This window comes from Capricornis sumatraensis, chromosome 11, assembly GCF_032405125.1.
Source record: "Capricornis sumatraensis isolate serow.1 chromosome 11, serow.2, whole genome shotgun sequence".
NCBI lineage: Eukaryota > Metazoa > Chordata > Mammalia > Artiodactyla > Bovidae > Capricornis > Capricornis sumatraensis.
The window spans coordinates 92,359,019-92,431,107 of NC_091079.1; the positions used below are offsets into that span (position 1 = coordinate 92,359,019).

A 72,089-nucleotide genomic window follows, 5' to 3' on the forward strand; every position below is an offset into this window, starting at 1 on the left:
CAATGTTGTGCCAATTTCTGTTGTACAACAAAGTTAATGTTAAACACATATATGGATTCTTTTTATGTATATATTTTCCATTATGATCTATCACAGGATATTGAATACAGGTTCCTGTGCTATGCAGAAGGACCTTGCTGTTTATCCATCCCATATATAATCATTTAATCTGCTAATCCCACACTCCCAAGTCCTTTCTTCCCCTACCCCTCTCTCCTTTGGCAACCAAAAGTTTATTCCCTATGAGTCTGTTTGTTTTGTAGATAGGTTCATTTGCGCCAAATTTTAGATTCCATATATAAGTAACATCATACAGTATTTGTCCTTCTCTTTGACTTACTTCACTAGTATGATAATCTTTAGTCATCTCTATGTTGCTGCAAATGGCATTATTTCATTCTTCATGATGGCTGAGTAGTAATTCCCTTGTGTATATTCATCAAAGATATTGACCTGTAATTTTCCTTTTTGGTGGTGTCTTTTTCTAGTTTTGGTGTCAGAGTGATGATGGCTTCATAGAATGTCATTGGGAGTGTTCCCTCCTCTTCAATTTTTGGAAGAGTTTGAAAAGTATTGGTATGACTTCCATGTTTGGTAGAATTTCCCTTTGAAGCCATCTGGAACTGGACTTTTGTTTGTAGGGTTTTTTTGTATCATTATTATTGCTACAGATTCTATTTCACTTATAGTGATCAGTCTGCTCAAATCATCTGTTTATTCTTGATTCAGTTTTGATGGGCTTTATCTTTCTAGAAAGTTGTCCATTTTTTCTAGATTGTCAATTTTGTTGGCATATAATTGATCATGGTGATCTCTTAGGGTTTTTTGTTTTTCTGTGGTATCAGTTGAGAGTTCTCCTTTTTAATTTCTTATTTGATTTGGGTTCCCTCTTTTCTTGTTGGTGAGCCTGGTCTGAGGTTTGCCAAATTTATTTACCATTTCAAAGAACCAGGTCTTGGTTTTATTGATTTTTTCTATATTTTTAAATCTCTATTTCATTTATTTCCTCCCTGATCTTTATTACTTCCTTCCTTCTACTGTCTTTAAGTTTTGTTTGTTCTTTTTCTGAATCTTTTAGATGGTAGGTTTGGTTGTTAACTTGAGACTTTTCTTTTTTTTTTTTTTCCTGAAGGCCTGTAGTGTTATGAAAATCCCTCTAAGAATTTCTTTTGCTGCATGCCATAGATTTTTTTGGTTGTGTTTACATTGTAATTTCTCTGAAGGTATTTTTTAATTTCCTTTTTGATTTCTTTGTTGACTCATTGGAATTTTAGTAACATGTTGTTTAGTCTCCAAAATAGGCATTTTTTTTTCCTCATTTCCTGTGGTTAATTTCTAATTTCATACCATTATGTTCAGAGGGGAGAAGGAAATAGCAACCCACTCCAGTATTCTTGCCTGGAGAATCCTGTGGACAGAGGAGCCTGGTGGGCTGCTGTCCATGGGGTCGCACAGTCAGACACGACTGAAGTGACTTAGCATGCATGCATGCATTGGAGAAACAAATGGCAACCCACTCCAATATTCTTGCCTGGACAATCCTGTGGACAGAGGAGCCTGGTGGGCTGCTGTCCATGGGGTCACACAGAGTCAGACATGACTGAAGCGACTTAGCATGTGTGCATGGTCAGAGGAGAGGCTTGAAATTTCTTAAATCTGTTAAGGTTAGTTCTGTATCCAAGTATGTGGTCAATCCCAGAGAATGTTCCATATATCCTTGAAAAGTATTTGTATTCTGGGTTTTTTTTTAATGTAATATCCTGAATATATCAATTAAATCTAACTATTCTATTGTATCATTTAATATCTGTTACCATATTAATTCTCTGTCTGGAAGATCTGTCCATTGATGTGTTCAGTTCAGTCACTCCGTCGTATCCGACTCTCTGTGACCCCATGAACCGCGGCACGCCAGGCCTCCCTGTCCATCACGGTCTGCTGGAGTCGACCCAAACCCATGTCCATTGAGTTGGTGATGCCATCCAGCCATCTCATCCTCTGTTGTCGCCTTTTCCTCCTGCCCTCAATCTTCCCCAGCATCGGGGTCTTTTCAAATGAGTCAGCTCTTCCAATCAGTTCAGTTCAGTTCAGTTCAGTCGCTCAGTCGTGTCCGACTCTGCGACCCCAAGAATCACAGCACGCCAGGCCTCCCTGTCCATCACCATCTCCCAAAGTTCACTCGAACTCACGTCCATCGAGTTGGTGATGCCATCCAGCCATCTCATTCTCTGTCATCCCCTTTTGCTCCTGCCCCCAATCCCTCCCAGCATCAGAGTCTTTTCTAATGAGTCAACTCTTCACATCAGGTGGCCAAAATATTGGAGTTTCAGTTTCAACATCAGCCCTTCTATGAACACCCAGGACTGATCTCCTTTAGGATGGACTGGGTGGATCTCCTTGCAGTCCAAGGGACTCTCAAGAGTCTTCTCCAATACCACAGTTCAAAAGCAGGAATTCTTCAGCGCTCAGCTTTCTTTATAGTCCAACTCTCACATCCATACATAACTATTGGAAAAATCACAGCCTTGACTAGACAGACCTTTGTTGACAAAGTAATGTCTCTGCTTTTTAATATGATATCTAGGTTGGTCATAACTTTCATTCCAAGGAGTAAGTGTCTTTTAATTTCATGGCTGCAGTCACCATCCGCAGTGATTTTGGAGCCCCAAAAAATAAAGTCTGACACTGTTTCCCCATCTATTTCCCATGAAGTGATGGGACCAGATGCCATGATCTTTATTTTCTAAATGTTGAGCTTTAAGTCAACTTTTTAACTCTCCTCTTTCACTTTCATCAAGAGACTCTTTAGTTCCTCTTCACTTTCTGCCATAAGGGTGGTGTCATCTGCATAGCTGAGGTTATTGATATTTCTCCCAGCAATTTTGATTCCAGCTTGTGCTTCTTCCAGCCCAGCATTTCTCATGAGGTACTTTGCACATAAGTTAAATAAGCAGGATAACAATATACAGCCTTGATGAACTCCTTTTCCTATTTGGAACCAGTCCGTTTTTCCATGTCCAGTTCTAACTGTTGCTTCCTGACCTGCATATAGGTTTCTCAAGAGGCAGATCAGGTGGTCTGACATTCCCATCTCCTTCAGAATTTTCCACAGTTTATTGTGATCCACACAGTCAAAGGCTTTGGCATAGTCAATACAGCAGAAATAGATGTTTTCTGGAACTCTCTTGCTTTTTCGATGATCCAGCAAATGTTGGCAATTTGATCTCTGGTTCCTCTGCCTTTTCTAAAGCCAGGTTGAACATCAGGAATTTCACATTTCACACATTGCTGAAGCCTGGCTTGGAGAATTTTGAGCATTACTTTACTAGTGTGTGAGATGAGTGCAACTGTAGGGGAGTTTGAACATTCTTCAACACTGCCCTTTTTGGGGATTGGAATGAAAACTGACCTTTTCCAGTCCTGTGGCCACTGCTGAGTTTTCTAAATTTGCTGACATATAGTAAAGCACGTTCACAGCATTATCTTTTAGGATTTGAAATAACTCCAGTGGAATTCCATCACCTCCACTAGCTTTGTTCGTAGTGATGCTTCCTAAGGCCCACTTGACTTCACATTCCAGGATGTCTGGCTCTAGGTGAGTGATCATACCATTGTGATTATCTTGGTCGTGAAGATCTTTTTTTGTACAGTTCTTCTGTGTATTCTTGCCACCTCTTCTTAATATCTTCTGCTTCTGTTAGGTCCATACCATTTCTGTTCTTTATTGAGCCCATCTTTGCATTAAATGTTCCCTTGGTATCTCTAGTTTTCTTGAAGAGATCTCTAGTCTTTCCCATTCTGTTGTTTTCCTCTATTTCTTTGTATTGATCGCTGAGGAAGGCTTTCTTATCTCTCCTTGCTATTCTTTGGAACTCTGCATTCAGATGCCTATATCTTTCCTTTTCTCCTTTGCTTTTCACTTCTCTTCTTTTCGCAGCTATTTGTAAGACCTCCTCAGACAGCCATTTTGCTTTTTTGCATTTCTTTTCCATGGGGATGGTCTTGATTCCTGTCTCCTGTACAGTGTCACAAACCTCTGTCCATAGTTCATGAGGCACTCTATCAGATCTAGTCCTTTAAATCTATTCCTTACTTCCACTGTATAATTGTAAGGGGTTTAATCTAGGTCATACCTGAATGGTCTAGTGGTTTTCCCCACTTTCTTCAATTTAAGTTTGAATTTGGCAATAAGGAGTTCATGATCTGAGCCACAGTCAGCTCCAAGTCTTGTTTTTCTGACTGTATAGAGCTTCTTCATCTTTGGCTGCAAAGAATATAATCAATCTGATTTCGGTGTTGACCATCTGGTGTTGTCTGTGTGTGGAGTCTTATCTTGTGTTGTTGGAAGAAGATGTTTGGTATGACCAGTGTGTTCTCTTGGCAGAACTCTATTAGCCTTTTCCCTGTTTCATTCTATACTCCAAGGCCAAATTTGTTGTTACTCCAGGTGTTTCTTGACTTACTACTTTTGCATTCCAGTCCTCTATAATGAAAAGGACATCTCTTTGGGGTGTTAGTTCTAGGAGGTCTTGTAAGTCTTCATAGAACCGTTTATCTTCAGCTTCTTCAGCATTACTGGTCAGGGCATAGAGTTGAATTACTGTGATAGTAAATGGTTTGCCTTGGAAATGAACGAGATCATTCTGTCGCTTTTGAGATTGCATCCACATACTGCATTTCAGATTCTTTTGTTGACTATGATCGCTACTCCATTTCTTCTAAGGAATTCTTGCCTGCAGTAGTAGATATTATGGTCACCTGTGTTAAATTCACCGATTTCAGTCCATTTTAGTTCGCTGATTCCTAAAATGTCAGTGTTCACTTTCCTGTCTCGTTTGACCACTTGCAATTTGCCTTCATTCCTGGACCTATGAATCAATATTGGAAGTTCCTATGCAATATTGCTCTTTACAGCATTGGACATTACTTCCATCACCAGTCACATCCACAACTGGGTGTTGTTTTTGCTTTGGCTCTGTCTCTTCATTCTTTCTGGAGTTAGTTCTCCACTGATCTAGCAGCCATAATGAAGTGTCTAATCAAAGGAGTATTACAAGGGATGATGAAGCATCAGGAAACCATTACCAGAGTTGGGAAAGAGCTATAATCTTAAAGGCCACTCAACACGACCTTTGGACATGGAAGAATTCAGTTACTAAGAAAACACAGTGAAGCTGGGTTGGGCAGAGATAAATACCTTGACCACCTCTCATTCTACTATCTTCCAGTCTTCTGGTGCCTCTCATTGGTCAAACCTAACTGGAAACCCAGAGCACAGTGAAGATTGAATGATGGCAAACTCCAGAAGTCAACCCCTGAAATGCACATCAAGGCAGGAAAGAGTAGAGAATGAATCCAGATGGAGGACCAGAGACAAATAACCAGCAGACAAGCACAGTGCCTACCATCTCCTTCATTCACTTAAACAGCATTTTGCATGCCAGGGACTATTCTCAGGGTATAGGGGATCATAAGACAGGAAAAGATGCTCATTTTCATGGTGTTTTCATTCTCCTTGGGAAGACAGGTGGTAACACAATATCCACACAAGACTATTTCAAATGGTAGATGCAATGAAGGAAAGGAGTATTATGACTCTAACATATATGAGGTGATGGCAGAAGAACTTAAAGCGAGTAAGAAGAAGAAAGGAATAACAAGAAAGCTTTTCAAGAGGAAAGGGAAGAATACTGAAACGAGAGATCAGCCAAGAAAGACTGTAAGCTTCTGAGGTTGAAACCAGTTTGTTTTATTCAAGAGAGAGATTGTGACTGAAGGAAGGGTCGTAGGAGAATAAGTAGTAATGTAGGCAAAGGCTAGATCATAATGGTCTTTGTAGGCCAGGCAAGGAGTTGGGTGTTTTTGCGAAAGCAGCAGAAAGGTTTTAGGCAGAGGGTGGGAAGTTAGGGTGTTTGCAGGTTAAGACATATCTAGTTTCCATTTGTAAAATATAAGTTTCATAATTTCACAATTTATTGAAAAATAAATTGTAGTAAGACAAGAATGGAAATGTCCCATTATAGTTTACACTGCCCTGACCAGAGTTCCCATCTTCAGAAGTGGTATTTCCAAAGTGGTGGCACTGTCTGGATTACGATGGGCACCTGATACAAGAGTGGCTCAACCACAGGCTTGTTGGCAGACCATGGCATGGCTTACAGCTATGAGCTCTTGCAACTGAATTGTGCTCCTCTGAAATGCAGATTATAGGATAAGAAAAGGGTTAACTAGCACTCAGTAGTGTGAGAAGTGATCAAAGAGGCACAGAAAAACAGATACAATGGGAAGACTGCTACTGCTACTGCTAAGTCACTTCAGTCGTGTCTGACTCTGTGCGACCCCATAGATGGCAGCCCACCAGGCTCCCCCATCCCTGAGATTCTCCAGGCAAGAACACTGGAGTGGGTTGCCATTTCCTTCTCCAATGCATGAAAGTGAAAAGTGAAAGTGAAGTCGCTCAGTCGTGTCTGACTCTTGGCGACCCCATGGACTGCAGCCTACCAGGCTCCTCCGTCCATGGGATTTTCCAGGCAAGAGTACTAGAGTGGGGTGCCATTGCCTTCTCCACAATGGGAAGAAAAGAACAGCTTTTCTTTAGAGGTGCCTCAGTTCCTAATAGCTGCTCATGCTGCTGCTGCTGCTAAGTCACTTCAGTCGTGCCCGACTCTGTGCGACCCCATAGATGGCAGCCCACCAGGCTCCCCCGTCCCTGGGATTCTCCAGGCAAGAACACTGGAGTGGGTTGCCATTTCCTTCTCCAGTGCATGAAAGTGAAAAGTGAAAGTGAAGTTGCTCAGTCATGTCCGACTCTCAGCGACCCCATGGACTGCAGCCCACCAGGCTCCTCTGTCCATGGGATTTTCCAGGCAAGAGTACTGGAGTGGGATGTCATTGCCTTCTCCGAATAGCTGCTCATATATGTATATAAATACTCCTGCTTCCAACCCTTTTAATTAAAGTGGCTTTTTGGTCTCACTTTCTTGCATGCAAAATAATTTAATGAGTACAGTAGTGTCCCCAAGGTTTCACTGTTCTCATTCACTAAGAAGTGACAAAGATTTACTCTGAGACAAACAACAAAACCCCTCAAATCTCAGTTACTTAAAACAACCAAAGTTGCCTTCTCACTCACTCTAAATAGTCCATCACAAGGTGGATGCAACACTATTCTGCATTATCCTTCCAAGACCAAGATTAATACAGCAAATACTCTGGAACATTGTTGATTGCCATGGCAAAGAGAAAAAGAGTTCTCGAAGGTCTTGCATCAACAATTAAATGCTGTGTTCATAATTCAAGGGCACAATGAGACATGTATCTCATCCCAACTGCAAGGAGACTGGGAAATGCAATTTTACCATGAACCTGAAAGACAACAGAAGATATTTGGCACATCCACCACCATTCACTCATCCAAACCATGGCTTAACTGCTTTCTACATACCAATGTCAAAATTTCTAGGAGAGGTGCCCCATTTTCTCTCTTTATCCACATTGTCAACCATCTACCAACATGCCACAACTGGATGATATCCTAGACATTTCCAGTTTCACCTTTCTCACAACTTTCTGTACTTTCACCTTTCTCAGAAACTTTCTGTACTTTTTCTCTTGGTCATTGGCTCCATTATCTATCCACTACCTCAAATAGAAAACCCAGGTATTAGCTTTGACTCTTTCTCTCTCCTAACACCAATCGGTGGCCAAGCCTATAGCTTCTAATTTATCCCCATCCTACTAACTCCATAACCATTACCTTACTTTAGTCCCTCCTGGATTCTTCCCCAAACAATTGTTAGCCTCCTGTCTGGCTTTCTTATCCTCCCCTGTAAACTGTAACTTATTCATTCAGAAAAACATATAGAGTGCTGTTTCTTTACTTATTAAGATTAAATAAGTAATGGGCCCACGTTAAGGAAATTCAGTCTAAAGAGGGAAACAGTGATGCAAACAAAAAATCTCAACATAATGGACAAATATAATAACTAAGTAGAAGGAAGAGTGAGAATGGGAACGAAACAACAAACTGGGTGTGACTGGGTGATGGAAAGGTAGTGTTGGAAGTTTCTAGAAAGGAAGTAAAACTTTAGCTAAACAAGGGAGCTGCTCCTCCACGTGAACTACAGGAATTAAAAAAGGTGAGGCAGCTTGTGCCTAATACCTTTGAAAAACTTTAACTGACTCTGGCCAAACCCAATGGCTTGAGAGGAATGACATGGAAGAGAAAGCAGGTACCTAATCAGTAGGTCTCAAAGTGTCCTGGTGGCTGTTTGGCGGGTAAATGGGTGGAAGATCGTCCACTGAGACAAGAAACTCAAAGAGCAAATCTATGGGGAACAACACTTTAGACTATGAGATATCTTCTCACGGCTGAATACTGATTCCAGGCATAGTGCCAAGTATGTTTATTATTTTATTTAATCCTCACAACAGTTTTATGAGGTAAAATTGTACTATCATCTTCATTTTGCAGTTTAAAAACAAATACTGAGATTCAGGGGTTGATGACTTGACCAGTTACTAAGTCCTTTTTGCACCAGAGTATGCTGAGTTTGAGGTACCTACAGAAATTCCATCTGGGTGTGTCCACAGGCTGGAGTGCAAGAGAAGGACAGGAAGAGATAGACTTGGGGGTTACACCAAGTGGGATCAAGTCTATGAGCTCAGATGAGAGGGCTCGGCGAGTTCTAAACAGGGAAAAGGAAAGAGCGCCTGAGGAACACTAACCTTAGAGTCTAGGCAAAAAGAAGAAAGGAAAGCAGAATGAGGAGTCATCTGTTACGGCTAATCCTTGAGAATGTTCTTCGGTGTATCTTTTTGAGAAGTCTATAGCCTAGGTGTCTGGCGCTCAATTAAAGACTTCTGGGGTCAGAAGTGGTATTCTGTCGAGGTTGGGTTTTAATACCTAATTCCTTAAGTTCCTTAAGTACCAAATGATGACCTGAAACCTGCACGGAGATTTCACTACCTGGGGAGGTAAAAATGAGTAAATCCTCCTTAAAGCAGATGAAGAACTCCTTTTCCTCTAATACCACCACAGTAGCTGTGGATATAAACGATCAGAGGTTACTGCAGAAACAGTCAACAGGTATTGGGCAAGAATCCAAGCGGCTGGCTGACTGGGACGGGGCCTCTCACTGCCCTGACAGGCAGGCACGCATGCGCCTCCTAGGAAGGCTGGGAAGGCCCGCAGGGTTCCTCGCGCGTCACCCAACTCTCCACCTCACTGCAGCCCCTCTCCTTCCCTGGCGCCCCCAGTCTCTGCTGTTTCTCCTCTCAGCGGCTCTCTCAGCGCCTCAGCCCTCCAGACGCCGCCGCCGCTACCCAGCCTCCTTATTACCCTGGCGGGGGCGGGGCCAAATATAGCTCGCGCCAGGCCCCGCCCCCGCGCGCTGACGCCCCGCCCCCTCGGCCCCCGGAGAGGCGGCCTCCGCCTGTGTGGCGTCGGGAGTTTTCTCTCTCTTCACGGCGTCATCCTTCCGTCAGCGAGCCCTCAGCCTTTTCTCCCTGAGGCCCTCTCCTGCCCCTCGAGAGAACGCGGCGAGTCAGGCCACGCGCGCGGGGCGCCATGAAGGCCCGCCGCGTGACGAGCGCGGCCGCCGCGGCGGCGGAGGCGCAAGCCGGTTGAGGAGGGCCCGGCGCTGGGCCGAGGCATGTGGAGCGCCGGCGGCAGCCTGCTCCAGTCGCTGCCCCGGCTTCTGCAGTACGCCGCCGCCCTTCCGGGCCACGCCGAGCCGCCGCCGCCGGCCGGCTGGGCCCTACCGCGGGCGGCCGGCGGGGACGGCCCGGCGGAGCGCCTGCCCCCGCGCGGGGGCGGGGCGAGCGCGGCGGCGGCGGCGGCCGCCCCGGGGACGCTACTCGGCGCCTGTCTGGAGCGCCACGCTCCGCCCGACGCCTCAGAGCTGCCGGGGCCGGGCGGGGCGTTAGCGGGCGGCCCCGGGGGCGGCGGCGTGGTGGTCGACGTGGCCGAGGTGAGAAGCTGGCGCTGCTGCTGCCTCGGCAGCACCTGTTGGTGCCGGAGCCTGGTGCTGGTCTGTGTGCTGGCCGCCGTGTGCTTCGCTTCCCTGGCCCTGGTCCGCCGCTACCTGCAGCACCTCTTGCTCTGGGCCGAGAGCCTCGACTCGCTGCTGGGGGTCCTGCTCTTCGTCGTGGGCTTCATCGTGGTCTCGTTCCCTTGCGGCTGGGGCTACATCGTGCTCAACGTGGCGGCCGGCTACCTGTACGGCTTCGTGCTGGGCATGGGGTTGATGGTGGTGGGCGTCCTCATTGGCACCTTCATCGCCCACGTGGTCTGCAAGCGGCTGCTCACCGCCTGGGTAGCCGCCAGGATCCAGAGTAGCGAGAAGCTCAGCGCCGTCATCCGCGTCGTGGAGGGGGGCAGCGGCCTCAAAGTGGTGGCGCTGGCCAGGCTCACCCCCATACCTTTCGGGCTGCAGAACGCAGTGTTCTCGGTGAGTGGCATGCCGCTGGGCTGTTCTCCCAAGTATTTTTGTTTGTTTGTTTTGAGCGATCTTGGGGCGGCCCTGGGAGGGCGCTCCGTCCTGTGGAATGCTGGCAGAGGAGTGAGATTAACAGAAGTGGAAATTACTTTCTGACGTACCCTGAGAAATTTCAAACAGATAAAGCCAATCTGTGTCGGGCTCCCTCAGTAGGAGATTTGGTAGAGAAAGAACTACTCCTTTTTTGACATATGAGTTTAGTTAAAAATGACCCCTCTTAACTATGAAAGGAGAGGAGTAGAAATATCTTTTTTTTTTTTTTTTAGAAATACCTATTTTAAACATTTGTTATCTTATTCTGTAGCAGCTGTCGCACCCGTCAGGGAATAAATAAAGGCTGGCTTTCCTTCTAACTTGCCAAAATGCATCCAGTATTTTAGCTCAAGTTTTTAACAATGTGTGACTAAAGGAAGAGTTTGGGTAAATAGAGGAGAAAGTAGACTCTATTTTGGAGTTTCCTAAAATTTTTAATACGATTTTTTTTCCATCAAGTAATTTGCTTTTTTAATACAGTGTAATAAGGAGGGAAGCCTCCTTTTTACCTTTCTTTGGAGGAACTTCATTTTAAAATCACTTGGTAGTGGATAAAACAAAATTGGACAGATAACCTTTTTCCCAATTGTGAATATATTTATCTTTTTATACACCTTGTACACTTTTTTTTTGGGTCTTGTATTCATATCCTTTGCTTATTCAGTTAAGGTGTTTCTAACTAATGTACATCGCGTTGTAAATGATTGAGTAATGGAAACACTGCTAGTAAATGATTGAAGAATGGAACTCTGCTATGGAGAAAAAAAAGGGGAAAAAAAGATCCAGTATTTACAAACTTAGTGTCTTCAGCGCATGCTGTATGCTAAGTCACCTCAGTCGTGTCCATGGACTGTAGCCTACCAGGTTCCTCTGTCCATGAGATTCTCCAGGCAAAAATGCTAGAGTAGGTTGCCATTCCCTTCTCCAGGGTATCTTCCTGACTCAGGGATCGAACCTGTGTCTCTCATGTCTCCTGCGTTGACAGGCAGGTTCTTTACCACTGGCTATGTGCCCTTGCTGTCCTCTTTTTTAAGGTGAAGGGGTTAAACTAGTTACTGTGTTCTTCAAATTCAGCGATTCTGAAGTTCAAAGAATTTTCATATAGATGCCCAGAAACTCAACCCTTCAACTAGACCTAAAAAAAACTGAAGAATTTTAGCATTCAAATCCACAGGAATCAATATATATTAGTGAACCTGATAACTTTGTTTGAAAAATAAATTATCTCTAGAAACTTTCTCATTTTGTTTTATGTTAAGAATATTTCTAACCAACCTACCCTTTTCTTTTTAAATGCCTTTTGCAAATGTCATGTTGATTCTAGGCAACTGCAGCAATGACTAGAATGAGGCTTGTGGCAACATGGAAATAGATAAGTTTTCTGTACATGGAAAGTTTGATGTTTACAGGTGGTTTAGTATGTTCTCTTCCTTAATTTTTTACCTTTTCACAGCTTCCTATAAGCTTGAATTTTGACCCAGCCTTGGCTAATAATTGATCAAATATCCTTAAACTTTGAAAGAGGGTTGGGACTAAGGAACCTGAATAGTTTCATTCTGTTAGTTTGCATCTTCTCCAGTATATTTCCTTGTGCATTTTCGTGTCTACCAACTGTGTGCCGACTGTCCTGGACTGCTTCCACATGTTATTTCTAATCTTTAAACTAGCTCTACAGATAGTGATTATATGTATATTATAGATTATTATCTAATAGTCCAGAACGCAGGGCTGATGATCTGAAATTCTGCTGTCCCCATAGAATTCACCATAGAATCTGAATCTGTTGACTCTCGGTCAAGTTGCTTATCCTCTTTATGGTTCGCTGTCTTATATGTAAAATGGGAAAGTAATGTTACCTACTTCATAGGATTGTTGAGACGATTGCATAAATAAGTGCTACTAAGCCTAGAATAACAGTCTGGCTTTTGTCATCATTCAGTTCAGTTCAGTCACGTCCAACTCTTTGTAACCCCATGAACCGCAGCACTCCAGGCCTCCCTGTCCATCACCAACTCCCAGAGTTTACCCAGACTCATGTCCATTGAGTCGGTGATGCCATCCAACCATCTCATCCTCTGTCGTCTCCTCCTCCTCCTGCCTTCAGTCTTTCCCAGCATCAGGGTCTTTTCACATGAATGAGCTCTTCGCATCAGATGGCCCAAGGATTGGAATTTCAGCTTTAACATTAGTCCTCCCCATGAACACCCAGGACTGATCTCCTTTAGGATGGACTGGGTGGATCTCCTTGCAGTCCAAGGGACTCTCAAGAGTCTTCTCCAACACCACAGTTCAAAAGCATCAATTCTTCAGCACTCAGCTTTCTTTATAGTCCAACTCTCACATCCATACATGACTACTGGAAAAACCATAGCCTTGACTAGACAGACCTTTGTTGACAAAGTAATGTCTCTGCTTTTGAATATGCTATCTAGGTTGGTCATAACTTTCATTCCAAGGAGTAAGCGTCTTTTAATTTCATGGCGTCATTACTGTTGTTATTATCCAGGATCACCTAGGTACTAAATAATGGTTTGCAGATAGAGTTTAACCCATGACTCCATTTCTTCATTTTATATTTTGTCCTGGATATATAATGTGGGCTCATTATAATTTGTTAATTAAAATTAAATAAGTTTTTAAAAATAATCAAATATGTTAAACATATAATTTATACTTTGTACTTGGAAATAATTTAAGGTAATTAATTGAAAACGAACTTGACAAGAGGCAGTTTTCAGTTTGGCCTTGTGGGGGTCAAGAGAAAAGAAGGAAAAAAGAATACTGGCCTCTTGAAATAGGTATTATTGGCATAGTTTAACTGAGGAAGACATGGAGGCATCCAGGAGCTTGTTCAGGATCACCCAGCTACCAAGTGGTGGTGGTGGTGGTTCAGTAGCTCAGTCATATCTGACTCTTTGTGACCCCACGTACTGCAGCATGCCAGGCTCCTCTGTCCTTCACTGTCTCCTGGAGTTTGCTCACATTCCTGTCCATTGAGTCAGTGATGCTGTCTAACCATATCATTTTCTCCCATCCCCTTCTCCTTTTGCCTTCAATCTTTCCCAGCATCAAGGTCTTGATGAGTTGGCTTTTCATATCAGGTGGCCAAAGTATAGAAGTTTCATCTTCAGCATCAGTCCTTCCAATGGATGTTCAAGATTGATTTCCTTTAGGACTGACTGGTTGATCTCCTTGTAGTCCAGAGGATTCTCAAGAGTCTTCTCCAGCACCACAATCCAGGTTCCTATGTAATGCTGTTCTTTACAGCATTGGACTTTACTTTTACCGCCAAACACATCCACAGCTGAGTGTCGTTTCCACTTCAACACCTTATTCTTTCTGGAATTATGAGTTATTGCCCTCCTCTCTTCCCAGTAGCTTACTGGACTCCTTAAATGGCAACCCACTCCAGTACTCTTGCCTGGAAAATCCCATGGACAGAGGGAGCTGGTAGGCTGCAGTCGGTGGGGTCGCAAAGAGTTGGATACAACTGAGCGACTTCACTTTCTTTCTTCTCTCTCTAACCTGGGGCGCTCATCTTCCATTATCCTGTCTTTCTGCCTTTTCATCCTGTTTATGGGGTTCTCGCAGTAAAAATACGGGAGTGGTTTGCTGTTTCCTCCTTCAGTGAGCCACGTTTTGTCAGAAGTCTTCACTGTGACCCGTCCATCTTGGGTGGCCCTGCACAGCAGGCTCACAGCTTCACTGAGCCCCTTTGCCTTGACAAGAGTGTGATCCATGAAGAGTTGTCGAAGGACCAAGTGGTGGAGCTGAGCTATAAACCCCAGATTATCTAAAAAAGTTCACGATACTGTGTCAAACTCTCACTCTTGGCCTTAAGCAAGGTGGCTTGTGGACCCATTGGATATAGTCTGTTACATCTTATTCTTTTCTCTTTTTAGCTATCTACATAATAAATAGCTCCTGCAACTGGAACTGTTTACTGAATTCACCCAGGGTATGTGAGTGAAAAGAAAGCTTAGTTAATGCTGATTTTTGTTTTAGCTTGGCTTTCACTTCTGCCTTCTAGAACCTCTTTCTGATTCTATCCTTTCTGTCCTCATACCCCTCTGGCTACCCAAAGGTGCCCCCTTTCCAGGCGTATTTCTTTTTCTTCTTCCCTACCTATCTTTTAAAATTATCCTCCCTCCTCTCCATTCCAGTTAAAATTCATCTTCAGTGTCCACGATTGGCCTTTAATCAATGCTCACAAGGAAGGGTAGTGGTCATGAGAGGCACAGGGTTTGGAAATAGACAGTCCTTGACGGTCTATGCTGAGTTATGAGGCTCAAATAAGCTAATGCAGTGAAGGCATTGCGTATTTGCCTGGCACGTACTCATTTCTCAAAAATTAATAGCAATTATTATGGTGGAGGTAGTTTTTATATTTAAGAGGCAGGAGCTGATTGTAAAAGATGAATATATAGAAGAAGGAAAAAGGCTCTGCCTTGCTTGCTATCTGTTCTTAACTTTCTTTCCTTCTCCCATGTGTGCTAAAAAGGGACGAACAAATTGACACTTCACTTTTGAAATGGAAATTAAGTACATAACACTTTATAGTATGAATTCTTAGATCGTAAGAAATATAATTTCTGAAGTACATTGTAGAATCATTTCTACTTTTTAAAATGTACTCATTTTTCCTCTGGGAAATAAAGGCCCCCACCTACCAACATTTTTGATGTAGTCTTGCATCTGTAGGTATTGTACATTAAGACAGATTTCTAGATGTGTTGTCTGTGTGTGTTTCTAAGTACTGTTCTTATCTGGGCATGTATCTAGAATGACTGTTTCTTACTGCTTCACTCAGGATAGGCTAAATGACACTACAACAACAACCCCAAACCTCACTGGGTTGAAAAGCAAAGATTTGTAAAAAGTGCAGCTTATATTATTATTTATAGTGAAGGGAGATAAATTTAATTTTTATTTTGAGTTCCACTTTTATGATTTGGGGGACTATAATATATGCTCCTAGCATTTATGATATATCCTCTTAAAAATGTTTTAATTAAATAAGTAGACTCTATATTGCATATGATGCCATATTTTTCCTCATGATTTCTCATAAATACATGTTCCTTAAGTATTAAAATAAAAAGCAAAGGTTTGTTTCCTTACTTGGCGCTGATCCAGGTTCAGCTTTGTTTGGGGAAGGAGTCGGGAGTCTCTGCTTAATGTTATTTTTACTTTGGGATCCAGGTTGATGGAGCCACCATCTTTCACTTGGTTTATATGATATAGTGAATTCTGTACTGATTTTTAATGCTTTCACCTGGAAGTAATCTCACTCTTTATTAGCCTGAACAAGTGACATGGCCACAGCTGACTTCACAGGGGCAATATGTGTGCCGGGAAGGAGCAAGAACTTGAGTGCTTGGCAGTAGTCTTTGACTCTGGCCCTTGACTTCTGGATCCTGCCTCCCAGGCCCTTCAGTCCAGTCCACCGCCACTACCCTGGCAGCATTTCAGCCTCCTATCTAGTCTCCTTGCCTCTTAGGCAAGGATTTCCAGTGTTTTCTCCCTCCAGAATGATCTTTGTAGAATGCAAGTCTAATCTTGGTACTCCCTGTAGGGAAACCCTCAAGTGTGTTTTCTTTTCCCCTCAGGACATTTTCCCAACCCTCAGCTTACTCCTAGCCTCTCTCATCATTCCACAATTACTAAATACCCCTTAATATGTTAACATATTTCATCCTCAACATTCTAAGAGGTAAACATGATTATTTTACAGATCTTTTCTGTAGCCTCAAAACTTGAGGATTTCCTTTTTGCTGATAAAGTTGAAAACTGTTCATAAAAATAACTATTTTGAAAGCATTAATGCATTATTGTAAGATCTCTTGTAAGATACTCCCATGGAGATATCTGGACTTCAATAGTTTAAAGCTACCACCTGTGAAATATCAACTTTAATCCAAATATGGTGGTTTGGTGGCAGTTTAGTCGCTAAGTTGTGTCTGACTCTTGCGACCCCATTGACTGTAGCCTGCCAGCCTCCTCTGTCCATGGGATTCTTGAGGTAAGAATACTGGAGTGAGTAGCCATTTCCTTCTCCAGGGGATCTTCCTGACCCAGGAATCGAACCTGAGTCTCCTGTATTGCAGGCAGATTCTTCACTGGCTGAGTTTGGAGGGAAGCCCCTGTTAATCCAAATATATTACATAATAAGTGGTTGTAGTAGGTAACAGTATGCATATTGGTGCTTGCAACTTCTAAAAGGGTTTGATGTTGTTACTGTTGTTCCACAGGAAAGCCTAACAATTATTATCTCTTTTCACTTTGGTCATAGAAAAACTTAATTCCACATGGGAAATGTTTTCATGGTTGAATCTTTGAAACCTCAAATAAAAGCATAAAACATAGCATGGAAGGTCCTCTTGATCATATGTTGTATACCACTTTACAGTATTCAGAGAAAATTTATATATATACTATGCCTTAATCATTACAACAGTCCTTTGAGGAGTTACCAGTGACTTATAGGCAGTTACATAGAGGACAAAAGATCACATACTTGAAGTCAGACTTAATTCTAACCTTTACTCTGACGTCTTGAGCTACTCTTCGAGCCATGCTTTCTGTTGTGAAATGTGTTTGCCATTACCTACTGCATAGCTGTGATAAAATGTATAGCTTGCTCATTATTTACTATTTCCTTCTCTCCATCCTCTGCATTTCAAGATAAGGACATTGAAACTCAGAGAATTTATTTTTCTTTTTAACCATTTTTTTATGTTGTACTTAGTAATTGCCAGGCACTGTTGTTCTAACATGTACACATTACTTAATATTCATATGAACCCTAATTCTCATATTAAGCTAAGGCAGTTGAGGCAGAGTGGTGAAATAACTAGCCTAGGAACATGCAGTTGGTAAATGGTAGAGCCATGAACTTACCTGAGGCTCTATTGTTGATCTGAGATCAGCAGAAAACTTCCTGGTTTCTCAGAGATCTCCTGGTTCTAATTGCAGAGCACCAGCCCTGGGACCTCCCGTGTGTCAGGCGCTGGGCCACGTTCTCCACAGTTGAATCAGGCATCATCCTAGGGAGGTAACTGGAAAAAATACCCAAAGAATAATGTTTTGTGTGTGTGTGAGAATTGCATGATATTCAGATTTCAGCATCTGTAAATAATGTTATTGGAATACAGCCATGCTTATTCGTGGATGTATAGTTTATAGCTCTTTTTAAGCTAAAACATCAAGGTTGAGTAGTTGTGACAAAAACCCTATGGCCTGCAAAGCTGAAAATATTTCCTACCTTGGACTTTACAGAAGTTTGCATTAGAGCTGTAACAGTCACTGTAGTAAAATAACCACCAAGTCCAAGCCCCTGAAACTGTAACAAGAGGCCCATAAGTTCCCGTATATATCTTTTTACCTTTGTATTTAACAAAAGCCTTCAAATATATATATATATATATATATATAGAGAGAGAGAGAGAGAGAGAGAGAGAGAGAGAGAGGTATTGTGGGTAAAAGGGAAAAAAAAAGAAGAAATGAATAAATTTAAAAGTGGAAGGCCTGACCCATCAGCCTGGCTCACTTCTCAGTAGAACCATTTTAAAGAACTTTATGTTACCAAACTGTTACTTACTTTGGCTATTTTTATTAGCCCCGAGTAGGTTAGAAGCAGCAACAGAGAGTGTTTTGCTTGTTTTGAGGGAAGGGCAGGTAGCTGTTAAACTGGTGTACTGACTAAAATAATGATGGCAAAATAAGATAAAAAACAAAGTTGAGGCAAATATAACTAAACTGTATTGTATTTTCCTAGAATTTGCCTTGAGTAATCAAGAAAAAGATAAATTGCTTCTAATAATTTAGTTCACAATTGAACTGAAATTTACTGCAGTTAAATAAAAATATTTTATTGGCTAGTGACTATGAGACCAGAAAAATGGTAAAGTCTTAGTCTCATGGACTGTTTGGGGACATTCAGTTCTGTCTCAGCTCCTGTGTGACTTTGGTGAAGTCATTTAATGATCTGGCCTCCAGTTGTCATTATTTGTAAAATTAAAGAGGTTAGACAGGGCCTCAGAGTTTACTCTTAAAAAGACAAATGTTCTGAGTAACTATTTAACATTACTTTGTATGTAACAGTTTGGTGATGGTATGTTTTATAAAAATGTTTTTTCATCTTCTTAAATTCTTATTCTGTTATAGATAACTCATTCATATACCAAGTATGAGTCATAATACACACTGTGCCCGCTTAACTAATGATTAGTTCTTCTTGCTATTAAAGCATACCGATTCTTCTTACTATTAAAGTATCCTGATTCATTGCCATTGGTACTGTTCAGATGGAATAGATGACAGAGACACAGCCTGTTTTGAAGGAGCTTGGAGTCATTAAGTCTGAAGGTTGAGATGTAATGACCAAGTTGAAAAATGCCTTGCCACCTCATCTGTAGACCTCACAGAACCACGGAGAATGGCTGACTGTTACTTCCTTAAAACTGTGTTCTCTTTGTGCCTCTTCAGTCATCTCACCACTTCTGTGGTTTTCATGGTCATATATGGGGTTAGAATTCACAAACCTGTATATCTAGCCTGTTGTATCATAGTAACAAATAGATTATGTCTTGTTACCCCTTCCTAGATTAAAATGTCTTTAGAGGCAGAGAGTCTTATTAAAACTTACTTTAAAAGTGTTTTTTCTGCCTATGAATAAGTATTCATTGTAAAAACTTTGAAAAGTATAGTAGGTATACGGAGGAAAACATTCAGCATTTTAGTGTTTATTTTCCTAGTCTTTTCACTTATTAGTGCATGTGTTTTCTTTATATAACATTGTGAATGAATGTTGTAAATGATTTCTGAGACTTTGCTGACTGTAATGAACATTTTGGTCATTAAGTACAGGACAGAATGACTTTCATGACCACACAGTCATTTTGTACTTTGCATGTTGATGAATCTGAACCTCATTCTGATGGCACTAGGAAAAACTTTAAGCAGGATTGGATTTGCCATTTTTTAAAGATTTCTGCAAAATTTAAGTTAGGTTGTGAGTGTTGGGTAGATCTGACGGATCAAGACCAGAGAGGAGGAGACTGAACAGGAACAGGAACAGGTGACGGGTAGATTTCTTACGGACTCAGAAGGTAGAATCTATAAGAAAGAGCAGATGATTGGTTGTGGCGGTGAGGGAAGAGTGCTAGTTAGGGCAACTGAGATTGGAAACATGAAAAGAAGTATTTTGAGGAGGGAAGAGAATGATAGTGTTTTTCCTTAAAGCAGTTTTTAAAATTTCATGTTTCTGGAAGTGAGAGCTGGTTGCCATTTGTTAACTCTTTCTCCCTTCTTTCTGTTTCTGAACTACTGATAGTATTTTGAGTATATACATTATAAAATATAGTTTATCAGTAATAAGTAGATGAAAAGATCAAACTGCAGTCACTTTAACTTCTTTTGACCATTCCTTAAAATTATTATGGGGATTCATGATTTTTTCTGTATAATACTAAATATATGTTTTAATTGAAATTTATACTAATATAACTTTGTCAATAAACAACATTGCTTTTACATAAACTAGGAAACACACCTCTACAGGAAGGTGTGATTTGCCAAAACTAATATTATTTCACAAAACAATGGATAAAATTTGAGGTCTTCCATACACAAATCACCTTTATATTCTTCATTCAATCTGTGTCAAGATATTCTGTGTAAAAATGATGAAGTTTTTTAGTTTGTTAAGGCCTGAAAAGCCATTGTGTAAACAGTTGTAAATGGAGAAGGTAGAGGAGCTATAGGCAGTGTTGCCAGAGGAGCTGTGCTTTGTACTGTGTCTGAGGTTCAGCGCGCATTCAAGTGACAGTCTGTACACAGAGTTCTCTTATTATCAGCTTCAAAAATGTGCGTTCAGTGAAGAATCAGTTCTTACTCTTTAAGATTAAGGGTTTTTTTTTTTTTTCCCCTCTTTTTTCTTCCCTTCAGATGGGCACTTTGTTTTCAAGATCTATCTGGTATATGGTAATATTCTACAGTAACCCTTACCCACTGCGGCAAGTGAATTATATCTGCAAGTAAATCACAGTACTTCTGGGAATAAGAATATGTGTACTTTCATGGTGCTTCTGGAGTTCTGAAAGCACGGGAGGGTGGCATTCACCCTCCCTGAAACCCACACTGAAGTATTTCTGATCATAGACGCTAACCAGCAGGGTAACACTGACATCCTAGATTGTGATTTCTGAGTCTTTGGAGTAGGAAAACACTCCTGAGACAAGTCCCCAGGGTATAATAGGCAGGCCTTCCCAGTAAGATTATTCTGGGTTCACATTTAATGTCTTTTGGGAAAGTAGGATAAGGAGACATATTTTTTTAAAGTCAGTGGGTAGAACTTCCCTGCTGGACCAGTGGTTAAGAGTCTCCCTGCCAGTGCAGGACACACAGGTTCGATCCTTGGTCCTGGAAGATCCCACGTGCTGTGGGGAGCTAAGCCCATGTGCCACCAGTACTGAGCCTGTGCTCAGAGCCCACAGGCAGCGGCTGCCGCAGCCCCCGCCTGTGCTCAGAGCCCACAGGCAGCGGCTGCCGCAGCCCCCACACTCTAGAGCCCATGCTCCCCAACAAGAGACGCCCCCACCGCACGGCAAGGACCACCCCACTCACCACAGCTGGAGAGAGCCAGTGCCAACGAAAGACAACAAACAAATGACTTTACAGAACGTCCACGGATAAAGGCTTTCTAGGGAAAGAAGGATGGATGGATCTCTTTGTGAGATCAAGTGCTGTATATTAACTATATTTGTCCAAGATTGGATGCAGATTCTGAGTAGGAGCTTGGCTTATAGGAAATGCCATATTAGGATAATTTAGAATCTGTTTATCTTTAATACACTTAGTTGAAAAACTGTGTGTGCCTGTGTACATTATTATTTTGATATACTGGCTAAATTATTTGACATGCTAGCAAAACAGTTTTACTGTGATTAGCTGAAATTAGTTTCTTTGCTTTATTTAGCCATGCAGCTTTTCAAAAGAGAACTATATGTAAATCATAACAATTCCTTTTTCTGTAGGGTGAGATTTGGTAATGAAAGGTTTGGTAAACTTTCATGTATGCTTTGGAAAAAGGTCTTGTTAAAAGAGTTATGTGGCAGAGTTGTTTCAGATTTATATCTGTTCTTAAAATAGCCATTTAGATATTATTGCTGTCATCCATAAATGTCAAATATATATTCTCTTTAGGGAAAGTTTAATTACATTTAAAGATTATGAACTGAAGCTTTGCATTCTGACATTTTAAATACTTACTTAGAAAATAACTTGCATAACATAATATTACTATAACTAGTATAATTTTATGACATTCATTTTTGTCATATTTACTTTATACATTTGACATGTTTAATTCTAAAGAAAGTTTTTCCATTACTGTTAAGTGCCCCAAACTGGTAGAGGAACCTTCCTAAAACTTAGCTCTGTTCATGTCATTCTTGGATTAGGTTCCTCAGAGCTTTTCTGCTGAGTACAAACTCATTCCCCTTTCACCCAGACCCCTCACAAGTGTCCTCTCAAACACTTGCCGTGTCTTTGTTCTGCAGGAGTGCCTTGCACTTTAAACACTCCAGACTGCACTGCTGACTTTACTGATAACCCTGCATTGCCCTCGCCCTGTGTGCCACATGGACCCCATTCATTCCCTTCCTGAAAGCCCTTCCCTTCTCCATCCCACCATCTTTCTCTGTGAAGCCCATGTTCAGCTTGTGGAGTTCATTTCAAATTCCTCTTATCCCACAGTGTTGCCCTTTGGCCCCCACTCCTACAGAGATTTTAGTCCCTGTTTACTCTTTAATACTTTCCATGCAGTTCTCAAGGCTCCCGTCTGCTTGTGTATACTTGTCAGTGTGAGAATTCTTCAAGGTAAAAGTTGAGTCATTATGTCTATCTCTGGCAGATACCTTCCAGACCATCTTGCAGTCACTGAGTCAGTATTGTTTAGTGGAATCTTAACAGGCAGTCACACTGCAGTATTCTTTCTAAATCAGCAGTGGTGCGTCTCCTGCTAATCACCTATGAGTAGAGATGAATGTAGCTTTACATAATTTTAGGTTAGACTGTAGTTGTAGAATAACCTATAACTCACTAAAACACCAGATTTTAATATTAATAAAAATAAAATTTAATAAAGTAGCCACTAGCTTTCTTATATAACAGCAATACCCAGATAAGGATATGGAAGTTATTCTCAAAATTAATGGCTGTAGTAACAACTATGGGCTTCTCAGTTGGTGCTAGTGGTAAAGAACCCACCTGCCAATGCAGGAGGCATAAGAAATGCGGGTTCGATCCCTGGGTCAGGAAGATCCCCTGGAGGAGGGCATGGCAACCCACTCCAGTGTTCTTTCTTGCCTGGAGAATCCCATGGTCAGAGGAGCCTGGCGGGCTGCCGTCCATAGGGTCGCAAAGAGTCAGACATGACTGAAGTGACTGAGTACACACACACAATATCTGTAACATAAAATGTTTAGAAATAAACTAGTAAGAAATGCTTGATTATATAAATAAAACAACCAAATTTTAGTAATAAGTATGGAAGATTTAAAGTAGTTATAAAAACATTTCTTGATAAAAATACTGAATATTCTGGAGGTTACATCTCTATCCAGATTAATTTATAATTTTATCTTAATCCTAGTATAATCTTTACTAGTTTTTTGAATGACAGAGTGATTCTCAAAAGTATTCACAAAAATGAATAGATAAGAATGGTTATGGAAGTTTTAAAAAGAAGAGTAAGAAAAGGAATTTGAAGGTTAGAAATTCCTTGTGAGATATTAAACTGATAGTCTACAATAATTTGGTTTCAACATAAGATTTAAGATATCAGTAGACATGTTGATATATGGCAGAACCATCACAATATTGTAATTATCCTCTAATTTTAAAAAAACATATATGTAAGAGATTATCAGTGGACAGTATTAGAACCCCAAATAGGCTCCTTTATATACAGTAACTTCATTTATAATAAACATCACAAGTTGCTAAAGAAGTTACCGATTATTCAGTAAATGATACTAGGAAAATTGGCTACTGGGGAACGGGAAGAGTAAGGATATATCATCAACCTTTAATTCTAATAAATTGCAGAAGGAATTGGTGGTAAATATTAAAGAGGAAAATATATTGAGAAAAGAAATATAGGGAGAAATTTAATAATGAGATCTGAAAAGACTTTCTGAAGCTAAAAGCAATGGAAGATCAGAGGAAACAATAATATTTAGTTATATATAAATTTAGAAACATTTGTATGTCTAAACAAAAAATAAGAGACAGTTCAGAGGGAAATACCTGCTACATATTATGGACAAAAGTTGGTGACAATAGTGGTAAAGAACCTGCCTGCCCATGCAGGAGACATAAGAGATGCGGGTTTGATCTGTGGGTCACGGAGATCTCCTGGAGAAAAAAATGGCAGCCCACTCCAGTGTTCTTACCTGCAGAATCCTGTGGACAGAGGGGCCTGGCAGGTTGTGGTCCATAGGGTTGCAAAGAGTCTAACACGACAGAAGCGACTTAGCACACAGCATGGACAAAGGTTGCCCTTACTATACAAAGAATAAATGTCATGAATAAATAAGAAAACACTTTAACATTTCAATAAAAATGAATAAATGTAAACAAATAAAGCCATGAAAGAAATGTAAATAGAAAAGTGTATATTTAAAACTAATGTAAATTAAAATTACAGTAAGTAAGTGTTAGTCGCTCAGTCACGCCCAACTTTGTGACCCCTTGGACTGCAGCCTACCAGGCTCCTCCGTCCATGAGATTTTCCAGGCAAGAATACTGGGGTGGGTTGCCATTTCCTTCTCCAGGGGATCTTCCCAACTCACGGATCAAACCCGGGTCTCCTGCATTGCAGGCAGATACTTTATCGACTGAGCTACAAGGAAAGCCAGATTAAACAATAATTGAAATCATTTTTACCCCTCTCAAACTGAATGCATGTGTGTGTGCTCAGCCATGTCTGACTCTTTGCAACCCCATGGAACTAAGGAGGATTGAAATTTAAAACTTAAAATTGGCAAGAGTATGATGAAACGGTCACACATACATTACTCACTGATAAGAATGTAAATCAGTGTGAACTTTTGGGGAAAGCAGTTTTTAGTGTTTGATCTAGTTATTCCATTCCTAGTGATCTATCCTAAAATATGGAGTTACATATTTTATTATTTCTTGCTGTGTAACAGATGACTCCAAAATTGAATAGCTTAATAAACATTTTTATCTCACAGCTTCTGTCAGTTGAGAATTCCTGTACAGAGTAGCTGTGCTGTGCTTAGTCACTCAGTCATGTCCAGCTCTTTGCAACCCCATGGGCTATAGCCCACCAAGCTCCTCTGTCCAGGCAGGAATACTGTAGTGGGTTGCCATGCCTCCTCCAGAGGATCTTCCCAACCCAGGGATTGAACCCAGGTCTCCCACATTGCAGTCAGATTTTGCCATGCCTCCTCCAGAAGATCTTCCCAACCCAGGGATTGAACCCAGGTCTCCCACATTGCAGTCAGATTCTTTACCAGCTGAGCCACAAGGGAAGCCCAGGAGTACTGGAGTGGGTAGCCTATCCGTTGTCTAGGGGATCTTCCCAGTCCAGCAATCGAACTCGGATCTCCTGCATTGCAGGTAGATTCTTTACTAACTGAGCTACCAGGGAAGCCCACAGAATAGGTAGGTGCCTCTAATTCAGGTTGTCTCACAGTACTCAAGATGCTGACCAGAGCTGCAGCCACCTTATGACACCACTGAGGAAGACTCTGCTTCCAGGCGCACTCAGGTGGCCGTTGGCAGCTCTTAGGTATTTACTAGCTTTTGGCTGAAGACATCAACTCCTTGCTATAGCAGGGACCTCTCTGTAGAGCTGCTTATAGCATGGTAACTTACCTTCCTGAGGGAGAGATGGAAGTCTTGTTATTTTTGTAACCTAATCTTGGAACTAACATCTCATCACTTATGCGATAGACTATTTGCCAGAAGAAAGCGCTAGGTCTAACCCACACTCTTTGGGGAAGGATCACACAAGGGCATGAATACCATGAGATAGATTTACTGGAAATAGTTTACTGACTCCCATACAGGTTATACACAAAGGTTTTCATACAGGTTTTAAAAACTTCATAATAGCCAAAAAATACATAGTCACATGTACACAAAGAAACAATTAAGGAAGTAGTTTAAATGTTCCACAGCAAAAGAATGGTTAAATTGTGCTATGTAGTATAAATGTATAATAATAATTTGTACCTTTTTGAGTGCTGATCATGTGTTAGGCATTTGTTAAGATATTTACACATATATCCGTAAAATATTTCAGGTAAGGTAGTGGTTATTATCCTCATTTTACAGATGAAAAATCTGATATTTGAAGACTTTGTACTTAAATGTCATTTTAGAGTTAGAGTTACCTGGCCTCCAAACCCAGTGACCACATTGCTATTTAGGTATGCTTATGAAGAATAATTAGAGGCTTCCCTGGTAACTCAGCTCGTAAAGAATTTGCCTGCAGTGCAGGAGATCCCGGTTTGATTCCTGTGTCAGTAACATCCCCTGGAGAAGGGTTAGGGTACCCACTTCAGTGTTCTTGGGCTTCCCTGGTGGCTCAGATGGTAAAGAATCTGCCTGCAATGTGGGAGACCTGGGTTCGATCCCTGGGTTGGGGAGATCCCCTGGAGGAGGGCATGGCAATCCACTCCAGTATTCTGGCCTGGAGAAATCCTCGTGGACAGAGGAGCCTGGCTGGCTACAGTCCATGGGGTCTCAAAGAGTCTGAAACGACTGAGCGACTAAACACAAAACCAAGCCTGAAGAATATTTAATGACATGAGGAAGACTTTAAAAACTGTTTTTACAAAGTGATGTGTGTGTCTGCACCTTTTATTTATGTGTAAGAAAAAAAACAATAGTCACAAATGCCAGCTTTCAATGACAGAGCAATAGAATGTTAAAATTTTCCTTTAAACTTTTATTGCATTGTAGATCTTTTACATTCTGTATATATTCCATGTATAATCATGTTTAAAAATCAGAATGCTTTGAAAAGTAGTTCAGCTCTGTCTACTTCCAAGGGAAAACTGCTAGCAAGACTTGCATATGCAGTTTTATGTGACACTGACATTTTACTTGGTAATGAATCATCCTGTTTAATACTCCTAGATCACTGACCTCTCCTTACCCAACTATCTGGTGGCGTCTTCAGCTGGCCTGCTTCCTACCCAGCTCCTGAATTCTTACCTGGGCACTACCCTGAGGACCATGGAGGATGTCATTGCAGAGCAGAGCGCTAGTGGATATTTTGTTTTTTGTTTACAGGTGAGTTTAAGGCCAAGACTTGCCTTTTTTTGTTGTTTCTTGATTTAAATCTAAGAAATTTCACTGAAAATAATTTGATTTTTTTTCCTTTTCACATCTTTTCTTATTCTTTCAATACTATTTCATATTTTGACATTTACATTTTTAATCTTGTGACTATGTGGAAATACATAGAACTGAATTGACACTTAGTGAAAATTTTCTAAGCACAAAAAAGGGAATGACAGAAATAGGGTTCTTTTGGCAGTGATTATTTTTAAAATCATGACTTAAGTCAAATATTCTGAATTTATATGAACTATTGTTAATACTATTGTTTCTAAAGGTAATTTTAATGAGATTTGATGAAGTTGGGTTTTTAAGTTGGGTTTTTAATCTTAGTTACTTTATATCTTTAAATTTTGAAGATACTGAACTTTTCTATTGATATTTTTTAGAGTAATATACTGGCAATGTAAATTTCTTTCTAGTACAATTTGATGTGAACAAATTTTTTTAGAGACTATTGCCTTATATAAAGTATAAAAGTATTATTCTATTGCAAGTTCAAATAATATTAGATATAATAGATTAGTATTACTATGCAAATTATAATATAGTTTGAGGTACATATAATTTCATATAAGAGATTGATAAAAGGAAAATCTTGCTAGGTAGGCAGATTTATTCAGTGCCTTAAATTACATGCTGGAAGAGTTAAAACTTCATTTGCTTGTAACACATTTCATTCCCAGGATTTACCAAAATATAAAATTATTTATTTTTGATAGTTTAGTAAGATGATGATGATAGCTAGTATTTATTGAATGCTTTATATGCCACATATTTAAGCTCATTTAATGCCTACCAAAACCTTAGTAGGTATAAACTTTTATTATCTATTATCACAAGCCAATTGTGTATTCAGTAATGTTACATCAGTAGCTTGAAATTGGTCATGACAGGGGACATTTAATTATGGAAATTGGCAAGTGTTCTAAATCAAGCCTGCCATCTTTGATCCCTAAGATCAGAGGTGTGTGTTTACCAGAACACCGTTAGATAGTAATTTGTGCAAGGGGTAGAATCAGGATTTGAACAAAGGCAGTTGGTTCTAGGGACCATGCTCATAAGTCTACTGAGCAGATAATACCAGTTAGATAGCTGACTTAGTGATCTCCTGAACTGTAAGTTTTAATTTATACTGTTTTTGAATATATGGTATCATGTTACAAATTTACTCTTAATGCTATTATTCTCAAGTTTTTGAGGCACTATATTGTTTCAAAAATACTATGACACAGTTAATTTTCTTTGTGCTTATGCAGTACAAATTTGGTAAACAAAATGAGCCCAGGAATATTTACATTAAACTATAAATAAGCTTGTCAGAGAAGACTTGCTTTAACATAAATTTTGTAATATTTATGATATTCAGGAAAATCAATTTTTATTTTCCTTTACTGTTTTTTTCTTCACAGCTATATTTTCTAAAAGATAACCTGCTCTAGGTTTAGAGTTTTGTTATAGTCGGTTTGTTTTTATTAATATAACATGCTAATCACATATTAAACTTTCTATGTGTTATGTCAGTCAGTCAGTCAGTTCAGTTGCTCAGTCATGTCTGACTCTTCTGCCAGCCCATGGACTGCAGCACACCAGGTCTCCCTGTCCATCACCAACTCCCAGAGCTTGCTCAAACTCATATCCATTGAGTCGGTGATGCCATCCAGCCGTCTCATTCTCTGTCGTCTCCTTCTCCTCCTGCCTTCAATCTTTCCCAGCATCAGGGTCTTTTCCAGTGAGTCAATTCTTCGCATCAGGTGGCCCAAGTACTGGAGTTTCAGCTTCAGCAGCAGTCCTTCCAATGAATATTCAGAACTGATTTCCTTTAGGATTGACTGATTGGATCTCCTTGCAGTCCAAGGGACTCTGAAGAATCTTCTCCAACACCATGGTTCAAAAGCATCAATTCTTTGGTGCTCACATCCATACATGACTACTGGAAAAACTGTAGCTTTGACTAGATGGACATTTGTCAGCAAAGTAATGTCTCTGCTTTTTAATATGCTATCTAGGTTGGTCAGAGCTTTTCTTCCAAGGAGCAAGAATCATTTAATTTCATGGCTACTGTCACCATCTGCAGTGCTTTTGGAGCCCCACAAAATAAAGTCTGCCACTGTTTCCACTGTTTCCCCATCTATTTGCCATAAAGTGATGGGACCGGATGCTATGATCTTAGTTTTTTGAATGTTGAGTTTTAAGCCAAACTTTTCACTCTCCTCTTTCTCTTTCATCAAGAGGCTCTTTACTTCTTCACTTTCTGCCATAAGGGTGGTGTCATCTGCATAACTGAGATTATTAATGTTTCTCTTGGCAATCTTGATTCTAGCTTGTGGTTCATTCAGCCCAGCATTTCACATGATGTACTCTGCATGTAAGTTAAATAAGCAGGGTGACAATATACAGCCTTGATGTACTCCTTTCACAATTTGGAACCAGTCCATTGTTCCATGTCCAGTTCTAACTTGTTTCTTGACCTGCATAGAGATTTCTCAGGCGGCAGGTAAAGTGGTCCGATATTCCTGTCTCTTAAAGAATTTCTCACAGTTTATTGTGATCTACACAGCGAAAGACTTTGGTGTAATCAATAAAGCAGAAGTAGATGTTTTTCTGGAATTCTCTTGCTTTTTTGATGATCCAGCAGATGTTGGCAATTTGATCTCTGGTTCCTCTGCTTGAACATCTGAAAGTTCACAGCTCATGTACTGTTGAAGCCTTGCTTGGAGAATTTTGAGCATTACTTTGCTAGCATGTGAGGTGAGTGCAGTTGTGCAGTAGTTTGAACATTCTTTGACATTGCCCTTCTTTGGGATTGGAATGAAAACTGACTTTTCCAGTCCTGTGGCCACTGCTAAGTTTTCCAGGTTTGCTGACACATTGAGTGCAGCACTTTCACAGCATCATCTTTTAGGATTTGAAATAGCTCAACTGGAATTCCATCACCTCCACTAGCTTTGTTCGTAGTGATGCATCCTAAGACCCACTTGACTTCACATTCTAGGATGTCTGGCTCTAGGTGAGTGATCACACCATTGTGGTTATCTGGGTCACGAAGGTCTTTTTTGTACAGTTCTGTGTTTTCTTGCAACTTCTTCTTAATATCTTGTGCTTCTGTTAGGTCCATACCATTTCTGTCCTTTATTGTGCCCATCTTGGCATGAAATGTTCCCTTGATATCTCTGATTTTCTTGAAGAGATTTCTAATCTTTCCCATTCTGTTGTTTTCTTCTATTTCCTTGCACTGATTACTGAGGAAGGCCTTCTTATCTCTTCTTGCTATTCTTTGGAACTCTTCATTAAAATGTGTATATCTTTCCTTTCTCCTTTGCATTTAGTTTCTGTTCTTTTCTCAACTATAAGGCCTCCTCAGACAACCATTTTGCATTTTTGCATTTCTTTTTCATGAGGATGGTCTTGATCACTACGTTCTGTACAGTGTCACAAACCTCCATCCATAGTTCTTCAGGCACTGTATTTTTCAGATCTAATCCCTTGAATCTGTTTGTCACTTCCACTGTGTAATTGTAAGCGATTTGATTTAGGCCATACATGAATGGTCTAGTGGTTTTCCCTAGTTTCTTCAACTGGGAGCTGACTATGGCTCAGATCATGAATTCCTTATTGCCAAGTGTTATGTAGTATCTATGTTAATAATTTATGTTTATAATCATCCCAAGGTACTCTAAGATTCTGATGTACGCTACATTCTCAGATAGATTTTTTTAGTATATTTAAGTAATTTTATGTTTTTCTAGTTTCCTGAAAACAGTTTAAAACATGTTTTATGACATTGCAATTAGAATTCCTCATATTAGTAGCTTTCAGAAGATTTTCACTATTTGTTACTTTATATTTCTATGCATCTTAGTAGATTACTCATATAATCAGTAAAATTATAATAGAACAAAATAGTTCATGCATTTGTCAGTGGTACTTCTTAAAATATAGGATCTTCTTTTATCTAAGGGATTTCTTACCCTTTAGCTTGAGTTGGCAAGCTTAAGCTTAGGATACAAAACAAAAAGGAAAAAAATAAATGTTTCTTAGCCCAGACATTTACAAAAAGCAACCAACACAAAGAAAATGTGGTGGCATATTTATGTCTTGATTTGATACATCGATGTTATTTATAGTTTAATTTATTTCAGAGAGTATTAAATTTAGCTTAAAGAAGAGCCCTACTGTATAGGAACTTTGAACAAGGAGCTCTGCTCAAGATTTTGTGGCAGCCTGGATCAGAGGGGAGTTTGGGGGAGAATGGATACATGGATATTTATGGCAGAGTCCCTTTGCTGTCCTCCTGAAACTACCACAGCATTGTCAATCAGCCGTACTTCAAAATAAAATAAAAAATTTAAAAGAAAATGGAGAGGAGAAAGATGTCATCGTGAAGGGAAAATTAGCATGGGGGGGCGGGGATGAAGCACATGTTAAGGTTGAAAGAGTAAAGTATCATGTTGTTCTTGTTGTTCAGTAGCTAAGTCATGTCCAGCTCTTTGCGACCCCATGGACTGCAGCGTGCCAGAGTCTTGTCTCATTTCTGGATTTTCTGTCTTGTTCCACTGATCTATATTTCTAGTTTTGTGCCAGTACCATACTGTTTTGATGATTGTAGCTTTGTAATATAGTCTGTAGTCAGGGAGCTTGATTCCTCTAGCTCTTTTTCTTTCTTAAGATTGCTTTGACTATTTGGGGTCAAACTTCTTTTCCAATTTGGATTCCCTTTACTTCTTTTTCCTCTTTGATTGCTGTAGGTTAGACTTCCAAAACTGTGTTGAATGAATGTGGCAGTAGTGGACATCCTTCTGTTGTTCCTGATCTGGAGGGAATGCTTTCAGCTTTCCACCATTGAATATGATGCTAGCTATCAGTTTCTCATATATGACCTTTATTATATTGAGGTATGTACCCTCTGTGCCCACTTTCTGGAGATTTTTTACATAAATGAGTGCTGAATTTTGTCAAAAGCTTTTTCTGCATCTATTGAGATGATCATATGTTTTTCACTTTTCAGTTTGTTGATATGGTGAATCACATTGATTGATTTGCAGATGTTGAAAAATCCTTGCATCCCTGGGATGAATCCCATTTGATCATGTATTTTAATGTATTGTTTAATATGGATTGCTGTTATCTTGTTGAGGATTTTTGCATCTATATTCAGCAGTGATATAAGCTTGTAAATTTCTTTTTTTGAAGGTATCTTTGTCTGCTTTTGGTATCAGGGTGATGGTGGCCTCACAAAATGAGTTTGGAAGTTTTCCTTTCTCTGCAGTATTTTGGAACAGTTTCAGAAGGGTAGGTGTCAACTCTTCTCTAAATGTTTGGTAAAATTCACCTGTGAAGCTGTCAGGTCCTGGACTTTTGTTTTTTGGGGAGGTTTTTAATCACAGTTTCAATTTTAGCACTTGTGAGTAGTCTGTTCATATTTTCTGTTTCTCCCAGGTTCAGTCTAGGGAGATTGTGCCTTTCTGAGAATTTGTCTGTTTCTTCCAGATTGTCCAATTTATTGGCCCATAGTAGTTTCTTGTGACACTTGCTTTTCTATGGAATCAGTTGTAATTTCTTCTCTTTCATTTCTTATCTTATTGATTTGAGTCCACTCTCTTATTTTTCTAGATGAATCTGACTAAAAATTTATCAATTTTGTTTATTTTTTCAAAGAACCAGCTTTTAGTTTCATTGATCTTTGCAGTTGTTTTCTTTTTCTCTATTTCATTTATTTCTGTTCTAATCTTTATGATTTTTTTACTTCTAGTAACTTTAGATTTTGTTTATTCTTTTCTCTGATTGTTTTAGGTGTAATGTTACATTGTTTACTTGAGGTTTTTCTTGTTTCTTGAGGTAAGATTGTATTGCTATAAACTTCTCCCTTAGAATGGCTTTTGCTGCTTCCTGTAAGTATTGAACTGTTGTGCTTTTGTTTTCATTTGTCTCTAAGTATTTTTATTTCCACCTTGATTTCTTTAGTGATCCTTTGGTTGTTTTGTAGCATATTGTTTGGCTGCCGTGTGTTTTGTTTTTTTAGATTTTTTTTAATATAGTTTATTTCTAGTCTCAGCATTTTGATCAGACAAGATGCTTGATTGTGATTTTCTTAAATTTACTAACGCTTGCCCTGTGGCCCAGCTTGTGATCAGTCCTGGAGAATATGCCTGTGCACTTGAGAAAAATGTGTAGTCTGCTGCTTTGGGATGGAATGCTCTATAAAGATCAAAAAAGCCCAGCTCAGCTGAAGTGTCATTTAAGCCCTTTGATTCCTTGTTAGTTTTCTGTCCAGATGATCAGTCCATTGATGAAAGTGGGTTATTAAAGTCCTGCGCTATGATTGTGTTACTGTTAGTGTCTTCCCTTATGGTTGTTAATATTTGCCTTACATATTGAGGTGATCCTACTTTGGGTACATATATAGGTATTTATAAGTGTTAAATCCTCTTGGATTGAATATTGATAATTGTTAAATCCTCTTGGATTGAACCTTTGATCATTATGTAATGTCCTTTGTCTCTTATAACCATCTTTTTTAAAAAGTCTGTTTTGTCTGATATGAGTATTGCTACACCAGCTTTCTTATGATATCCATTCAGTTCAGTCAGTTCAGTTCAGTTCAGTCGCTCAGTCATGTCCGACTCTTTGTGACCCCATGAATCGCAGCACGCCAGGCCTCCCTGTCCATCACCATCTCCTGGAGTTCACTCAGACTCATGTCCAGATTTCCATTAGTGTGGAATACTTTCTTCTCATCTCCTTACTTTCAGTCTGTAAGCATTCCTAGATCTGAGGTGGGTCTCTTGTAGACAGCTGTATATATTGGGTCTTGTTTTTTTATCTACCCAGCAGTGTATGTCTTTTGGTTGGTGCATTTAGTCTGTTTACATTAAGGTAATTATTGATATGTGTGACCCTATTACCGTTTTCTTAATTGATTTTGGGTTTATTTTTTGTAAGTCTTTTCATTCTCTTGTGTTTCCTGACTAAAGAAGTTCTTTAGCATTTGTTGTAAAGCTGGTTTAGTGTTGCTGAATTCTCTTAACATTTGTCTGTAAAGCTTTTGATTTCTGTATTAAATCTGGATGAGAGTAGAATATTCTGGGTTGTAGGTTCTTCCCTTTCATCACTTTGAATATATTGTATCATTCCCTTCTGGCTTGTAGAATTTCTTTTGAGAAATCAACTGATAACCTTACAGGAGTTCCCTTGTGTATTATTTATTATTTTTCCCTTATAGCTTTTAATATTGTATCTTTATCTTTAATCTTTGTTTACTGTGTGTCTTTGTGTGTTCCTCCTTGGCTTTATCCTGCCTGGGACTCTCTGTGCTTCCTGGATTTTGTTGACTATTTCCTTTCCCATGTTAGGGAAGTTTTCCACTGTTATCTCTTCAGATATTTTCTCTGGTCCTTTAGCTTTCTCTTCTCCTTGTGGAACACCTATAATGTGAATGTTGGTATGTTTAATGCTGTCCCAGAGGTCTCTTAGGCTAGCCTGTCATCATTTTTTTAAATTATTTTTTCTAAATTCTTTTTTGCAGCAAGATTTCCACCATTCTATCCTTGACATCACTTATCTGTTCTTCTGCATCAGTTATTCTGCTATTGAATCCTTCTAGTGTATTATTCATCTCTGTGTTTGTTCTTGAGTTCTTCTAGGTCTTTGGTAAACATTTCTTGCATTTTCTCTATTCTTTTCCAAGATCCTGAATCATCCTCACTATCACTATCCTGAATTCTTTTTCTGTAAGGTTGCCTATCTCCACTTCATTCAGTTGTTTTCTGGGAATTTATCTTGTTCCTTCATCTGGGATCTAATCCTAATTCTTTTCATTTTTATTAGCTTTCTATGATTGTGTTTCTCATTCTGTACCTGCAGGACTGTAATTCTTGCTTCCTCAGTCTGCCCTTTGCTGGATGAGGCTAAGAGGATTCTGCAAACTTCTGATGGGAGGGACTGGCTGTAGGAAATATCTGGGTCTTGCTCTGGTGGGCAGAGCCTGCTCACTAAACCTTTAATACAGTTGTCTGCTCGTGGGTGAGGCTGTACTCCCTCCCTGTTAGTTGTTTGGCCCAATGTGACCCAGCCCTGGAGTCTGCAGGGTCTGTGGTAGGGCTGATGGTGACTTCCAAGAGGACTTAGACTACCAAGGAACACCTCTTATGTCTGCCGCCGCCAGTGCCCTCATCCCCGCAGTGAGCCCCTGCCAACCCACACCTCAGGAGACCCTCAGATACTCCCGGGGAGGTCTGGCTCAGTGTCTTGTGGGGTCACTGCTCCTTTGTCCTCGGTCCTGGTGAACACAAGGTTTTGTTTGTGCCCTCCAAGAGCCGAGTCTCTGTTTCCCCAGTCCTGTGGAAGTCCTGCAGTCAGATCCTTCAGGCCTTCAATGTCAGATTCCCTGGGATCTCCTAGTCCATTTCCTAGATCCCCAGGTGGGAATCCTAATCTGGGCCTAGAACTTTCACGGCTGTGTGGGACCTTCTTTGGTATTATTGTTCTCCAGTTTGAGGGTCATCTGTCTGGTGGTTGTGGGAGTTTGATTTCATTGTGATTGTGCCCCTCCTGTCATCTCATTACAGCTTCTCTGTTGGACATGGAGTACCTTTCTTTGGGGGATTCCAGCATCCTTTTGTCAATGATTGTTCAAAACATAGTTGTGATTTTTTATCCTCACCCAGGAGATCTCACTGTTGCTTCTTGACCCACATGCAGGTTTCACAGGAGATGAGTAAGGTAGTCTGGTACTCCCATCTCTTTAAGAATTTTCCATGGTTTGTTCTGAGCCACACAATCAAAGGCTTTAGCATAGTCAGTGAAGCAGAAATAAAGCTATCTCTGGAGCTCCTCCCTTGCTTTCTCCATTATTCAAATGAATGTTGGCAATTTGATCTCTGGTTCCTCTGCCTCTTCAAAACCCAGCTTATACATCTGGAAGTTTTCAGTTCATGTACTGCTTTAGCCTAAGGTGAAGGATTTTCAGCATAACCTTGCTGTCCTGTGACATAAACACAGTTGTACAGTAGTTAGAACACTTTCTGGCATTGCCCTTCCTCGGGATTGGAATGAAAACCGACCTTTTCCAGTCCTGAGAGTAGCCACTGCTGAGTTTTCAAAATATGCTGACATATTGAGTGCAACACTTGAACAGAACTCAGTCTAAACCCTTTCAGGATTTTAAATCACTCAGCTAGAATTCCGTCACCTCCAGTAGATTGTTCATAGTAGTGCTTCCTAAGGCTTAGTGAAAGTCTCTCAGTCGTGTCCAACTCTTGGCAACCCCACAGACTGTACAGTCCATGGGATTCTCCAGGCCAGATTACTGGAGTGGGTAGCCTTTTCCTTCTCCAGGGGATCTTCCCGACTCAGGAATCGAACCGGTATCTCCTGCATTGCAGGCAGATTCTTTACCAACTGAGCTATCAGGGAAGTCCCTCCTAAGGCTTACTTGACTTCATACTCCAGGATGTCTGGCTCTAGGTCAGTGATCACACCATCATGGTTATCCAAGTCATTAAGACCTTTTTTGTCTAATTCTGTGTATTCTTGCCACCTCTTCTTAATTTCTTCTGCTTTTGTTAGGTCCTTTCCATTTCTGTCCTTTATTGTGTCCATCTTTGCATGAAATGTTCCCTGGATAGCTCCAGTTTTCTTAAAGAGATCTCTAGTCTTTCTGATGCTATTATTTTCCTCTGTTGCTTTGCACTCTTCATTTAAGGGGGTCTTATCTCTCCCTGCTGGCTTCCCTGGTGGCTCAGAGGGTAGAATGTCTGCCTGCAAGGTGGGAGACTTGGGTTTGATCCCTGGGTTGGGAAGATCCCCTGGAGAAGGAAATGGCACACCACTCCAGTACTCTTGCCTGGAGAATCCAATGGACGGAGGAGCCTGGTGCATGGGATTGACAAAGAATCAGACACGACTGAGCGATTTCACTGTCTCTCCCTGCTATTATCTGGAACTCTGCATTCAGATGGATATATCTTTCCCTTTCTCCTTTTGCTTTTGCTTTTCTTCTTTCCTCAGCAATTTGTAAAGCCTTCCCAGACAACCACTTTGCCTTCTTGTATTTCTTTTTCTTTGGGATGGTTTTGGATACTGCCTCCTATACAGTGTCACCAACCTCTGTCCATAGTTCTTTAAGCACTCTGTCTGCCAGATCTGATGCCTTGAATCTACTCACTACCACTACTATATAATCATGAGGGATTTGATTTAGGTTATACTTGAATGGCCTAGTGGTTTTCTCTACTTTTCAATTCAACCCTGAGTTTTGCAATAAGGAACTCATGATCTGAGCCACAGTCAGTTCCAGGTCCTGTTTTTGCTGACTGTATAGAGCTTCTGCATCTTTGGGTACAAAAAACATATTTAGCCTGATTCTGGTATTGACTGTCTCATGATGTCCAAATGTAGAATTGTCTCTCGGGTTGTGGAAAGTGTGTGTGCTGTGACCAGCGAGTTCTCTTCACAAAACTCTGTTTGCCTTCGTCCTACTTCATTTTGTACTCCAAGGCCAACCTTGCCTGTTTCTCCAAATATGTCTTGACTTCCTACTTTTGCATTCTAATCCCTTGTGATGAAAAGGACATCTTTTTTAGTGTTAATTCTAGAAGGTATTATAGGTGTTCATTGAACTGGTCAACTTCAGCTTCTTCAGCCTCAGTGTTTGGGGCATAGACTTTGATTGCTGTGGTGTTGAATGGTTTGCCTTGGAAACAAACCAAGATCATTCTGTTGTTTTTGAAACTGCACCACAGTACTGCATTTTGGACTATTTTGTTGACTATGAGGGCTACTTCATATCTTCCAGGGGATTCTTGCCCACAGTAGTAGCTCTAATGGTCACCTGAATTAAATTTGCCCATCCCCCTCCATTTTAGTCACTGATTCCGACGCTGTAATGTTCACTCTTGCCATCTCCTACTTGACCATGTCCAGTTTACCTTGATTCGTTGACCTAATGGGCTTCCCTGGTGGCTCAGATGGTAAAAAAAAAAACCTGCCTGCAGTGCATGCAACCCAGGCTTAATCCTTGGGTGAAGTAGGTCCCCTGAAGAAGGGAATGGCTGCCCACTCCAGGATTCTTGCCTGAAAACATCCATGCACAGAGGAGCTTGATGGGCTACAGTTCATAGGGTCAAAAAACCTTCAAAGTTCCTGTGCAATATTCTTTATTGTGTTGGACTTTACTTTCACCACCAGACACATCCACAGCTAAGCACCGTTTCTGCTTTGGCCAGCCTCTTAAGTCTTTCTGGAGCTATTTCATTGCCCTTTACTCTTCCCCAGAAGCATACTGGACACCTTCAAACCCGGGGAGCTCATCTTTCATTTCATATCTTTTTGTCTTTTCATACTGTTTATGGGGTTCTCCTGGCAAGAATACTGGAGTGGTTTGCTATTTCCTGCTCCAGTGGACCATCAGGTAGTACTCTTCACTGTCATCCGTCATCTTGAGAGGCCCTGCATGGCATGGCTCATAGCTTTATTGAGTTACACAAGCCCCTTTGCCATGACAGAGCTATATGATCCATGAAGGAGTTAGTATCATAAGGTTCCTCATACTTGGTAGAAGTAAGCCACAAATTTGCCTCCCAATATAGTCACCTAAGCCACCCAGAGAGAATCCAGAATGTCCATAACATTAGAGCAGTACCACATAGATATTCAGAGGAAGGCACAACTCTTCATTGTACTGAAATCCAACATAGATTCCATGGTTTGGCAACTTAGTCTTTTCCGTATATTTTTGTATGTATTCATCAACCAAAACCCAGTCCTGGATAAATCCAAGTTTTGATCTGCTTTTACACCTGCTCTTTTGGGGAAGTAATGCATCCAAGCAGACCGGTGATATTTAATTCACAGTTGCAAGCCTTCAGCTGGTTTCTCAACATGCCGTATATTCTGTTCCTTCATCTTCCCATTTCCGCATTTTTCTTGATGACTTTCAAACTTATCCTCACTCCCCTCACAAATTTTTCCTCCTGCCCCAACTTCCTTCTTCATTCGCAACAGATTGCCTTTCTTGCTTAACAGAAAAATCAAAAGCCTTCAAATGAGAAACCCCTCAATTTACAGCTATGAAATCTCCTAACCTTCTTATGTTCTGCTTATACTCTCGGCCTGCTTTTCAGTTAACAGTGGAAGAAATCACTTTCTGTGTGCCTTCTTGTATAAGGCTGTCTTTCTACTTGTTTGATTCTTTTGTTTTAGTAGGGAAACTGTAAAAAGGTTTTGTTGTGTATTATTTTAACACTTCACTGGGCTGTTAGGAAGAGTCAGTATAAATTTCTAAGCCCTGGGCTCCAGAAAGGCATCTGGAGAAAATCCCATGTAAAGATGTAGGCAATTCACCCTTGAGGGGAACCTGAAAAACTTTTTCACTAGTTCTAAACTTAATTTCTATGGCTTTGCCAAATCCTTCCCTCAAGCTTTCATCTCTAAGCTTCTCTAAATCAGATACACTTTCCAGTTCTCATCTTAGCAAGCTAAGACTCATGACTGTGCTTTTTAAAAACATTTTCTTCTCTTAGCTTCTTTGACACCACTATCTTGAGCTTTTTCACTGTTTTCCTGGCTCATTTATCAGCACCTCCTCCTTTTACTCCTAACTTGGTCCTCCTCAAGACTCTAGCCAAAGCTTTTTAGTCTCACTCTGAAAACTTTTCTTCTTGGCAAATGCAGTTACTATGGTGGCTACTATTATTAAGGACATTGTGAGGGCTCCTTAATATGCATCTTCAGCTTAGTCTTCTTTCCATACCTTTAGACCCATTCACCGAATTGCTTCGGATATCTAATTGGCACCTCAAATTCAGCATATCCAGAGCAGAACTTAGCATCTCATTCACACGCTCTCCCAACTAGGTAACTAACTAACATTTTTCCATCTCTTTTTATGGTATTACCATCCACATAGTATCAGACTTAGGGTGTTCAATAAGTATAACTACATTTTTCAGAGAGATAACATATTAGAGAACAATGACAAGATTTAAAGGCCTATGTTTAAAATAACTGATTTGAAGGGAACCCTTCTGCAGTGTTGCTGGGAATATAAATTGGTACAGCCACTATGGAGAACAACATGCATGCCAAGTTGCTTCCATCACGTCTGACTCTTTGTGACCCCATGGACCGTGCCCCACCAGGCTCCTCTGTCCATGGGATTCTCCAGGCAAGAATACTGGAGTGGGTTGCCATGCCCTCCTCCAGGGGATCTTCCTGACCCAGAGGTTGAACTCAAATCTCTTAACATCTCCTGCATTAGCAGGCGAGTTCTTTACCACTAGCGCCATCTGGGAAGCCCAGAAAACAGTATAGAGGTTTCTTAAAAACCTTAAAACTACCATATGCTCTAGCAATCCCATTCCTGGGCATATATACATAGAAAACCATAATCCAAAAGTATACATGCACCCCGTTCATTGCAGCACTCTTTACAATAGCCAAGACATGGAAGCAACCCAGATGTCCATTGACAGAGGGATGGATAAAGAAAATGTGGTACATATATATCCTGAAATACTATTCAGCCATACAAAGAATGAAACAATGCTGTTTGCAGCAACATAAATGGACCTAGAGATGATCATACTAAGTGAAGTAAGTCAGAGAAAGACAAATATGTATTCCTCATGCTGCTGCCACTGCTGCTAAGTCACTTCAGTCATGTCCGACTGTGCGACCCCATAGACAGCAGCCCACCAGGCTCCGCCGTCCGTGGGATTCTTCAGGCAAGAACACTGGAGTGGGTTGCCATCTCCTTCTCCAATGCATGAAAGTGAAAAGTGAAAGTGAAGTCACTCAGTCGTGTCCAACCCTCAGCGACCACATGGACTGCAGCCCACCAGGCTCCTCCGTCCATGGTATTTTCCAGGCAAGAGTACTGGAGTGGAGTGCCATTGCCTTCTCTAATATTCCTCATATGTGGAATTTAATTTAAAAAAAAGATGCAATAAACTTATTTACAAAACGGAAACAGACTTACAGACATTGAAAACAAACTTAGAGTTACAAAAGAGGAGATGAGTAGAGGATAAATCAGGAGCTTGGGATGAACACACACACACTGCTGTATATAAGGTAGATAACCTACTGTTCAGCACAGGAAACTACTCAGCATTCTTTGGTAACCTGTGTGAGAAAAGAATCTAAAAAAGAATGAATAGATACCCAAAACGAACACAATACTGTAAATCAACTATAATAAAATTAAAAAAAGAAAAAAATTTAAATATGGGTGAAAAATTAATTATCTTTGTCTCCTGTAGCATAAAAAATAAGATTAAATAACTACTTTGCTTAGAATTGTATTGAGAAATGAGTACTCACTTAATGTACATCTCTTGTACAAGTTCCAGGTTCCCTCATCACCTTCCGCCTCCACCCTCAACATTTGTACCTGGAGTATTTCTCCCATAAAAGTATAGGTAGGCTTAATTGAAACAGTATTGTATTTCAGGATCACTATGCTTAGAGCAGCTTTTGAAAGCGTGTTGAAACATTAAACAACATCTACTGAGAATATTTTGCTCCAAACCCTGAAGAACTGCTTTACAAATGAACTTTGGAATAAATATCATTTAGAAGATGTAGACTGCTTAGACAGTCATTGTGCTGAATTGTGTGTAGAATGTTTAAGTACAGAGGGAGCACAGCCTCTGGACAGCGGGAGAAGCCCATGTGGTCTAAAGGCGCTTGAAATCAGATCACTAAGTGAGCGGCTGAACGGAGACTACAGCCTGGGGTGCTTTTTCTATTCCTTTTACTGGAATTTTTCCCCTTACCATGTTCTGTGTTTTTAGTTTGAAAAGTGTAGACAATTTCATGTTCACAATCTCTTGTTAATTTCTTTTAAAGCTTATTGGCATTTCATTTTTCAAATGTTTTAATATTTTTAATTTCAGCTGCACCAGGTAGGTCATTTGCAAATGGTAGTGTTTCTAAGTCAACTTAAAAATACCTACAGACATTTATAGTTTTGCACAGAAGTAATACTACATTAATTACATTAACAAAGTTTAGCCAACTTTATCTCTATTGTAGAAATATATTTTTTTTTATTCCTTGAAGGAAACTTTTTGATACAAAGAAAGAAACTTGACATGTATCAAACACACATCACTTAATATGGACTAAAAGGGATATATGCTTGCTTTGTGTTAACCTGATACTGTATTATGAACACCCCGTAGATTTTGGCCCTCCACACCCAGCAGACAAAAGAATAAATAAATAACACCTTTGTGTAAACTATTTAAAAATGTTACCTTACTGTATTTGAAAACTGTCCTGTTTGAAACATTTCTGACGATATTTATTGGCTTAGAAATGTTCTGCCTTTTTACTGTGTAAAACGTTGTTAACTGTAATGTTTTATTTTTATTCACAGATTATTATAAATATCCTGTTTGAAACATTTCTAAGACAATATTTATTGGCTTAGAAAGTTCTCCCTTTTTACTATGTAAAATATTATTAACTGTAATTTTTATTTTTATTCACAGATTATTATAAGTATAGGCCTCATGTTTTATGTAGTTCATCGAGCTCAAGTGGAATTGAATGCAGCTATTGTAGCTTGCGAAATGGAACTGAAAACCTCTCTGGTTAAAGGCAATCAACCAAATATCAGTGGCTCTTCATTCTACAAGAGGACCCTAACATTTTCTGGAGATGGAATCAATATTGTATGATTCTAATGAAATGTGTAATTGTCAAGAGCCTAGTGTGCTGTCTGAGATCTAGCAATTCCCTTACTGCTGGGCAGGGATGCAAGTTTTAATTGTATTATGGCACACACACACACAGACACTCACACACACAAATGACTAGTTTTTAAATTGCACATTTTTTAAAAACAGGAATCATTTTCCGGATACGTAAGTGTAAATGTAGATGCAATTTTGGCTGCAGTTCTTCATCATTTATTATGCCCATAGTGGCCTATAAGTCTGCACTTTAGGTTTTGGGTTTTGTTTTTTTTTTTTCATTATTTTCTTTATGAGTACTTATGAACAGAAAAATAATCCAAATATTTTTCTGCTTAGTGTCTTCATTTATAAAGACTATGAGTAAAAGTATGCAATTTTAAATGTATAATATTATTGGATGTTCTTTGCTTTCATAGTGTTTTCAGAAAGGGTAAATGATGTCTTGTTTTGTTTTTTTAAATGTTTTAGTTGGAACCACTTTGCTTTCCTTTTCCTTGCTAGTTAGAAAATAGACATGAACTTTTGTTTAAATGTATTTTTGCAGGGATCAAATTGTTACACCTATACACACAAGTTTAAATCCTACATTGTGGGACTGAAGTGCTCTTAAGATACCTTTTTTAATTTTTGCTGTGTAATATGCAAAGCGAAAGGGAAATTATTTAATGAGTAGTGTCTCAAATTAGAACTTGTGTTCTAATTTCACGCCATTGGTTTTAGCCTCCTTAGGTCTTCCATCAAAGGGCTGTCCTATTACAGTCTTACTGAAAATTTTATTAAACTTCTTTTCTTTTTGTATTCATTATTAGGCTTTGAAATAAAGATGTTATTCCTTTAAAGTGGTGGGCTTGCAATCACTGAAGATGTCACTCTGGTGGCCTTGTTTGATCAAAATGCCTATCTAAAAAATTGAGCTTTAAAATCAGGTTTATAATTCTGTTGAAGTACATATATATTTGTCCCCATAGTCTTCAGCTTTAAAACTGTACGTAATGTTATCTTGATGCCCAGATTTGTATTATTATATTTGCCCTACTATAGAGTAGGCTTATTTTGTTTGCTTTTTGGTACTTATTTTCCTCTGATAAGACTCAGGAATTCTGAAATGTGAAATTAAGTCTCAGTTCTTTTTCCTGTAGAATGAATTGAGTATATTTATTAATAGTACTTATGTGTATAGAATATAATAATTTGGTATATGATTCATATGATATTCATTTATCACCTTATAATTTTAAAGTAGCTTAATTGTGATCTTAATGATTAGTTTATTTTACAGTGGAGATTATCGATATAAATGCAGATTTTTCTGGTAAGTATCTGTTTTTTAGCTATGAAGGTGCCACCTTATCAGACACCTCCCATTTGCCTTTTCATTAGGGTAAAATCTTTGCCCTGATTTACTAAAGTGCAAAAGATTTATTTAGAAGCAATTATTTTAATTTTATGCTACGGATGCATTTAATCATTTTAGTATATAAATTTTTGCCCTGTTGCAGATATAATTATTTCCCTTTCCTTCATAATGAATAAGTTTTCTCACCTTTGAATAACACTGAAGTTTGTTTTTATGTCTGTACCAAGTTCTTCTTGGTATAGTCCAGATGATTTTATAGGGACCTGGGTCTATAGCAGTCAACTGACCTAGAAATCTTTCCTTCTTTTATTGATAGAAAAATACCATTGAAATGTTGTTATTCTTTTTTAAATCCTAATTAATTGTTTAGTTCCTTTAATAATTATTTTAGTTTAATTATCTGAATAAACAGTGATTTGATTTATTCTTGTCTAACTTGAAAATATTTATCTTGTGCTTTCTGTTTTAGTTTTTTTTATAAAGAAATTAATAATTTAAGATCACTACTTTCATACACTTGTATTACACTTCATGTATTTTGAAGTGCATTTATTTACTTTGGCATTTTGTAACTTGAATAATTTTGCCAAATGAAAAACTTTTGGTAGTTTGTCATGAGTTTTTCCAACTGTTGCATTTTGCTTAGTACTTAAATATGTAAAGGTAAAAGAGAAGTAATTTTTCTATATTCTGCCAACATGATTTTATATAATAAAGTCATCCATTTTTACTTAAAATAGTATGGATGTACTATTTTTAAAACATTAATCTAAAACTGCAGTTTTCCTTTTGTTCATCATTTCCAGCCTCCACATAAACTGTTATCCCTTATAATCATGCTATTTGATAGCTACATTTGGTTGCTGGTTTTTTATTAATATATGTGCTGTCTATAAATTATACAAAACATGCTGTATTGTACAAAACATATACAATGTTATATTCTTTCCATCTTTAACCCCACATGCCATATTTCTGGCAGCAACAAATTTCTATAGGTTCCTTTTATGTTGCCCTAATATTGCCTCCAGTCATAGAGTATATATTAATACATATATTATATATTGGATTTCTTAAATATATATACATACATAAAAATAATATATATATTGGATTTTTTATTTCTCAAGTCATTTAAAGTACAGTTAAAGTTGCTTTATGCTTATTTTTAAAAGCACGCAATACACTTGTTTCAAACCTTTTGAAAGATAAGTGCTGTTTTTAATTCTTTGGACCTTTTCCTTAGTTTTCCACATTTTCTGGTTTATTATTAATGATTTTGTTTACTCCTTGCCAAGTTTTGTCTCGTGAATTACTTTTAAACAGCAACATCCCCTTTTAAAAACATGTACATAATAATTTACTAAATGTTTTCATGTCCATTTTCATTTGATCATGTGATTTGTGAAATAACTTGAAATCTATACTTTGGTTTGTGAAAATAATAGAACCAAATCTCTGTCGTTAGAATGTATATTTTGAGTTTATGTTCAGAAGTGAGTTGTGGATTTATTCAGAGCCAGCCATACTCTCTTTGTATGTACTTTGTAACCGGTTGCAGACCTTTCAAAGAAGACTTTCCCATGATCGGATCAAGCTTATGACTATAAAGCATTTCCTTCCTTGAGAAGCTATATAATTCAGTATCTACTCTTACTTACCATTGCTGTAACTGAGCTAAGTGGTGGAGGCTATTAACATATACCAGTATGCGTCTGTTAATGTTCAGTGCTGATTGGAACTATTCTTAGGAAAGGTGCTGTGGCTTATATACATCTACATTTGTGGGACTGTCTTGTAGAATGCTGAAAGTTGCTAAGTGTATGCTAGGTTGATACAGGTAAATTCTGGGGTGCATGGTGAATCCATGGCTGTTCAAAACCAGTCACCATGTGCAGAGAAAAAGAGAGGTTTAATGAGAACCTCAGCAATAATGATACTAAGTTGTTGACTTCAATGATGGAATTTTGTTTCAAACACAAGCCACTTAGTGTACCAGAATGGCGGTCAGAATAACACTAGTTGGTTTTTAAGTTTTACATTGCTGATTCTGTTAATAATAAACTACTTAGGATATACTTTTTAATGGTCATGTCTTTAACCTGAAAAACTTAAAAGAAGTGGAATACTTGTTCCACAGGATATTTAAAACTAAGGAATTCCAATAACCTCACATATGTTGAACATAAACTGTTAACTGATTCAGCAACTGAATTATAACTTGGTACTTCTGAATGGCAAAGTGATCACTGTAAACTATTTTCTAAGGTAGCTGAAGGTTTAAAATAGATAATTCTAAAGGTAAATCAGTAAAACCTCTTGATTGTTGGCATCCTAAATCACTTGTGTGCCTGAGAAAATAAAAGGTTATGTTTTATTTTCCTTTTCTCTTCTCTTACTTCCCCTCTGTAATTTAATGAATTTAGGGTCATTTGCAAGGGGAGGGAGCAATTCAGGAGGAATGGTGTACATGTTTCTAAAAGTGATTATGCTCATAATTGACCCTAGATGAGGATGGTTATGGTTATGGCAGAGGCCCTGTTGGAGAAATCATTTTGGTATCTTACACTGGCACTCAACCTTCAGTGTGTTTTTTCTTCTAACATCCCCAAATCATGAAATGCTACCTGCCAGTCAAATAACAGTTATTTGCCCAGGCTATAGAAATGTTTATGATGCCTTTCATAATGTTAAACGACTTTTACCAATCTTAATTTCCTATTGATGTCTACCCTGTTTCTGTAACTATTTCCTAAGGGCCTGTTCCAGCTACCATAAAACTTTCTTCTTAGTACTTGGACTGACATTGTCTTTGTTGGTGTGTTTAGTTCAGTTGCTCAGTTGTGTCTGACTCTTTGTGACCCCATGAACCGCAGCACACCAGGCCTCCCTGTCCATCACCAACTCCCGGAGTTCACCCAAACCCATGTCCATCGAGTCAGTGATGCCATCCAGCCATCTCATCCCCTGTCGTCCCCTTCTTCTCCTGCCCTCAATCTTTCCCAGCATCAGGGTCTTTTCGAATGAGTCAGCTTTTCACATCAGGTGGCCAAAGTATTGGAGTTACAGCTTCAACATCAGTCCTACCAGTGAACACCCAGGACTGATCTCCTTTAGGATGGACTGGTTGGATTTCCTTGCAGTCCAAGGGACTCTGAAGAGTCTTTTCCAACACCACAGTTCAAAAGCATCAATTCTTCGGCTTTCAGCTTTATAGTCTTTCTTTATAGTCTAACTCTCACATCCATACATGACTACTGGAAAAACCATAGCCTTGACTAGATGGACCTTTGTTGGCAAAGTAATGTCTCTGCTTGTTAATATACTGTCTAGGTTGGTCATAACTGTCCTTCCAAGGAGTAAGCATCCTTTAATTTCATGACTGCAATCACCTCCTGTAGTGATTTTGGAGCCCAAAAAGATAAAGTCTGACACTGTTTCCCCAACTATTTGCCATGAAGTGATGGGACCGGATGCCATGATCTTAGTTTTCTGAATGTTGAGCTTTAAGCCAACTTTTTCACTATTCTCTTTAACTTTCATCAAGAGCTGATCCCATACTGTTGCCTGTATACTTTTCCTAGACATCTTAGATCAGAATTGCTTGCTAGAGCACAAATAGGCTACCACACATTGCAGGCTGCCTTCAGCTGGGGTGGTGCAGTGGAGCACTCGTTGAATAAATATGTTGGCTGTGTGTGTATTCGTTACACAAGGCTGTACAGTACTTTCTGCCATGGTCACCTTCCTTGGTTGAGGGTGCCTATCCGTACTCAAGAGTGTGGGAAAAACCTATCTTAATACCAACTGTATTATGAGTTAAATATTGAACATTTTTAGGGAAAGCATTATAGGTGTGATAGTGTTAAAACAGGGTGTATATATGGTAAATTTGTATTTAGTAATTCTGTCATGTTTCAATGAAGTTGATTATCCAAATTAAGTGATATTACTGCCTTAAAAGTGACTACTATTCTGTGGGTTAACCCACTATTTGAAAGGCTTAAAAATGACAAAATATGCATGAAGTGGGATAGAGAAGAATGAGTAGGATACATATTGAACCAAAAAAAAGAGCAATTTGAGAATTACATAGTTGTAAAAGTAGGTATACATTTAGACTGGTATATTTTAATAAAAGTATTTTTATCCTAGGATGGGATAAAACTCATAACCACCATAAAGTAGAAACCTTGAGTGGATTCATTTATTCTGCCTTTCATAGTTTAAAGCCATTTTCAGTAGAAATGTTTTGAGACATGGTCTGTTTCATACTCATTATTTCTTAAAATCTGGTTCCCAGGTTGACCAAAGCTGGAAGGACAGGGAACCTGAGTAGTTTTCGGCTAAGTTTTTTCAGTTCATTTGTTCAGTCACTAAGCTGTGTCCAGCTCTTTGCAATTGCATGAGCTGCAACACACAAGGCTTCCCTGTCCTTCACTGTCTCCCAGAGTTTGCTCAAACTGATGTCCACTGACTCGGTGGTGCCATCCAACCATCTCATCCGCTGTCTCCCTCTTCTCCTCCCCCCTACAATCTTTGCCAGCATCAGGGTCTTTGCCAGTGAGTCAGCTGTTCACATCAAGTGGCCAAAGTATTGGAGCTTCAGTTTCAGCATCAGTCCTTCCAGTGAATATTCAGGGTTGATTTCCTTTAGGATTAACTCATTTGATCTCCTTGCTGTCCAAGGGACTCTGAGAGTCTTCTCAAGTACCACAGTTCGAAAGCACCAGTTCTTCAGTGCTCAACATTTGTTATGGTCTAACTCTCTCATCCATACATGGCTACTGGAAAAACCATAGCTTGGACTAGAGAGACCTTTGTTGGCCAAATGATGTCTCTATTTTTAATATGCTGTTTAGGTTTGTCATAGCTTTTCTTCCAAGGAGCAAGCGTCTTTTAATTTCATGGCTGCAGTCACCATCCACGGTGATTTTGGAGCCCAAGAAAAAAGAAATCCGTCACTGTTTCCACTTTCTTCCCGTCTGTTTGCATGAAGTAATGGCACCATATGCCATGATCTTAGTTGTTTGAATGTTGAGTTTTAAGCCAGCTTTTTCAGTTTCCTCTTTTAGCCTCATCAAGAAGCTCTCTAGTTCCTCTTCACTTTCTGCCATTAGAGTGGTATCATCTGCATATCTGAGGTTGTTGATACTTCTAGTAGTCTTGATTCCAGCTTGTCATTCATCCAGCCCAACATTTTGCATGGTGTAATCTGTATATAATCAGCCATGAAATTAAAAGATGGTTCCTCATTGAAAGAAAAGCTATGACCAACCTAGACAGCATATTAAAAAGCAGAGACATTACTTTGCCAACAAAAGTCCATCTAGTCAAAGCTATGGTTTTTCCAGTAGTCATGTATGGATGTGAGAGTTGGACTATAAAGAAAGCTGAGCGCCAAAGAACTGATGCTTTTGAACTGTGGTGTTGGAGAGGGCTCTTGAGAGTCCCTTGGACTGCAAGGAAATCCAACCAGTCCATCCTAAAGGAGATCAGTCCTGGGTGTTCATTTGTAAGACTGATGTTGAAGCTGAAACTGCAATATTTTGACCACCTGATGAGAAGAACTGACTCATCAGGAAGAGACCCTGATGCTGGGAAAGATTGAAGGCAGGAGGAGAAGCGGACAACAGAGGATGAAATGTTTGGATGGCATCACCTACTCAATAGACATGAGTTTGAGTAAGCTCTGGGAGTTGGCGAAGGACAGGGAAGCCTGGTGTGCTGCAGTCCATGGGGTCACAAAGAGTTGGACACAACTGAGCGAATGAACTGAATCTGCATATAATTGAAATAAGGTGACAGTAAACAGCCTTGACATACTCCTTTCCCAGTTTTGAACTTTCCATTGTTTCATGTCCATTTCTAACTATTGCTTCTTGTCCTGCATACAGGTTTCTCAGGAGGCAGATATAGTGGTTTGGTATTCCCACCTATTTAAGAATTTTCTTCAGTTTGTTTGCTCCACACAGTCAACGGCTTTAGCATAGTCAATGAAGCAGAAGTCCAGTGTTTTTCTGGAATTACCTTGCTTTCTCTATAATCCAATGGATGTTGGCAATTTGATCTCTGGTTCTTCTGCCTTTTCTAAATTCAGCTTGTACATCTGGAAGTTCTCAGTTCACATACTGTTGAAGCCTAGCTTGAAGGATTTGGGGCATTCATTACCTTGCTAGAATGTGAAATGAGTGTAATTGTGTGGTACTTTGAACATTCTTTGGCGTTGACTCTTTCGGATTGGAATGAAAACTGGTTTCATTGGAATGAAAAAGAATAGACATGTATTAGTCGCTCAGTCATGTCCAACTCTTTGTGACCCCATGGACTGTAGCCTGCCAGGCTCCTCTGTCCATGGGGATTCTTCAGGCAGAAATACTGGAGTGGGTTGCCATGCCTTCCTCCAGGAGATCTTCCCAACACAAGGATTGAATCTGGGTCTCCCACATTTTGGGAGGATTTTTTTACTATCTGAGCCACCGAGGACGCCCAGGTACATGTATATGTATAGTTAAACCACTTTGCTGTTCAGTTGAAACTATTACCACATCAACTATGCTCCAGTATAAAAAGGTGAAAAATATGGAGAAAATAGGAATGCTGTCTTAATAAGGAAAAACTTGGGCTGTTTAGAAGCCCTTGCACAGAACTGAAGTGAATTTGGGGACTTCACATCATTTCAATGCCAGGATGAAATATTCTAAACTGAATAGAATCCCTGGGTCCCTTAGAAACAGCACAGAGGAACACAACTGGCAATCCTAGCTGGTTTAAATCAAAGTGTAGTGATGCATAAACACTTCCCCTCAAGTGTTTTCACTATGTTTAAAATGATTTGCTCACAATGCATTTAAGCATGGAAGCTCATCTGAAAGTGTGCTTTGTGGTTTTCCTGATTTTACCTCAGTACAACTTTTCAGGTAAAGGTAAATGTTGCAGGTGAGTCAAAAAGGAAAATAAAATTTCCCCTTGGTTGCAATGGCCAGAGAATGATTGCCTAATTATACATTACTCTGATTTAGAAACTTGGTGGGTGCCATCCTTGGAACTTTATAACTTTGTTGCTGCAGGAACTGTGAATTCAGTGCTGAGGATATTGTATTCTTTGTTGGGCTTCCCCAGTGGCTCAGCAGTAAAAGAATCCACCTGTGATGTAGGATACACAGGTTCAATCCCTGGGTCTGGAAAATCCCCTGGAGAAGAAAATGGCAACCCACTCCCGTTATCTTGCCCAGAAAATCCCATGGACAGAGGAACCTGGCAGGCTATAGTTCATGGGGTCACAAAAGAGCTGGACACAGCTGAGTGACCAAACAACTGGGTATGTGGTTCACATGAGATGCCAGGGAAAGCAATTGAAAATGCATGCCTGGGGTTACATGGAAAGATTCAGATGGAAGATTTGTGTTAAGGGCCATCTACTTTTAGCCTTAGGCATGAAAGAGACCTCTCCAAGGAATAAAGTGAAAAGATAAACTAAAGGACACGTTGCCTGCATAACCAGCCTTCACAGGAGAACGGCAGGCAAAAAAAGAGAGAGTCCACACTGGTCTCCATGATATCCTTGAACCCACCCAGCATAACCCCCTGAGGGCTTGTACCTTCCATCCTTCATGGAATTCTCTTCCCACAGAGGCAGAGTTGCTTCCTTTATGGCCTGTAATATACTGTGAATGTTTCTGATGCTATGTTCACCATAGACTATGACATGTGATCAAGTTGTCTCACCTGCTACATAATAAATATTTAATGATTGAATGAATGGGAATAGTGGGTTAAAAAGATTGTGTTCAGTGCCATATTTTAGAAATCAAGATCTTGGAGTTCTCATATGTTGGTCAGAAAATGTTACTTCACGGAAAATATAACCCAGTACTCTGTGTTCCAGGCATTCCTGGAACAAAAGCCAGACATTTTAAAGACAGTGTCAAGAAAACTCGGAGTCTCCATTTCTTGGTTCTGGTTTTCTAAGTACTGGCCTCATCTTCAAGCAGGTTTTTATTAAGTAGTAGCAAAGTCAACACTCCTTCAAAATGATTCTGTCTCTGCTGCAGTCATTTACCCACCTCTAGGTGGAGGTTGGGCCCCTGTTGGATTATCCAGGTAGATATGGGAACGGTTTTGAGAGCAGAGTATGATATGAGAGCAACATCAAAAAGTAAGAAGTCCATTCTTGAAATCATAACAGAGGCCATCAGTTGGCACTATAATTAGAAACAATAGTAGGAAACGGAAAGAAGAAATGCATTCTGCCCCTCCTCCATCTTACTGTCAAATTCCACGCTGTACTGTCAGAAAGATGGATGCTGGCCTCTGAGTTTGCTTTTGTTGTGTGTATTCAGTTCAGTTCAGTTGCTCAGTTGCGTCCAACTCTTTGCGATCCCATGAATCACAGCACGCCAGGCCTCCCTGCCCATCACCATCTCCCGGAGTTCACTCAGATTCACGTCCATCAAGTCAGTGATGCCATCCAGCCATCTCATCCTCTGTCGTCCCCTTCTCCTCCTGCCCCCAGTCCCTCCCAGCATCAGAGTCTTTTCCAATGAGTCAACTCTTCACATGAGGTAGGCAAAGTATTGGAGCATCATTCCTTCCAAAGAAATCCCAGGGCTGATCTCCTTCAGAATGGACTGGTTGGATCTCCTTGCAGTCCAAGGGACTCTCAAGAGTCTTCTCCAACACCACAGTTCAAAAGCTTCAATTCTTTGGCGCTCAGCTTTCTTCACAGTCCAACTCTCACATCCATACATGACCACAGGAAAACCCATAGCCTTGACTAGATGGACCTTAGTCGGCAAAGTAATGTCTCTGCTTTTGAATATGCTATCTAGGTTGGTCATAACTTTTCTTCCAAGGAGTAAGCGTCTTAATTTCGTGGCTGCAGTCACCATGTGCAGTGACTTTGGAGCCCAAAATAATAAAGTCTGACACTGTTTCCACTGTTCCCCCATCTATTTCCCATGAAGTGATGGGACCGGATGCCATGATCTTCGTTTTCTGAATGTTGAGCTATAAGCCAACTTTTTCACTCTCTTTCACTTTCATCAAGAGGCTTTTTAGTTCCTCTTCACTTTCTGCCATAAGGGTGGTGTCATCTGCATATCTGAGGTTCTTGATATTTTTCCCGGCAATCTTGATTCCAGCTTGTGTTTCTTCCAGTCCAGCATTTCTCATGATGTACTCTGCATAGAAGTTAAATAAGCAGGGTGACAATATACAGCCTTGATGGACTCCTTTTCCTATTTGGAACCAGTCTGTTGTTCCATGTCCAGTTCTAACTGTTGCTTCCTGACCTGCATACAGATTTCTCAAGAGGCAGGTCAGGTGGTCTGGTATTCCCATCTCTCAGAATTTTCCACAGTTTATTGTGAGTGTGAGATTCTGTAAATGAAGGAGAGTTGAAAAAGCATCACCTGAGAATAAAGCCACTTGTCAGAACACTGAGCTTCAGTGTTTTTATTTATTTAAACCTTGCCTTTGGTTTGATATGGAAATATACATCTAATATAAACATTTTATAAAAATTTTTAAAAGTTCTCTAAAGTCTTATATATATAATGCTGTAGGTATAGCATGAGCTTTGTAAACAGGCCCAGGTTCAAAGCCCCCTATACCATTTACTATCTGTGTGAAGTCCAGATAGATGACTTAGGTTTTTATGTTTCAATCTCTGGTATTTAATTTTAAGAGTTATCTACGAGAATGGGTGAAAAGCATTTAGCACATTGTCCAGTGCAATTGTCAACACCATACACTTTTATGTCAACTTAAAAAAATGGTCACAATCTAAAAGTTGAGAGGTTTTATTCAGTGGGGATTTTTAGGACGTCAAGCCCAAGAGCCAGCATCTCAAGTAACCTTGAGAGAACTGCTCCAAGGATGTGAGGAGAGGAGCCAGGTTATATAGAAGTTTTGCGACAAAAGGCAGGTAGTCTGAACATAAAAATTATTGTTAATTAAAATCAGACATCTCAAGAAGTTGAGTGCTTTTTTATCTGCGGGAAGATGCAAGAGTCCTGGCTCACTGAAGCCATTCCTATTATATGCACTTCAGCTATCCCGGGCCAGTATCCTGTGTTTTTTTTCACATCTTGGCCCCGTTAGAGCTCACTGTGGGAAGTGGCTGCAGTCCTGATGGCTGCTAGATCGCAGGTACTTCTTCCTGAGCGCCCTTAGGACTCACCAGCTCACATTGGAGGACTGCAACCACTGATGAGTGTGACATCCTTGATTACTGATATGGAAGGAAATATTTCATTTCTCAGGTATTATTGCATTACTGTTGTGGCTTAAGAATTTTTTATTGTGGTAAATAAAATATACATGAAACTTACCATTTTAGCCATTTGTAAGTATGCAACGAAGAAGCAAAAATGTACATTCACATTGTTATAGTACCATTACCAATACCCATCTTCAGATTTTTTTCATTTTTCCAACTGGAACTCTGTATTCATTTATTTGAATACATTTGAATTCTTTATTTCTGAATTCAGTAATTCCCCATCTCTCCTCTCCCCACACCCCCCAGACTCTGATAGCTGCCATACTTTCTGTCTCCCTGAGTTTTCGTATTCTGGGTTCCTCATGTAAGTAGAATCAGACATTTCTCCTATTGTGTCTGGGTTAATTAAGATCTTTTTTTTTTTTTTTAATAAAGCTAAATCCTGACTTTTTAGTCATTGATTCTTGAAGTTCCTTCACTACATAGGCCCCAATGTGCTTGTGCTTGCTCAGTTGCTAAGTCATGTCTGACTCTGCAAACGCATAAACTGTAGCCCACCAAGATCCTCTGTCCATAGGATTTCCCAGGCAAGAATAGTGAAGTGGGTTGTCATTTCCTTCTCCAGGGGATCTTCCTGACCCAGAGATCACACTTATGTCTCCTGCATTGCAGGTGCATTCTTTACCATTGAGCCACCAGGTAAATCCAAAGGCCCCAGCATGGAAGTAAAAGTCACTCGGTTATATCCCACTCCTTGTGACCCCATGGGACTGTACAGTCCTTGGAATTCTCCAGACCAGAATACTGGAGTGGGTAGCCATTCCCTTCTCCAGGGGATCTTCCCAATCCAGGGATTGAGCCCAGGTCTTCCACATTGCAGAATCCACCTGCAATGATGTCTGAGACATCAGGGAAACCCAAGAAAACTGGAGTGGGTAGCCTATCCCTACCCCAGCTGATCCATCTTCCCGACCCAGGATCGGACCAGGGTCTCCTGCATTGCAGGAGGATTCCTTACCAGCTAAGCTACCAGGGAACCCCAAGGGGCCTAAATTCCACCATCTTCTTGATAGTAACTATTAATCATAGGCACAATCTTAGTAGATAAGAAACAGTTTCAGTTACGGGCTTTAGATGCCCAATCTAGTTCCATAGCATCACAGAAGCAGGTTACTTTGGTGACTATAGAATCCGAAAATGGTTCTGAAAGGTAGCTCAAATGCTTGAGTGCTTTAACTATGGCTGAGGATAAAAGATTTCATAACATTTTAGTAGTCAGCCTCAGGGTGCCAGTAAGCAAAATAGATGACAACAAGGTATAAACATTTATCATTAAACCAGGATGTAGGCCTAAAGAAGATTGCTCAGGAAAAAGAAAAAAAAAGACTCTTAAAAACTTTCTCACAGTTGGTTTCATTTTTTCATTTTATGAGCTTAATGTTTTGTTCCCTGCCTGGCAAATTTTCACTCCTTCAATTTTGCATTTCCTGGACAAAAAGCAAGATCTGTCCAGCCTGTAACCATCAAGTATCAAGCAAATTGTTTCTGTAGCAATAAATCATCTACATGAAATCGCTTGGGTTTTTCCTTCCTTACTTCAATGATTTTTCAATGCAAATTTGGCTATTATCAGTCAAATGGAACATGCTAAAATTGCTGCTTAAAAATCTGGGGGCACAAAATAACACGTGGGGTCAAACTCTTTCTCCATAGCTTTGATCCTTTGAGCCTGGTCTTTCTAATATGGATAATCATCACTACAAACTACAGGAGACATCTCTGATTGTAATTTCTATTTTCATTTAATAATCTTGGGCAAGTAATTTATAATCTCTGAGTTTTAGTATTTCTTCTGTAAAATAGGCAGATAAAGACTACTTGTGAATGGTTCATGGCATGTAATAAGACACACAGGCAAGTATTAGTTTTAGGAAAGAAGCATGTGGTTGTGTATGTTTTATTTTCCAGCCCTCTTTCTCCATGAGACTGTTTCTCATTTCTCTCCTTACAACCATCTCACAGCTTCTTGCTCTAGTTTTTAGGAACTGAAATTTTTCACTTGATTTGTCCTTCCACTAGCAAGGCTTGTCCTAACATAAGCTAAGACTGCAGGCTGAAATCATTGCCTTTCTGACTTAATTCTCTTTATCTCATCCATACCCTGGGCCCCCAGGACTCTACCTTCTGCTTTTCTGAGAGCAAGTTTGATAGTCTGCTATTTCTAGTTTTTAATATGAATGAAATGGCTGAGAAATGAAGTATTTTCTGCCATATCAGTAAACAAGAATGTCACAGTCATGAGCAATTTGCAGCCCTCCAGCGTGCGTCCTAAGAGCCGTCAGCAAGTGGCTGCAGCCACTCCCTAAGGTGAGCCCGCCAAGGGAGCTCAGGATGTGAAAACACAGGACACTGGCCCAGGATAGATGAGATGTGTAGAAAGAAATGATTTCAGTGAGCCCTGACTCTTGCAACTTTTCATAATAGAAAAGCACTAGACTCCTCAGCTTGAGATATCTAATTTTAATAATCTTTTGGTGTTCATACTAGCTGGGTCCTCCCTTCCCTTCCTCCCTTCCCTTCTTCCCTTCCCTTCCTCAGAGCAGTTCTCTCGGGGCTACTTGAGATGTGGCCTCCCAGTCCTGAAATCCTAAAAAATCCCATCAAATAAGACCTACTCCAACTTTTAGGTTGTGAATATTTCTTCAGTCAACAGCTATGGTGACTGATGAAAGGACCAGGGCAGATTCCTCACCTCCACCTGAGCTCTCCGAGGACCCAGAGACTTCATACTAGCAGAAGCCTCTTGTGCCCGTCCACCTCCTTGGAAAGTCCAGACAAATTTGAGTGAGTCTCTCCTGGTTCTAGGATTTCCCATTATTGGTTGATAATGCTAAGCTTTATTTGGTGGGGGAAGAGGTTATCCTTGAAAGGATATCTTTCCAGAAGAGAGAGCTGGGTTGCTCTGTTTAGACACAGGGTGGGACATCCTCAGTGGGAGGATTGGGAAGATTTTGCTCAGTTTAGGCATTGAGTGGTTTCTTCTCATTGTAAAAGGCACTGGGAAGACTCAGTTTAAGGATAACTCAGCGGTTGGTTATCCTCAGTTTAGAGACTAGGAAGACTTTGCTCAGTTAAACACTGAGTAAGTTGGGACTGAGATGCTCGGGAGGGAAGACTGCCCTGTCGTTTTCCCTTGGATTGGCTACCTTAATCGAGTTTGTTTAAAAAAAAAAAAAAAAAAAGCCAAAATCTTATGAGAGCTTCTGAGGTGCAAAGAAGGAACTCTCTCCTCCTGACCAGCAATGGCTTTCTCAGGCGACGGAAACCTGCAAGAGTGGTGGAGGCAGGTCCTCATGCCCTGCAGCTTGTCAGTACAGGGAAACGCACGTACGTAATTAACAAACTGCTCAACCAGGGACGCACAAAAGAACTGGCTATTCTTCCATCTGAGCACCCATGGAAGTCTTATACTCCACAGGCATTACCCAAGACACCTAAGGATGGGCTGAAACAACTCTGGGGGAAAATCTGTGAAATGAAAATATCTCCTGCCATATTAATAAACAAGAAATGCCACAGCCATCATCGATATGTGGCCTCCAAATATGAATGAGCACTCCCCAAACTGCGATCCAGCAGAGGCTGCCACCCCTCATGGGGATTGCTGAGGAGCTGGGGAAATGCAAGAAGCAAGGGGAACAACGAAACAGGATTGGCCCCAGACACCTGAGGTGCATATGAAAGAAGTGAATTAAGGGAGCACAGAGGCTTGCATCTTCCTGCACACAGAATGCTAAATTCCTTAACTTGATACCTCATCTTTGATGTTCAGACTGCCTGCTCCCTTTGCTGGAAACTTGTATATAATCTGACTTTCCCTCCTGCCTCCTTGGAGCAGTTTTCTCAGAGCTTCTGAGATGGTGTTTCTCAGGCTCTCAGTCCTAAGCATTCTCGCCAAATTAACTCTCTACTTTCAAGTTGTGACCTTTACATTTTAATTGAGAAATCAGAAAAGTTAAGCTCTCAAGTAGCACACACTGGCCCACTACATGATCATCACTAGCAATTTTATCTCAACAAATTGACTTCAAAGTGAGAAATAAAGGTTTCAAAATAAAAGGAAAAGAAACAACAGATTGCCAATACCCCAGCTGTGAATATGTATATACAAAACTTAAAAGTATTTGCTTCATTGGAAATTAAAGGAAAACTTGCCCTAAAAATTGAGGGGGCTCTTTCATTGCATATGCAGTTAAGTTACCTTAAGGTTAAAAGTTGCCTTAATAAAGATGTCTTTTCAGACTTCAAACAAAGGCTTTAGGGAGAAACTAACATTTCTGTCTGTCTTTCATTTATAAATGTTCCATCTGATCTTCCGAGGCGGTTCTGTATTTGTGTGTTTTGTTTTTGTTCATGTTTTTGAAAACTTGGCCTTTGCCATACTATTCCCCAGGGTAAACTTTCCGGATTTAGGTGACATCCTACCCCACCATCTTATGGGGAGGCCTCTTGAGTCCTAGTGAATCATTATTAGTACATATCTTTTATTAATGCCCAAATGATGGATCCTTTTTAAATTGGAGAAACTAACACACTGGTGAATCTAAACCACTCATTATAAACAACTGTTTTACTGGTACATATAAAATAAAAGTACTGGGCTTCACAGGTGGCGCAGTGGTAAAGAAACTGCCTGCCAGTGCAGGAGACACAGAGATGTGGGTTTGATCCCTGGGTCTGGAAGATCTCCCAGAGTAGAAAATGGTGACCCACTCCAGTATTCTTGCTTTGAAAATACCATGAACAGAGGAGCCTCATGGGCTACAGTCCATGGATTGCAAAAGAGTCGGACATGACTGAGCACACATACACATAAAATAAAAATCAAATTAAACATGAGAAAAATATATCTAATAATTAACTTAAGAACTTCTGTTGTTTAAAACAAGAAAAACTAGTTTGGGAAGCTCTATCTGTGGTTTTTGCTTCCCTCAGTGGGTCTTACAGATGCTAATAGTATTAGAATAATTAATGTTAACAGAAAAACTCGGAAGTCTATCTCTGGTTTCCAACAGCTAGAAATGTAAAGAATTATCTCAAATGAATAAATAAATCTTTGATCATTTTAAATAAGATAAATAAAAGATTTTATATGATTCAAACAAGATTTAAATTTCACATACTGTATTGTTATAGTTCAGTCGCTCAGTCATATCTGACTCTTTGCAAACCCATGGACTATAGCACGCCAGGATTCCCTGTCTGTCATAATGTCCCAGAGTTTGCTCAAACTCACTTCCATTGAGTTGATGATGTGATCCAACCATTTCATTCTCTGTCCTCCCTTCATTCTTGACCGGCGTCAGAGTCTCTTCCAATGAGTCCATTTTTCTCATCAAGTGGCCAAAGTGTTGGACCTTCAGCTTCAAAATCAGTCCTCCCAATGAAAGGGTTGGTCATCTTTAGGGCTGACTGGTTTGATCTCCACACAGTCCAAGGTACTCTCCAGAGTCTTCTCCAAAACCACAGTTTGAAAGCATCAATTCTTTCGCACTCAGCCTTCCTTATGGCCCAACTCTCATATCCATACATGACTGTTACTGAGTCAAAGCTTGCTCTGCTCACCACACAACAGGCCAATGAATCTGAGAGACAAGGTGCTGAGGCAAGGAAGAGACTTTAATTGGGGAGTCAGCCAACCAAGAAGATGGCAGGCTAGCGCCTCAAAATAATCATCTTATCGGAGTCTGGATGTGAAATTCTTTTATAGATCAGAGAGAAACAAGCAATGAGGAACTAAGACAAAAGGCAGAATAGAGAGGGAGATGCAGTGAGAAGTAAAGTGAAAGGGTCTTCATCCTGCAAAATATCTCCAAGGGAATGGCCAGCCTTCAGAAGGCAGGTGTTAATCTCTTCTATTCACACGTGGGCAAGGACAAACTATCTCTCCATCAGCTGGACAAAGGCACTTTATTTACACACAAGCAGAAGGGGCAGGGTCCTCTAGTCAGGCCATTGAGTATGATTATAATAATAAAAACAAGTCAAAGAAACAGTTTCCAACATGGGATCAGAATTGGCTTCCTCCCTGCAGTATGACTACTAGAAAAAGCATAGCACTGGCTATACAGACTTTTGTCAGCAAAGTGACACCTTTGCTTCTTAATATGCTGTCTAGGTTTGTCATAGTCTTCCTTCCAAGGAGCAAAGGTCTTTTAATTTCATGGCTGCAGTTACCATCTGCAGTGACTTTGGAGCCCAAGGAAATAAAGGCTGTCACTATTTCTGTTGTTTCCCCATCTGTTTGCCATGAAGTGATGGGACCAGATGCCATGATCTTAGTTTTTTGAATGTTGAGTTTGAAGCCAGCTTTTCATTCTCCTCTTTCACCTTCATCAAGAAGCTCTTCAGTTCCTCTTCACTCTGTGCCATTAGGGTGGTGTCATCTGCATATCTGAAGTTATTGATATTTCCTCCCTTCAATTTTGATTCCAGCTTAAGGTTCATTCAGCCTGGCATTTTGCATGATGTACTCTGCATAGAAGTTAAATTAGTAGGGTGACAATATACAGCCTTGATGTATTCCTTTCCCAATTTTGAACCAGTCCATTGTTACATGTCTTGGCCTGCATACAGATTTCTCAGGAGGCAGGTAAGGTGGTCTGGTATTCCTAACTCTTTAAGGATTTTCCACAATTTTCCACAAATTTTGTTGTGATCCACAAAAGGCTTTCGCATAGTCAATGAAGCAGATGTTTTCCTGCAATTCTCTTGTTTTATCATTTTTTCATTAAAAATTTTTTTTTAGTATTTAGTGTATTTTTAATTGATTGATGAATGCTGTACAACATTGGTTTGATTTCTGTCATACATTAACATGAATTAACCATATGTGTACGTATATCCCCTCCATCTCGAATCTCCCTGCAACCTCCTGCCCATTCCCACCCATCTAGGTTATTACAAAGCCCCAGTTTGAGTTCCCCGAGACATACAGCAAATTCCCATTGGCTCTCTACTTACATAGTCAGTGTATCCTGTTCCATACTACTGTGCATCCATCTCACCCTCTGCCTCCTCTCCTCCACACTTGTCCATAAGTCTGTTCTCCATGCCTGCATCTCCTTTGCTGCTCCATGAACAAGTTCATCAGTACCATCCTTCTAGATTCCATAATGTGTTTAATATATGATATTTGTTTTTCATTTTCTGATCTACTTTTCTCTGTATAATAGGCTCTAGGTTCATCTACCTCATTAGAATTGACTCAAATGTGTTCCTTTTTTTTGGCAGAGTAGTATTCCATTGTATATATGTACCATAACTTCTTTATCCATTCACTGGTTGATCAACATCTAGGTTGCTTCCATGTCTTGGCTATTGTAAATAGTGCTGCAGTGAACACTGGGGTACAGTGCTTTTTCAGCTTTGGTTTATTCAGGGTATGTGCCTAGAAGTGGTATTGCTGAGTCATATCATGCTTTTATTCCTAGTTTTTTAAGGAATCTCCATACCGTCTTCCATAATGGCTGCAACAATTTACATTCCCACCAGCAGTGCAGGAGTGTTCCCTTTTCTCCGCATCCTCTCCAGCACTTGTTGTTTGTGAATTTTTTGATTATGGCCATTCTGTCTGATGTGAGGTGATGTCTCATTGTAGTTTTCATTTGCATTTCTCTAATGAGTGATGTTGAGCATCTCTTCGTATGTGTATTAGCCATCTGTATGTCTTTGGAGAAATGTCTATTTAGGTCTTTCGCCCACTTTTTGATTGGGTTGCTTGTTTTTCTGGTATTGAGTTGTATAAACTGCTTGCATATTTTGGAAATTAATCCTTTGTCAGTTGTTTTATCTGGTATTATTTTCTCACATTCTGAGGACTGTCTTTTCACCTTGCTTATAGCTTCCTTTTCTGTGCAAAAGCTTTTAAGTTCAATTAGGTCCCACTGATTTATTTTTGTTTTTATTTCCATTATTCTAGGACGTGGGTCATAAAGGATCTTGCTATGGTTTATGTCATACAGTGTTCTGCCTATGTTTCCTTCTAAGATTTCTATAGTTTCTGGTCTTACACTCAGGTCTTTATCCATTTCGAGTTTTTCTTTGTGTTTTGTATTAGGAAGTGTTCTAATTTCATTCTTTTGTACATCATTGTCTGATTCTTCCAGCACCACTAATTGAAGACTGTCTTTTTCCCACTGTATAGTCTTGTCACTTTTGTCAAAAATAAGTTGCCCATATGTGCTTTGGTTTATCTATGGGCTTTCTATCTTGTTCCATTGGTCTATACGTCTTTGTGCCAGTACCATACTATCGTGATGACTGTAGCTTTGTAGTATAACCAGAAATCAGGTAAGTTGGTTCCTTCAGCTCCCTTCTTCTATCTCAAGAATCCTTGGCTATTTTATGTTTCCATACAAATTGTGATTTTTTTTTGTTCTAGTTCTGTGAAAAATGCCATTGGTAGTTTAATAGGGATTGCATTGATTCTGTAAATTGCTTTTTGTGTTAAAGTCATTTTCACAATATTGATTCTTCCAGCCCAGGAGCATGGAATATCTCTCTATCTGTTTATGTTGTCTTTGATTTCTTTTGTCAGTGTCTTATAGTTTTCTGTATTTGGCTCTTTTGTCTCTGGTTCAGTTCAGTTCAGTTCAGTTTAGCACTCCATCCTGTCTGACTCTTTGCAAACCCATGAACTGCAACATGCCAGGCTTCCCTGTCCATCACTGACTCCTGGAGCTTGCTAGAACTCATGTCCATCAGGTTGATAATACCATCCAGCCATCTCATCCTCTGTTGTCCCCTTCTCCTCCTGCCTTCAATCTTTCCCAGCAGCAGGGTCTTTTCCAATAAATCAGTTCTTCATATCAGGTGGCCAAAGTATTGGAGCTTCAGCTTCAGCATCAGTCCTTCCAGTGAATATTCAGGACTGATTTCCTTTAAGATGGACTGGTTGGATCTCCTTGCAGTCCAAGGGACTCTCAAGAGTCTTCTCCAATACCACAGTTCAAAAGCATCAATTATTCAGCACTCAGTTTTCTTTATGGTCCAACTCTCACATCCATACATGACTACTGGAAAAACCAAAGCTTTGACTAGACAGATCTTTGTTGGCAAAGTCATTTCTCTGTTTTTAATATGCTATCTAGCTTTTCTTCCAAGGAGCAAGCATCTTTTAATTTCATGGCTGAGATCGCCATCTACAGTGATTTTGGAGCCCCAAAAAATAAAGTCTGTCACTGTTTCCATTGTTTCCTGATCTATATGCCATGAAGTGATGGGACCGGATGCAATGATCTTAGTTGTTTGAATGTTAAGTTTTAAGCCAGCTTTTTTCACTCTCCTCTTTCACTTCATCAAAAAGGCCCTTTAGTTCCTCTTCACTTTCCTGCCATAAGAGTGGTTTCATTTGCATATCTGAGGTTATTGATACTTCTCCCAGCAATCTTGATTCCAAGTTGTGCTTTATCTAGCCCAGGATTTCTCATGATGTACTCTGAATATAAGTTAAATAAGCAGGGTGACAATATACAGCCTTGATGTACTCCTTTCCCAATTTGGAACCAGTCTGTTATTCCATGTCCAGTTCTAACTGTTGCCTCTTGACCTGCATACAGATTTCTCAAGAGGAAAGTAAGGTGGTCTGGTGTTGCCATCTCTTTAAGAATTTTTCACAGTTTGTTGTGATCTCCACAGTCAAAGGCTTTTAGCATAGTCAATGAAACAGAAGTCGATATTTTTATGGAATTCTCTTGCTTTTTCTATGATATATGGCAATTTGATCTCTGGTTCCTCTGCCTTTTCTAAATCCAGCTTGAACATCTGAAAGTTCTCAGTTCACATGTGGTTGAAGCCTAGCATGGAAAATTTTGAGCATTACTTTGCTAGTGTGTGAAATGAGTGCAATTGTGTGGTAGTTTGAACATCCTTTGGCATTACCTTTATTTGGAATTGGACTGAAAACTGACCTTTTCCAGTCCTGTGACCACTGCAGAGTTTTCCAAGTTTGCTGGCATATTGAGTGCAGCCCTCTCACAGCATCATCTCTTAAGATTTGTAATAGCTCAGCTGGAATTCCATCACCTCCATTAACTTTGTTTGTAGGGACCCTTCCTAAGACCCACTTGACTTCACACTCCAGGATGTCTAGCTCTAGATGAGTGATCACACCATCATGATTATCTAGGTCATAAAGATCTCTTTTGTATAGTTCTGTGTATTCTTGCCACCTCTTTTTAATATCTCCTGTTTCTGTTAGGTCCATACCATTTCTGTCCCATCTTTGCATGAAATGTTCCCTTGGTATCTGTAATTTTCTTGAAGAGATCTCTAGTCTTTCCCATTCTATGTTTTACTCTGTTTCTTTGCATTGATCACTCATGAAGGCTTTCTTACCTCTCCTTGCTATTCTTGGAACTCTGCGTTTAGGTGGGTATATCTTTCCTTTTCTCCTTTGCCTTTTGCTTCTCTTCTTTTCTCAGCTATTTTTAAGGCCTCCTCAGACAACCATTTTGCCTTTTTGCATTTCTTTTTCTTAGGGATGGTCTTGATCCCTGCCTCCTGTACAATATTTCAATCTTCTGTCCATAGTTCCTCAGGCACTCTGTCTATCAGATCTATATCCTTGAATCTATTTGTCACTTGTACTGTATAATCATAAGGGATTTTATTTAGGTCATACCTGAATGCCCTAATGGTTTTTCCTGCTTTCTTCTATTTAGATCTGAATTTTGGAATAAAGAGTTCATGATCTGAGCCACAGTCAGCTCCCAGTCTTGTTTTTGCTGACTGTATAGAGCTTCTCCATTTTTGGCTGAAAAGAATTGAATCAATCTGACTTCAGTATTGACCATCTGGTGACATCTATGCATAGAGGCTTCTCTTGTGTTCTTGGAAGAGGGTGTTTGCTATGATCAGTGTATTCTCTTGACAAAATTCTGTTAACCTTTGCCCTGCTTCATTTTCCACTCTAAGGCCAAGCTTTCCTGTTACTCCAGGTATCTCTTGACTCCTACTTTTGCGTTCCAGTCCCCTATGATAAAAAAGCAATAGAAAGGCCTAAAAACATATGGAGAATGGCTAAAAATATAGAAGTGTTTTCCTCTGGATAAGTAAACATATTTGAATTTTCAAGAATTTTTTTAAAAAAATTCCTTAATCCATCTTAAAATGGACTTTTGTTTATAAATCTGAAAAGAAATAATTTAGGAAGCAGATTTGGATTCAGCACAGAGATAAATATTTTAGCAACGGAAAGAACTGAGGGAGTGGGAAGAGTGCTTTGTAGTAAAATGCAAAATGCTTGTCCAATTAGAAGCAGATTAGAAGATAGATTTCCTTTAGTGGGACAAACCACCTTATATATTACCAAGTAAGCTCCAGTATGTCACTTTATAAGACTATTCCATTGTGCAGATTATTCTTCATGATTTCTAAAGATTCTCAGATATGCCAGAAAAATGCCACACCAGCTCAACTGAATATGCTCCTGAACTGTGCAAATAGAATGAGTGGGCCATCATATTCATATTGTCTATGTCATGAATATAAATATAGAAATATAGATATATTCTGAAGTCTTCATGACCCACTTTATTTGTAATACCATACTAGCTACTGCCCCAATTTTACACAAATTTGCTTTGTGCCCCATCTTCATATGAGTTAATAAGCTAGAAAGTAAGTGCACAAAAACACTAATCTTATTAAGGTTTATTCACTTGTCTATTTCATGTCTTAGATGTTATTGAAACATGCATAATTTTAAACAGGAAGTATATTTCCTATTAATATTATTTTGCATGATGGTGTATCTGTTCTTTGCTAAAATGAGGTAAATGCATTTTTTAAACCCAAGAAAGGCCAGTGATCTATAAAAAGGGGAGGGTTCCTATGAGATTAAATTTCAATGCTCTTAGAACTACATCAAAGCAATTTAAAAAGAGTTAGTTAATTATAGCTTTTCCCTGGTGAAGAAGCTGTCCTTAGTAGGACACACTGCTATATTCTGTAACTAAATACAGTGCCCCAATTTACTTTAATTCTAGCTAAATCTGTATACCCTCCAGAGTGGTATCCTTGAGAAGCAAGCACCATGGTTATTTAAATCAATGATAATGTGAATAGCAATACCAGGGCTTACCAGAAACAAGTGCTAGATTTGCATACCAGATTCAAAGGGACAATGAATACACATTGACTATAGGTCACATGAAAAGTAGGCTACACCCACTGGGAAATAATAAGATATGAAATATCCTAAAAGGTGTCTTGAAACAGAGACCAGTTCTTCTAAGAGTTTACTATGCCAGCACCCTGCATGCCTAAAAATCTAGGCAACTGCATTAAAATTATGATGAAGTAATTTTTCTTAATTAGAACCAGACTTTATCTTACTCATTTGTATAGACCCCAAGACTTGGCAAACACTAAATGCTTAATTAGTTATTAAAATATAAATAAATGAGTTAATTTGTGGAAGTTAATAACTTCAGATGATTACATTTTACCTTTGATGTGTGCTTATCATATGGACTCTCTGTACTTACAAATAACCACTAGAGGTTGCTATTTTATATTTTTTAACTTCTCAAGTCTGTATTATGATGCTTTTAAAAACTGGCACACTACTGAAAATTGTACTTTCCAAAGAGAGCCAGAATAATATATTTTATCTCACATATTCTTTTTAGAAGTGACATTTACATCCCTCCCACTGAGCAAAGGTGCCTGCGCCCCTTCTATTGGATCAGTATTGACTTCTGTAATTCCCCTATTGAAATATGGTAAAGGTAACATTGTATCAGTAAGTCATTAAAATGGTAGGCTTATCAGCTCTGTTCAGTTAGTATGCTTCCTCTCACAACCCAGTCACCATGCTATGAGAAAGCCAAGAAGCTTTATGGAAAGGCCACTTACAGATGTTCCAGTCTATAGCCCTACCTGAGGCTCAAACCAATATCCAGCATTAACAAATGATTGAGAGAACTCTGATAATGCCAAGTCACTCTCACGCTTCAACCCAGCCTACAGCAAGGAACAGAGGCACGTTGACCCTGCTAAACCTTGCCTAAATTGCACCGTCATCTAGAAAATAAATGACTTTTCTTCTTCATGCAACTAAGTTTTTAATTTCTTTCTTGATATTTTTTGTGCAGGTAATCCATATTGTTGCACGTAGCTGTGATTCATTCGTTCTTATTGCTATTCTGCTGTATGAAGACAATACTTTTTCTCTTCTACCACTGGTTAATGTTTAGGGTTGTGACAAATGATACTGCTATTAATACTCTTGTGCATGTCTTTTAGTGTACATATTCATCATTTCTTTGGGATTTATACCTAGGAGTGGAAATTCTGAATCATAGACTATACAGATATTCACGTTTATTTATTATAGAAAATTATCATTGAGTATGATTGTACCCGTTTGCCTTTCCATCACCAGTACATAGATGTTCCAGCCCAAAACTTTTTAATTTGAGTCATTCTGCTGGACGATCTTCATGTGCCTTTTCCTGATGTCTAGGGAAGGTGAGCCCTTTTTCTGTTAGTTACCCATTTGCATACTTTCTCATTTAGTTCAATTTTCTGTCAATTTTTATTTAGTGGTCTTATCTTTTTCTTATATTTTTAGGAGATTATTTATATTATATAAGTGACTTGTCAACTGCTAACTCTTCTAAGAGGCTGCTAGAACAATTTGATGATCAAGCAAAACCAAGTTTACTAAACTTCAGCAGTAATGGAGAGCACCACTTTGATAGTTTGAAGTTTCTGAGAGGAGAAGGCAGGAGTGGCTGCCCCTGGGATTTTATACCTAAGGAAAATCTTTCAATACAAGTATATGATTGGGACTAGGAAAACTTTATGATGTAAGAGTTTAGGGTTGGTGGACACAAAAGGCAACAATCTTGAAGCAGCCCTTCTTCACTTGTTTCACGTGAGCAACCTATTATCCTGACAAGGAGGCTGCTTTCCCAGACCGTCTATTGTTTGATCTTATTTAGTTTTTGTTAATTTCCTGAAACAAGCTGTGAAGTTATTTGTTGGTTTAAAATATTTTTCTTTCTTGGCAAATGTTTTCAGGAAGAAATTGTAAACAGTTTGTTTTTAGTCCTGAGACTTAAACCAAGTGGATGTAAATGGCCTCAGTTTTCAAGCCCCTTGTCCAAGAGATGTTACAAGCAGAGTTACAGCTTTTATTGCTTGCCTTTGGAGGCACCATTCTAATCTTCCAGGACTCTCCTAGTTTTAGCTCTCAAAAATGTCACATTTTGGGAAACACCTTCAGTTCTGAGCAAATGACTATGGTTGGTCACTACTTGCCTTATTGCTCTGAAAGCTGCCTTGTCACAGACAGATGCTTTTAAAATTAATGTAGTCTTCAATAATTTTTTCTGAGAGTTAGTGCTTTTTGATTCCTGTTAAGAACTCTTTCTCTTGACAATTTTTATACATAGTCTAGTTTTAATATGTCCTTTCCAGGTGGCTCAGTGATAAAGAATCTGCCTGCAATGCAGGAGACTCAGGTTCTATCCCTGGGTTGGGAAGATTCCCTGGAGGAGGAAATGACAACCTACTCCAGTATTTTTGCCTGGGGAATTCCATGGACAGAGGAGCCTGGCAGACTACAGTCCAGAGGGTCACAAAGAGTCAGACATGACTGAGCACACACACACAGTTTTAATAAGATATACTGAAATTTTTCTTTTATGAAAATGATTATGCAAATGGATTTTCTATACTTAAAATTTCTTGTATATGTTAACCTAAAATAATTCTTTAATATCAAAAGTCAATAAATTCATTAAGATATTTCTTTGTTGTTATTTAATGCAGTGAAACAATGAGCAAAACTTGATAACTGGAAATGGCAGTTCCTGAAAACACCCCATTAATAATGCTCAAATTTTATTTATTTTCTTTTAACAAAATAGTTTTTTTGTTGTTCTATCATTGTTCCTTGCTAGTTTCCTTCATTCTCTCTCTACTTTTTCAAAATTAACTCCCTCAACAAGATTTGTTCATTTTGTCTCCATCTATTCCAGTTAATACTCTGTAAAATGCTTATCATCTGACTAAAGGAGCTTATGACAAGACTCACTCTTGATCTTTTTCATAATGGATTAATCACCTTGGCTACCATCAGTTGAACCTTTGAGCATTTACAGCATTTGTATTGTCCCTGAGACACTATAGTAAACACTCTTTAGGAGGCAAATATATTTGACAGCAACATTTCTATGAGAACTCTTTTCCTTAACACTTTAAAATCTAAAGGTCTGAATCCTACATCTTTTTGCATCTTCTCAAGCCCCTATCACTTTGGCTGTCTCTGCCTATTCTAAATGTTAAGGTCAGTATCTCTTCAATCATATTCTTTTATAGGCATACCATATTTAATTTATTTTCACTTTACTGTGCTTTGCAGATACTGCATTTTTTAAAAATTGAAGCTTTGTGGCAACTCTGCATTGAGAAAGTCTATGGGCACCATCTTCCCAACATTTTCTCACTTTGTATCTCTCTATCACATTTTGGTAATTCTTGCAAAACTTCAAATATTTTTATTGTTATTATATGTTTTGTGGTGATCTGTGATCAATGAACTTTGATATTACTACTGTTATGATTTTGGAGAGCCCTGACCCATACCCGTATACAATGGTGAACTTACTAAGTGTTGTTTGAGTTCTGACTGACCTACAAACTGGCCTTTCTCCAACTCTCTCCCTCTCCTTGGGCATTCCTATTCCTTGAATCACAACAATACTGAAATTAGACCAACTCTACAACCCTACACTGGCCTCTTAATCTTCTAGTGGAAGGAAGAGTTGCATATCTCTCACTTTAAAGAAAAAGTTGGAAATGATTAAGCTCAGCAAGGAAGGCATGTCAAAAGCTGAGACAGGCTGAAAGCTGAGCTTTTTGCACCACATGGCTAACCAAGCTGTGAATGCCATGGAAAAGTTCTTGAGGGAAATTGAAAGTGCCACTCCAGTGAGCACAGAAATGATAAGGAAGGGAAACAGCCTTAGTGCTCACATGGAGAAGGTTACGATAGGAGATCAAGTCAGTTACAACATTCTCTTAAGTCAAACTTTAATCCAGTCCTAACTCTCTTCAATTTTATGAAGGCTAAGAGAGGGGAGGGAGCTACAGAATACAAGCTTGAAGCTAGCATAGACTGATTCATGGAGGTTAAGGAAGAAAATATCTTCAAATTACAAAAGGGCAAGGTGAAGCAACAAGTGCTGATGTAGGAGCCACAGCAAGTTTTCCAGAAGATCTAGCCAAGATCACTAATGATGTTGGCTACATTAAACAACACATTTTCAAAGTAGATAAAATAGCCTTATATTGGAAGAAGATGCCATCTCAGATTTTCATAGTTCAAGAGGAGATGGCAATGCCTGGCTCCAAAGCTTCAAAGGACAGTCTAACTTTTATGTTAGGGGCTAATGCTGCTGATACCTTTCATTAAAGCCAGTATTCAGTTACCATTCCAAAAGTGTGATGGTCCTTAAGAATTATGCTGAATCTACTCTACTTGTGCTCTCTAAGTGGAAAAACAAACCTAGATAACAGCACACCTCTTACAACATGGTCTGCTGATTACTTTAAGCCTGCTGCCGAGACTAATGGCCCCCCAAAAGAAATTCCTTTAAAGTTACTACTGCCCACTGACAATGTACCTGGCCACCCAAGAGTTCTGATGGGGATTTACTGTACTTCAAGGTTAACGTTGTCTTCATGCCTCCTAACTCAGCGTCCATTCTGAAGCCCATGGATCAAGGAGAAATTTCAGCTTTCTTGTCTTGTTATTTAAGAAATGCACATTGTAAGGCTATAGTTGCCATAGATAGTGACTCCTCAAATGGGGCTGGGCAGAGTAAATTGAGAACCTTCTGGAAAGGATTCACCTTTCTAGACATAATTAAGAACAATTGTGATTCATGCGATGAAGTCAAGATATCAATATTAACAGGAGTTTTGAAGAAGCTAATTCCAACCCTGTGGATGACATTGAGGATTTCAAGACTTCAGTGAGGGAAGTAATGGCAGATATGGTAGAAATAGCAAGAGAACTAGAATCAGAAGTAGAGCCTAAGGGTGTGACTGAATGGCGGTAATTTCATGATAAAACTTGAATGGACGAGGAGTTGCTTCTTATGGATGTGCAAAAAAAAAAAAAAAAAAAAGGTTTCTTGAGATGGAAACTACTCCTGGTGAAAATGCTGGTGAAGATTGTTGAAACAACAGCAAAGAAGTTATAATATTATATAAACTTAGTTGATAATGCAGCAGCAGGGTTTAAAAACATTGACTACAATTCTGAAAGAAGTTCTATTGTGGGCAAAATGCTATCAAGTAGTGTTATATTTACAGAGACAATGTCCATGAAAGGAAGAATCAATCAATGCAACTACCTTGATTGTTGTTTTAAGAAATTGGCACGCAGCCACCTTACTCCTTGGCAACCATCATCCTGATCAATCCCCAATCATAAACATCTAGTGAAGACCCTCTACCAGCAAAAAGATTAGAGCTTGCTGAAGACTCAAATGGTGGCTATCATTTTTTAACAATAGAGTATTTTTAAATTAACATCTGTACATTGTTTTTTTAGACACAATGTTATTGTATACTTAATAAACTATAGTATAAACTTAACTTTTATATATACTGAAAACAAAAAACTCTGTGTAGTTCAGTTTATTGCAATATTCACTTTGTTTGGAACCAAACTCAAAGTATCTCTGAGGTGTGCCTCTTGGCTTCCCTGGTGGCTCAGACAGTAAATAATGTGCCTGCAATGCAGGAGACCAGGGTTCAATCCCTGGGTTGGGAAGATCCCCTGGAGAAGGGGATGCAATCCACTCCAA

At 39.5% G+C, this 72,089-nt stretch overlaps 1 protein-coding gene across 2 annotated transcripts; it reads left to right on the plus strand.

Annotated features, from left to right (window-relative positions):
- The first annotated feature begins 9,653 nt into the window (after positions 1 to 9,653).
- On the plus strand, positions 9,654 to 44,974 carry TMEM64 (transmembrane protein 64). Of its 2 annotated transcripts, XM_068983797.1 has the most exons (3): positions 9,654 to 10,451; positions 26,709 to 26,864; positions 42,410 to 44,974. In XM_068983797.1, exons 1-3 carry the CDS (start codon positions 9,654 to 9,656, stop codon positions 42,596 to 42,598), a joined length of 1,143 nt encoding a protein of 380 aa, XP_068839898.1. In that variant the 3' UTR covers positions 42,599 to 44,974. The 2 variants fall into 2 exon arrangements, with proteins under 2 accessions (XP_068839898.1, XP_068839899.1); XM_068983798.1 differs by lacking the exon at positions 26,709 to 26,864.
- Positions 44,975 to 72,089: the final 27,115 nt, after the last annotated feature.

Excerpts from the sequence above, each read along its gene's own strand:
- TMEM64 (XM_068983797.1), top strand. The coding sequence starts at position 9,654 with ATGTGGAGCGCCGGCGGCAGCCTGCTCCAGTCGCTGCCCCGGCTTCTG. Across the intron at positions 10,452-26,708 it reads TGCAGAACGCAGTGTTCTCG|ATCACTGACCTCTCCTTACC; the intron begins GTGAGTGGCATG and ends TAATACTCCTAG. Across the intron at positions 26,865-42,409 it reads ATTTTGTTTTTTGTTTACAG|ATTATTATAAGTATAGGCCT; the intron begins GTGAGTTTAAGG and ends TTTTATTCACAG.